The sequence below is a fragment of the Ambystoma mexicanum genome, chromosome 7q (assembly GCF_040938575.1).
Source record: "Ambystoma mexicanum isolate Mex_15411 chromosome 7q, UKY_AmexF1_1, whole genome shotgun sequence".
Classification (NCBI taxonomy): Eukaryota; Metazoa; Chordata; class Amphibia; order Caudata; family Ambystomatidae; genus Ambystoma; species Ambystoma mexicanum.
In genome coordinates, this window is record NC_090941.1 from 1,099,240,230 (window position 1) to 1,099,312,318 (window position 72,089).

At 47.3% G+C, this 72,089-nt stretch overlaps 1 protein-coding gene across 1 annotated transcript; it reads left to right on the plus strand.

Moving 5' to 3' along the window:
- Window positions 1-6,718: 6,718 nt before the first annotated feature.
- On the plus strand, window positions 6,719-34,044 carry LOC138528641 (tripeptidyl-peptidase 1-like). The gene is made up of 8 exons (XM_069640460.1): window positions 6,719-6,892; window positions 9,227-9,425; window positions 14,517-14,705; window positions 16,456-16,528; window positions 17,789-17,909; window positions 18,077-18,235; window positions 24,393-24,530; window positions 33,326-34,044. The coding sequence occupies exons 2-8, from the start codon at window positions 9,269-9,271 to the stop codon at window positions 33,464-33,466; spliced, it is 978 nt and encodes a 325-aa protein (XP_069496561.1). The 5' UTR covers window positions 6,719-6,892; window positions 9,227-9,268; the 3' UTR covers window positions 33,467-34,044.
- The last annotated feature ends 38,045 nt before the right edge of the window (window positions 34,045-72,089 follow it).

Genomic DNA, 72,089 nt, shown 5'->3' on the forward strand with positions numbered 1-72,089 from the left:
TGGTATTCATTCCCTTTGAGAAGGGTAGCTCCACGATAAAGTCTGTGGAGATATGTTCCCAAGCCCTTCCTGGTACTTTTGACTGTTGTAGCAAGCCCATCGGCCTCCCTGTAGGACTTTTGCTACTGGCACACACCGGGCACGAAGAGACGTATTTGTCTACGTCCTTGCGGAGAGTGGGCCACCAAAATTGTCGACATATGAGATCCCGTGTCTTGCGTATGCCAGGATGACCCGAAAACTGAGAGTCATGGCACCACTTGAGTATCTGGCTCTGCAGGGTCTTAGAAGGGGTATAGAGAGCCTTCCCTAGGTAGTACAAACCGTTTGGGTCTTGAATGACTGACCTAGGCAGTGCTTCTTCCTCCTTATATTGCTCCATGAGTTCATGCAAGAAAGGGATCACGGTGGACACTCTCAGTGCCTTAGAAAGCAGTAATTCATGACCCTGGATCTTGGTGGGTTCTTCTCCTTGGCTTCGGGATAGGGCATCGGCAACATGATTTTCGGTACCAGGTATGTAGGTAAGAATAAAATCGAACTGTAAGAAATAATATGCCCAGCGGGCATGGCGGGAATTGGTGCATTCCATTTGTTGGAGTACCTTTAAATTCCTGTGGTCAGTGCGAATAAGGAACTTATGGTTTGCCCCTTGCAGCAGATGGCGCCATTCTTGACATGCTAGCTTCATGGCCAACAGTTCCTTTTCGAGGACTGAGTAGTTCTGCTCACTGCTAGACAACGTCTTTGAATAGTAGGCAACTGGATGTTCCAGTCCGTCCTCTGCCTCTTGTAACAGCACTGCTCCTACTGCTCCAGCTGAGGCATCGGTCTCAAGGACAAAGGGTCGGTTCTGATCTGGCTGGACTAGAATAGGGGCTGTAGAGAAATGTTCCTTTAAACACCTGAAGGCCTCCCTCTGGTCTTGATCAAATGAAAACTTGACGTCCTTCTTAAGCAAATGAGTGATGGGTTGTACTAGCTGGGAAAAATTCGGAATTAATTGTCTATAAAAGTTCGCCAACCCTAGGAATCTCTGTATCTCCTTGACATTTTGGGGTTCCTTCCAGTCTTGGATAGCATGTATCTTACTTGAGTCCATCTGTACTCCTGCTGCAGAGAGAATAAAGCCCAGATAAGATACTGACCTGGCTTCAAAAGTACACTTCTCTGGCTTGACTAATAGGTGGTTGGCCTGTAAACGGAATAATACCTCCTTGACCTGATCCCTGTGTTCTGGAAGGCTGCGTGAGTACACCAAAATATCATCCAAGTAAACCACTACTGACACAAACAATAAGTCTGAAAACATTCTGTCCATAAACCGCTGGAATATGGCGGGAGCGTTTACAAGCCCGAACGGCATCACCCTATATTCGAAGAGACCTAAAGGTGTCCGAAAGGCAGTCTTCCACTCATCACCCTTACGGATCCTCAAGAGATGATAGGCTCCTCTGAGATCCAATTTGGTATAGAATTGGGCTCCTTGAACTGCTTCCAGCACGTCCCTTATCAAGGGCATGGGGTAGCGGTCTCTAACCGTTACCTGATTAAGCCCCCGGTAATCTATGCAGGGTCTGAGTTCTGCTGAGTCCTTTTTTGGTATAAAGAACAGTGAAGCTCCGCAAGATGACCTGGATTCTTGGATAAGGCCGTTCTGGAGGTGAGCGTCTAAGTAATCTCTTAAAGCCTTCTTTTCAGGCAAAGACAAAGGGTACATCCGACCAAACGGTACTTGAGAGGAAGGCTCGATGTTGATGGCGCAATCTTCCGACCTGTGGGGAGGAAGTACTCTTGGCAGTATATCCTTGAAGATTTCAGAGTATTCCTGGTACTGGAGTGGGATAGAAGATACTGTCTTCTTTATTGGATTGCTTAACTCTTCTACTCCAATCTGGAGGTTAGGGACCTCCATGCAATGTACCTGACAATAATCCGAATCAAAACATACCTTGTTAGTGTACCAGTCAATTGAAGGGTTGTGCCTTCGAAGCCAGGGAATTCCGATGACCAACGGAAAGTGTGCCGCCTTAATCATATCAAATACCATGTCTTCGGTATGCTGTTCCATCTTCATCCGTAAGGGAACGGACTCCTTGACTATGGGCCCTGAGGACAGAGGAGTACCGTCCACTCCTTCCACTGGAATAGGTTTGTTCTTGAGGCGCTCGGGCACCTTGTTCTTCCTGGCCCAGTCTATGTCAATAAAATTCCCTGCGGCCCCGCAGTCCAGCATGGCCAACACCTCGATGGGCTCAGGACTCGTTATCCAGAGTTGGACCTTGAATACCATGAGTCTATTGTCTTCGCCCCCTGTTATTGGTCTTGTAATGAAGCAAGGGCTGTAACTGGTATCCCCGACACCTCCCTTGCATAGGTTCGGGGGCTGGAGTTTTCCTTTCGACGAGGTGGTACTTCTGGACAGTTGCGAAGTAGATGTTTAGAAGAGCCACAGTACATACACAGTCCTGCTTCGCGACGTCTTCTTCGTTCTTCTGGAGTTAAAGGCCACCTGGTTGTTCCGATCTGCATGGGTTCATCCCTTTCGGTGTTTTCTCGGGAAGGTTGGAAAAGAGGTGGGGTAGTCAGTTGACGAGGTCTTCTCCTTTCCTTTCATCGTTGGCTAAGACGGAATTCAATCTGTAAGGCTATAGTAGTGAGTTCCTGGAAAGACGAAGGGCGAGCAATCCGAGCCAGCTCGTCCTTAATATCCTCATGAAGACCTCTTCGGAATATTGTCTGTTTGGCAGAGTCCGGCCAGTCTGCCTTTGTGGCAAGCCGGATAAAACGGGATAAGTAGGTTTGGACATCTGTAGTGCCCTGTATCACATCCAAAATGGCCTCAAAAGAAGTGTACAGGACCTCCGGGCGATCAAATCTCTCCTTGAACAGTTGTATGAAGCGGTCGTAATCCTGTAGCGCAAGGTCATTATTTGTGACCAACGGAGTGGCCCAAGCCAGGGCGTTACCAGTTAGGTTAGCTATGATGAATCCCACTCTGGTCCGGGCTGTCTGGTAGGCATAGGGACGGAATGCGAAATACACCTGGCAGGCATCCAAGAACTCCTTAAGACCTCCAGGATGCCCATCATACTTCCCAAACGACAGGGCCATAGGGGGTAGGTCTCCCCGGTCATCTCTGTGCAGGACTACCTGCTGTCTTAAAGCTACATTCTCTGCTTTCAATGCCTGTTCTTCAACCATAAGGTTCTGCATCGCCACCACCAACTCCTGATACTGCTCCAAGGACGCCATGGGGGACTTTAGGCGTTGTATTCTGTCACATTCACCAGGTGAGTAACCTCCTTTCCCAACCTCCTCCTCACCTGACCCTTCTGAGATGTTGTCCTTGGTTTCTGTGGTGGGTCTTCTCCTAGCTTTCTTGTCTTCGGCAGGCAACTGTCTTTGGGATGTCTTCTTCTTCTTATCGCGTAAATAAGGCCTGGCTCCCTCAGAGGCCACCTTGACAGGGAAGGAACACCTGCCCAAGGGGAACCCCGAGGAGCCAAACCTCCAATGGCAGGGAAAAAGCCAAAAAGGCACAAAAAACCCTGGTAGGATGTATTTCTTCCTTGAGATGGATAGTCAAAGACTGTAGAGATTTCGGAGTCTTTTCTGAGCTACTTCCGGTGTAGATGCGGGATAACAGTATAAGGAAGCTTGGACTTCGATGGAAGAATGAAGAAGGGAATAATATATATAGAACAGTTCCCACTTACCGAGAGCTCTGGCAGCACCCAGAGAGTGAAGGTACCCAAGTCGTGATCGCGGACGCCAAAATAAACAGCTCCGCGACCGCAAACAAAACGGGAGTGCCGCGGCGCTGCGAAATGAAAAGGGAAAAACAGTACCGCGGTCAAGGAAGGAAAACAGAAACAATACCGCTGCAAACACCGGGTATGTGCAAAACTAGCGGACAGGACAGGAAGAAAATAACAGGGGAAGGCAGAAACTGGAACACAGGCGAGAAGGGAAAGAATACAAGATATGAAGGACCGAGTGAACGGAAGTCAAGGGTTTAGCGGGGAACTCTAAGAAGAACTGTGGAAGGACGATCCGTAGCTCGCAGCGTTGAAGAGTCTGTAGGAAACACAGATACAACGCGCCGGAAAGGGGGCGTGGTTGCGTCTTATAGCCCAGCGACGCCATGTTGGGTGAGGACTAGACCGAAGTATACTATTATTGGAGACGCCATGAGCTCCACAGCTTCCATGGACGAATCCTGACACTAGCTTAGGGTACTATCTTAGGGTACACCCTGGCTGATGATCGCACTAGCTTAGGGTACTAGCTTAGGGTACACCCAGGCTGATTATCGCACTAGCTTAGGGTACTAGCTTAGGGTACACCCTGGCTGATGATCGCACTAGCTCAGGGTACACCCTGGCTGATTATCGCACTAGCTTAGGGCACTAGCTTAGGGCACTAGCTTAGGGTACACCCTGGCGGATGATCGCACTAGCTTAGGGCACTAGCTTAGAGTACATCCTGGTTGATGATCGCACTAGCTTAGGGTACTAGCTTAGGGTACACCCTGGCTGATGATCGCACTATCTTAGGGTACTAGCTTAGGGTACACCCTGGCTGATTATCGCACTAGTTTAGGGCACTAGCTTAGGGTACACCCTGGTGGATGAGCGCACTAGCTTGGGTTTTAGCTTAGGGTACACCCTGGCTGATGATCGCACTAGCTTAGGGTACTAGCTTAGGGTACACCCAGGCTTATTATCGCACTAGCTTAGGATACTAGCTTAGGGTACACCCAGGCTGATTATCGCACTAGCTTAGGGTACTAGCTTAGGGTACACCCTGGCTGATGATCGCAGTATCTCAGGGTACACCCTGGCTGATTATCGCACTAGCTTAGGGTACACCCTGGCTGATTATCGCACTAGCTTAGGGCACTAGCTTAGGGTAAACCCTGGCGGATGATCGCACTAGCTTAGGGCACTAGTTTATGGTACATCCTGGTTGATGATCGCACTAGCTTAGGGTACTAGCTTAGGGTACACCCTGGCTGATGATCGCACTAGCTTAGGGTACTAGCTTAGGGTACACCCTGGCTGATTATCGCACTAGTTTAGGGCACTAGCTTCGGGTACACCCTGGCGGATGAGCGCACTTGCTTGGGTTTTAGCTTAGGGTACACCCTGGCTGATGATTGCACTAATTTAGGGTACTAGCTTAGGGTACACCCTGGCTGATGATCGCACTAGTTTAGGGTACACCCTGGCTGATGATCGCACTAGAGATGGGCACAGAGATGACTTGGTACTATTGCAACCATATTCTGTATTTGCCCTCATTGATTCAATATAAATGGCCGATTAATGACCAGATCGAGTGGCACAAACAATAGGCCCAGGTAAAGCTAAAAATAAACGGCTCCATTTTGGGGGATCGCTGTTCGGAATACTCCTTATGCATTATTTGGGTAACCTCTCCATGATTTTGGTAATGCAAGGGGGAAAGCTCTTTTCCCTACCGCACGGGTAGAGTAAATGCCCCCCTATTTATTACCCTCAGATCCCCCCTTCTCTTCCAGTCCTTAATGACCTCTGTGACTCCCACGCCACTCGACTATTTATTCTTGGTAGTGTAGTCATTCTTTGTCTTTTACTTTCTATATTTGCTATTTTACTATTTGTGCATTTCAGTCAGTTGCTGAAGTTGACTTTCGGTAGACGGCTGTCTGCACACATCATCTGATGGCAGTACGTGTATAAAAGTGCTTGCCACTGTAACGTCGTAAGGAAGGAAAGACATGCAGAGGGGCGGAAGGGCAGTATTACGCAGCTTCGAATCCTTTAATTTCGATGCGGGAAGTTCGGCACGGGCTGCTGCGCCGAACCGGCTCCTACGCCGAACTGGCTGTGGCAAATCGGCCCGCGCAGAACCGGCTGCGCCGAAATGTCCTTCTCTGAGCGTCAAGCTGCAAAATATTGTTACAGGTAAGTGACGCTCTTGCTCTGCATCCTGCTGCCATGTGAAAGATGAAAGCAAGCATTAACGTGCTGGATGATGCGCATTACTGTAAGTAATACATTCTTGATTACATTTGACACTTGGTGGCTCATTATGAGTTCCCTGTCTGGAAAGAATACAGGAACAAATGCTGGGAATGTCGGCACCGCCATTTTTTTCGGACCGAGGAAACATACGTTTGCCGGTGGGAGCAGTGGACTGCCGCAAGGCCAGACCTGCCTGGAGTTCAGGCACTTACCGGTAAATGCCGGAATCACTGGTACTGGTAATTCCAGCGATCCCATCCATGGAGTACCATGGGAATCCATGGAATGGGAAGTTACTGGTGTCTTTGCCGCTCGTAATATCACAGTAATACCGGGATAGCAGGCAGCAGAAACTGTACGGTAGTTTTGCTGGTATCCCACTGGTAATTAACGGCAAAACTGTAATGAGGACCACGGTCTCATTAACATACATCAACTATGCATTCACCCACTCATCCACCAATGAATGCCTCTTTGTTCTGGACATTAGACGAGATCTCTCTGGTCTGGTGCCCATTTGCGTGCACATATGTGAGGAACGGAACACTCGATAATATGCAGGGCAAACGCAGAGTTACCTAGGACACATTTCTGGATTCATACATGATTTCTCTGATGTTTTAATTAATTTGATTCAGAATTTTATCCTCCAGAGGCTGCTTTTTCTCACGCTACTGACTCTTTTTCTCTCGGGGGCCGCAGTGGGGGGTCTGCACCGTTTTCCTGTGGAGACCAAAGTACTGAGCAAGGCCTGGAAGGACCACAAGCAGCGGAGTGTGGAGCTCCATCTGGGAGTCACCCCGTCCCTGATCAGACAGCGATACAACCTCTCTGACACCGACATTGGAGGCTCTCCTAACAATAGCCAAGCGTGTGCACAGGTGAGACTCTACTGTGCTACAACTAGGGCTGTACCGAATAGCATATTTAGTATTCGGCCGAATTCCCAATAGTTTGTCAACTATTCGGCCGAAGCTGAATATGAAGCCGAATAGTTGCTTTATTTAATATGTCATGTTCCAAACTTCAAAAAACACACTTATTAAAAAAAAATAATGCCCCATTTTAAATGCATTCTATACGTTTATTTCTCTTCATTGTAATTAATGTAGCATCTTTATTTTTAAAGTATAAAAGCCAGAAATAAAGCAGATATACCCAAAATAAAGGGACCAAATGTACAGAAGAGTGTTGCCTATTCAGTGCCAGTTAAATTAGGAGGCTTCACAAATGCAAAAGGACTGCCTTTGTGAATCAGATGCATTGCATTTTCTATCCAGTTGCAAAGTCGATGTAGTCAAGTTTAGAAATGTATAAAATGGTTAATGTCGGCTCATGCACAAGTCAAGAGGAAATCTGAAATGCGTCACTTATCCTCGCCACTCTTTCTCACCAATATACAAACATATGCAACTTATAATTTCCTGATAAAATATCAGATAATGTTAAACTCAAGACTCAATTCCTTAAAAAAATAAAAGGGGGGGGGCGCTATGATGTACGCAATGGAAAGTGACATGACAGGAACTGAAAGTATCTATGCAGAATTCTTTCAGTTTGTTTTTTCCAACTGAAAAAAGTGCACATTGCATATAAACATTTACCAAAAGAAAAGATGTTGCTGTATTGTTGCAGGCTAAGTATAAAAGATAAGCACATTTTTTGTCTAAGAATCTGTAACAAAACATGCCCTAAAGAGCAGATTACAATATAAGATATTTTTCAGCGGTTTGATAGCAATTTGTCTGGTCTAATTCTATTCAGTTTTGGAAACTGAAGTCTATATTTGCCTTTCTGAGTTTATGTTGCATTGCATTCAAATGAGAATGTCAAAGTATTCGGCAAGAGCCGAATAATAAGAAACTATTCGGCCGGAGCCGAATAGCTTTTTTTCAGCTGGAATTCGGCCGAATACTTACTCAAAGTCGAAGTTCGGTATACCCCTAGCTACAACCCTCGTCTGATAACTGCCCTGGAAATCTGGGGGTTGGCCACAGCACCAACTTCCTAGCCAGCCCATGCATCATCAACAAAAACTCACATTCTGATAGCTGTACCTCTGGGAACTTGTAAGGTAGCTCAGCAAGTTAAGCGCTCACTTCAGAGATCTGTGTCCATCCCATAGTCACAGGTTCGATTTCCATGGTCAGTGAATCAAGTACCATTAAGTTAGATGATTATAACACCTATTATTTTGAAGTGAGTGGACAGTTGAGTGAATAATTTAATGCAATGCTATAGTGTTATTCTCTCCCAGAGACAAACCTTGTAACTATTCTCTGCATGCAGGTAAACCCATTTACTGCCAGAAACGTCTTACTTTTGCATTCTGTCACCCCCACAGACATTTCTTGACATCGGCTTTGCTTGGGGAAGCTCAACCGTTCCCAGGATCCTCTGGCACAGGGCAACCTTGCCCTCATATTCTGACACATTCTGTATGAGGACTATCACTCTCTCCCATTCACCCTCCTATTGACAGCCTCACATTTGGGAGGAGGTCGCTGTCCTTCCTACAGATATCACCTCTTAGCACCCTCTGCACAGAACCTCACCATCTCCCCTTCATCATGACGGCCCACACGGAGGGCGCCTCTGAGTCTCGGATAGCTTCGATTTCATTTTGAGATATTTGTGTCTGTACTAACATCCCTTAGGGTAGCTAAGCGGGCATAATCAGAAAAATCTCCTCCTCCAAGATGATCGAGATCCAGGCAATGGGCCTCAATGCGAGTATGGTGGTTTGTCTGAAATCTGCCTCAAATACCGTGACGTGGATTTACATTTACCGCCACTTGCTCCCACGGATTTACCATGGTAATAGAAGGCTGTTTAAGTCCCCATTTTTTGGAATACATAGATCCTCCATGGGGATTTTGGCAGAATTACCACTGGATGTAATTTCACCAGTGGTATTTCCGCGGAATTGTGGTGGTAGGAAGAACATTTTACCTCCAACTTTGGGTCGGTGGTAAACATACATCTCTATTGCCAAACTCCTAGTTCGGTGGTGCTGTAATGTGTCAGTAACAGAATTACCACCACATTACTGCAGTTTTTTCCCACACTGCCGACCTCATAATCGAGGCCGGTCACCACAGCGTAAGAGCTCCTTATACGCACATGACCTTGTTCCCAATTTTCTGAATCTGTTGTTTTCATTGTAAGTGATTCCTTGTCCCTTACTTCTGAGTGATTTTATTCCCTCTTTTTAGTTTTTGGAACAGTATTTCCATCAAGCTGACCTTGCGGAATTCATGCAGCTTTTCGGAAGGAGTTTCGATCATCACAATCAGGTGGACAAGTTGGTGGGTCATCAGGGCGGAGGAAGAGCTGGGCTCGAGGCAAGCCTGGACGTGGAGTACATCATGAGCACCGGAGCCAACATCTCTACCTGGGTCTTCAGCAATCCAGGTATCTGAGCGTCGCTCCTCACCCACGGCTCTTCCTCCACCACAAATGAATTATTTTGTCATTGAAGTTGCGGTCTTCGAGCATCCTGTCTCTTGCTTGTCCCTATCTATCTAGCCTGGTCACATGATTTGCTGCCTAATGTCCCGTTTTCCTGCTTCGTAGGGTCACATGGGTGAAACTGAAAGCATCAGCCTACGTGCGCAACACTGTGTCACGTGCTACACCTTTTTGTCACTGGATGCCCGCTGCTTTCTAATTGTACATTGTATTTGTATTGTGTCGTATTTATTTGTTTATATAGCGCTTTACGCCAAAGCGCTGTACAATTGAACAACTTGGTACATAAAACATAAACAATATAACGGTAGAAGCAAATTACAGTATGAATCGATCAACAAACCAGTAAGAAGAGCAATTAAACTGAAGGGAATAGGGAGAGAAGAGCAGTGGGAATGTGAGGGAGAAGGAGAGATGGGGAGGAGAAGGAGGAGAGAGAGGCTTCACTACTCGTGCCAGCCAATAACAGGGCTTTGCGGCCGCTTACGGCGTCACATTAAAATACAGCTACTAATGTTCATTCTTCATATTAATCCTGCATTTCTTATAGACAGCATGGGTGCTTGGAAACACTGTTTCTACGTTAAGTAATAACAGCTGAGCCTTAAAATGGCTGATTTTGAGTCAAAATGGCCTCCTAATTCGTCCTCTGGAGGCCCCTCTTCTTCCTTGGGTAGACCATTATTTGGGGTTAACTGATCATGTCAGTGTTATCTACGTTGAAACTGACTCTGTCAACAAAAACAAAGATCTGAATTATCCTGTAAATCTCACGATAACTCTTTAACTGCAAACTCCAAAATTGCTAAAAAGATCTTTCTGAAGCTTTACAAAATAAATGAGGGCTGATTAGAGGCTGTGCTTGAACAAATCTGTACGAGGTGGGAAAGCGCATGAAAAAGAGGCGGGCTGGGAAGACGTGAATTTGCCATCACTAATAATGAACTGCAGGATTAAGGGGGATGTCAGCAGTTCTAGGGCTGATTGTTAGGTCATCACAGGTTGACGGGATCATCACTTTTTCATGTGTTGTGCCGTTCTAGGGATATACAAGAAGGCAGCATCCCTGCTGCGGCCAAAGATCCATTGGGTAAGAATTCAGAGATTCCGAAACCATTCTTTCCAGTCCTAATGAGATTGTTCCTGCGTGGCGAACTGAAGAATAGCATGAAAGTGCCGGGCCAGACTGTTGTCCAACGGATCCGTACAAATTTGATATCGCATTTTGGGCACCGCTTCTAATTTGTGTTTTCAATGCTCTATTGAATTCCTATGAGGAACCGGACTAGCTGGGAAAAGTCTATACTAGTGACCCGATGCATTAGTGCCCAAATTCTCTCCTAAGTGCTACCTGCCTGTGTTCCGAAAGTGGTTCGGGGAAGGTTGATGGCATGTTCCAAGTCTTTCCATCGCATATCATTGGTTCAGTTCAGTTTCGGCACAATGAACCGGCATTCAGTCTGCTTTTGCTCCATTTATTAGCAAGCGTACTGTTGGTCCACAAGCCCCAATATATCTTGCATTCATGGACGTTTCCCGTCCTTGGTCACAAATAAGGTAATCCATACTCCATGCTGAGTATTTGGAGGGAAATGCATTCCTTAGGTGTCCAGTTGGAGTGATCAATATTTCCTTCAGATAGGGGGATAGGCTACAGCGGTCTCCCGGGCCCCTGATGTCTAACGTATATTAATGACTTAGATGGATGAGTTAACGCCCTGCGTGACAGACCCATGATCGCCGGCCACTGCAGCTATATGCAGATTATGCGTTAATCACCGCACAAACCTTCCTGGAACTGATTTCCAAATGTACATCATTTGGGATTCACCAAAGGTCTGTTAGTTAATATATGCATCAATACCTGTAGTTCTGTATGTCCAAGGCTGCACTTGGCACTCAGTGTATCAAGACATTGTGGGAAGACGCACCAGGCCAAAGAGTGCAGCTGGTGTCTGTGCATTTAGACATGCACACAGCCAACTCCAGATCAGCCAAGAGCAGAGTAAGCGGTCTCTCCCCTCCAGGAAAGCCAAAGGCGAGTGCTCTTCCTCAGCAGCTTAGACAGAACAGTTACACCAAAGTGGGTGCAAGATAACCCTTCACTAGGAAACAAGGGCCCTCAGACACTCAGTTTATCGTGTGCGTGCAAGCGCGTTTGCATAGCGTCTGTGTAAATCGTGCACAGTGGCGTATTTATGTTTTCTGCTGAACTCGGCCAAATTAAGTGCAAGTGTCCCCTCCCCAACTTCACTCCACATCTTCGCCCAACTCTGTACCTTCTTTAGTCTCTATCCACCTTTGGCCAAAATCCCCCCCTTTTGACCCCCACTTTTTTCCAATTTGGCTCCATACCAACATAAGGCCGTTTTTAAGGCTGCAGGGATTAGAAACGTATTGCTTGCGCTCTGTCAATCCAAGCCTGTCATCTCCTATGCTATATCGCTTGAATGCACGTTTTCAGGTCTCTGCTGCCCAGGATTTGGAGAAGGCCGTGTGGTCTACAGTTGTGTGCACTGGAGGTACGTGTTGAGGCCAATGGACTACTCTCAGTTTCATCAGAAACCATCTTTCAGAAGCCCTGATAGCAACATAAACTGTCTGACAACTGGACAGAAGAAAGGGAGGGTTGGAATGAGAATTTTGGGGTCAATGCTAACATCTGGTTTCTCGCGAGTTGCCTCCAGTCCCCTTTTGAGAAGCAACTGTACTGGTGTGTAATATCAAGGTTTCAAGGAACAAACTACATGTCTACATGTGAACTTGTCAAGTGGTGAAGCTTACATAGGAAATATATGCAGGTTGCTCAGGCGCAGCTTAAGAGGTGTTGATTAAAATGAACTGAACCTCCTTCCCAAGGGTCGAATGAGACAGTACAGCTCCTGTGCTAGCTGGGCGCATCACGGGGATAAGGCGAGATAGCACATAGTGCAGCCCATTTACCTCCAATCCCTAGGGATGGAAAGTCATTACAATATGGCAAAATCACAAGTTACGTTTGTTAACTCTGCCTGGGCATAAACACCTCAGTAGAGTAAAAACAGACGGGGAAGGTTCTTGGAACATTTGGCCGTGCGTCCTCAGGGTGGACTAATGGATAAGGGCGGCCCAGAACATGCATGGATAGGAAGCAACAGCACTCCTCGTAGCGGCGCAGTGCAGGCAGCTTTTGTAACACATGCTACTGTCCAAAATATCCGACACCCCAAGAGTGAAACTGAGTAATGGGTTGTTGAGCGCTCCAGCACACCATTACCTTTGTGGGTGTGGTTTAGGCTTTAGGGCTTGCCAGCTTGCGTTTGCGGTAATTTAACATTTCGAGAGTTGCATGGGCTGTGTAATACATAAGAGCATTTTGGGCCTTGTGGGTAATAGATATAGATTTCCTGCTGTTGTGTTAAGGTCCTGTTTCACAGTAAAAGTCATGCCTTGTTTACAATGTATGTTAAGGTTACTTATAAATGTAACTGCTCTATGTTCCCTGACATACTTTGCAGTTGTTCTCCTGGTAGTACTGAGTGTGCAGCTGAACATGATGAGCCCAGCCGGGCGGCCATTTTCCTGCTCAGTGCTGAGCAGCGTCGTCAAACCTTTCTCCTTTACAGCTCTTGTCTTTTCTCACTCACCCTTCTATGGCTCCGCGTATCATTTCACAGGCTTCTTGATACACTTGTGCATTCGGATTTCCTCTTTGCCATTTTAACTTCTGTATAATCTTATTTCATGCTTGTCTTCATTGAGCGGGCATAGACCTCCGAAATGTGGGGGAGGGGAGGGAATGTTGTGCTTCTTCTAAACGTCATTATAGTGCCCACCCGAAGCATAAGCATGTGAAAATGACACATCACCTTTAACCTTTAACCTTTACTTCTCAGGATGGAAAACCCTCATTTGTGCAAGGATTTGTGTGTTGATTAGAAAGAATGGGGCGTGGCACCAATAAAACCATAGCCTGCTTTGCATATCAAAGAGCATTTTGGGGGCATAAGAATGACCACAGACCTTCATATTTGCCATATATGCCAGGCAGAGCTGTATAACTAAATTCCTAATGCATTCTGGGTTTGGTATACATTTCCTTTTGTTGTTTTTTTTTTTTTTTTTTTTTACAAAAGTCACCTTAACTCTAGAACCTTGTGAATTTCAGCCATTTATACAAGTTTGGACAGCAAAGACGTTGGCAGAGTGCAGTGACTGCTAATATCACTTGGGCATTGTGGATCAAGAGTGCAGTGACTGCTAATATCACTTGGGCATTGTGGATCAAGAGTGCAGTGACTGCTAATATCACTTGGGCATTGTGGATCAAGAGTGCAGTGACTGCTAATATCACTTGGGCATTGTGGATCAAGAGTGCAGTGACTGCTAATATCACTTGGGCATTGTGGATCAAGAGTGCAGTGACTGCTAATATCACTTGGGCATTGTGGATCAAGAGTGCAGTGACTGCTAATATCACTTGGGCATTGTGGATCAAGAGTGCAGTGACTGCTAATATCACTTGGGCATTGTGGATCAACCAAATGAACATTAAGAAATGGCACCTAGTACGATGAAAAGAAACTGCTATAAAATGCTGCTGCATTGGCACTCTGCCGCCCTAGGCCATGGCCTAGTGTGCCTTATTGTAAATGCGTCCCTGGGAACAGAACTGGTTTTGTGAACTCAAGGCGAGGGTGGCAGGCAGCTGCCTGAAGAGGCAGTGGATGGAAGTGGAAACATGAAGGTTTGATTGGCCAGTTTTAAGGTAATGAGATTTTGCAAGCGCAAAGACTTGGATGAAAGTGGTCAGGGAGGGCGTGCTAGAGAGTTACCTCGTAAGAGCAGTCCCACATCCATAATCCACTTTTCAGCCTTTTTCCAGTTTAATCCAGGTTGTTCTACCTACCTTTTCCGTTTGTTCTGAAGTTCCTTGAAGCGCTTTCTTCCCGGTAGTACCCTATATGGAGTGTATCCATCAGCATTTGGAAAAGATGGAAGACTTGACCTGGATGCACACTGGATCTGATAATCTCTTTGCTGGATTTCTTGCAGGCCGCCACGAATCGCAGGAGCCATTCTTGGACTGGCTGCTGTTGCTGAGCAACATGTCGTCCCTTCCGTGGGTTCACACCGTTAGCTACGGAGATGATGAAGACAGTCTTTCAATTGCCTACATGGAGCGGATTAATGTGGAGTTCATGAAGGCTGGAGCAAGAGGTCTCTCCATACTCTTCGCCTCAGGTATGTGCCCTAATGCGTAACCATGATGAGCATGGCGCCATTTCATTCCGTCTTGGGGATGTTCTGCACAGGGCGTCATACTTGCATAGCCGAATCTGAACATGCCTGGGCAAGTAGATTTGTGTGGAGAGGCGTTTAGGCCAGATGGATTGGATGTGAGGGCAGTGACGCGTTTCCAGTGAGGTGATTGGGAATGGTACAATAGAGCCCGTGTTTTGTTGCTATCTTGCTTTTTTGCACGGCTCGGGGTGTTTTGCTTCCCCAGACTTGCATGGCCCATTGGGGATGCAGGCTGGGGTACTGCACATCTGAATATGCATATGGGGCGTTCCCGCACCTCTCTGCACATTCATACAGCTTGGGACATTGGGTTTGGAGCTTCCAGATCCTCCACACATGTGCAGGAAACAGGAAGCACCTTTCCAGCTGTGCTTTCCAGGCTTTTGTGGTGGCAGTGAGGAGCAGAGTCCAGACCAGGGCTAATGGAAGATGAACTTTAATGTTTATGATATAAGTGTGTGTATGTATGCTTGTGTGAATCAGTGAGAGCATAGGTGCACAACTGAATGTGGATTGTGAATGCTGTGTGTGAATGAGCAAGTGAATGTTGTATGAATGTGTGTGCTTGTGCCGAGGCGGAGTGCTGATTTTGGCAGGCAGAGGGGGATGTACTACAGCATGACATGTTTTAATGGCCATCTATAATAAAGCAAGCACGATACTTGTTTAGTGGCTAGACCATCATATTTTGGTGCAGCCAGTCTAGCTATAATTATTTACTGTGGCATGGCATTTTTACTGGGCATTTTTGATAAAACAAACATAAGTTGTATGACGTAGCAAGGCTAGCAAATTTCAGTGCTGCTAGTCCGGCTATCATTTCTTACTGTGTCGTGGTATTTTTTACTGAGCATCAAAGGTAAACCAAACATACGTTTTGTTACATATCTAAGCTGGCCTACATAAGCACAGCCAATTTGGACACGTTTTCGTGGCATTTTTAATAGCAAAGCCAACAGTAGTATGATCTTATGTGGGGATACTGCCATATATTGGTAGAGCCAGCTTGGACATGCTTTCTTATATTATCATTACTGGCATTATGCACAAAGCAAACTTGAGTATGTTCCTATATGGAACTACAGGCATATATGTTTTTATATTGGCATATATTGTGGGCGAAGGTGTTGTGGAAATGCTTCTGTGCACTGTTGGTGACTTACATCTATTTCTTTTTTCATGAGTTAACCCACAAAACTGATTGCAATCTGTCTGACCGTTTACCCAATTTTCCATTGTGCTGCATAGTGTGCCATTTTAACCTAGCTTTCAAAACATTTTCTTGGGAGGAGAACCACCCCAAACTGCTCTGGGTTAGTTTGGGCTCAGTTACTCTGGCATAATTGTGGTGAAAATCTATGCCCCTCCAATTAAAGAAATTCACCAGCTGTGAAGACATTCTAGGGCAGGTTGTGGGCTGGCGGGAGAGGCAGAATGCAGCTGAGCGGGCTGTCCATGTTATTGGGAAGGCGCTCTGGGGATATCAACTGTTACCTTCGCCAAGTAGCTTAAGTCAATGGCCCTATGGCCCTGGTAGGCCGCCTTCCTTGTCCCCCAGTGTCATCCTCCCCTCTTGGGACGAGGTCTGGGCACTGACTTCATCACACCGCCCACCAGTGGGTCAGGGAACGGTTGCACAGACCTTTCTTCGCACTGTGTGACTTCTAATGTCTGTGGTTTTCTTTGTCAGGGGATTCTGGGGCCGGCTGCTGGCACAAAGCCAAAGGGGACAACGCGTTCAGACCCAGTTTTCCGGCTTCTAGGTAAGAACTTGCAGTTCAGCCTTTAATCAGGTTATTAGGATGCAGACCATGGGGTAACATAGATGTAAAAACACAACCCATCATGAAAGTAAAACCTCATTACGATTGTTGGAACATGAGCTGGTGGCTGCTCAAACAGTGATATTGGCGTACCCGGTACGTAGTGATTAAACGGGGTGTAGGGAGTAGCCCCGCAGTCTGTCCCTGTGATATGTGCTCCAGTCCCCGGAGCACTCAGCTCCTGTGAAGGGAGCTCATAGCATTGGATTATGGGCAAGTGCTTTTGCAAGTGGCAACGATGAGTGTTGGATTGATCCCGTCAACGATGGCGATGATGAGGGCGTGAAGAGTTGGAGCACCGTGAGAATGAAGGCTTGCGCGGCTTCCATGCGGTGATGCCGAGTGTCTGAGATGAAGCAACTAATGATTATACCACCATTAATAAAGCTGGAGGTTGTAGTGCAGGCTGGTGGTGGCCATTTCATTCAAATTATAGGGTAGCGGAAGAGACCTCCTACCCACTTCCATCCCCTGATGTTTCCCAAAGTGACCTCCCACGATGTTTGACCCTAAGGAAATCATAGGAAGTGGTTTCAAAAAGTACAAAATAAGTGTAAGTGCACGTCTAATCGATGTAATCACATAAAACAGCAGAGCGGGTTACCCGGTTGCAGGCCATGGTGACACCCAAAGGGCATCCCTGCCATTGGATACTGTGCTACAGGATCGCCAGCGATCGGATCCTTGCTGCTTGCTTTGGGTGACCCGCAAAGGTGGCAGAGTATCTGATTCAGTAGGTGCTACAAACATCTGATCTGAAAGCTGAGGGAATGCAAAGGGAAGACCTGTTGGCATGTGCCCGCTTCCCTCCTACAGTGGCTAGACTGGGCTCGGAACGGCGGTGTGCTAGCTTGCCCAGATCAGCTAGTTGTTGAGATTAATTCGAAGCCTTCAGCTATCTCTTTGGTTCGTTATGTGCCAGAAACAGCTCATTTAATGCTGAAAACCGTGAGGGTCAGACACAGCGGGCCAAGGTTTCGAGAGCGATGAGAATGATGTCTGTGAGCATGATGCCGCTGGTAATGATGGAAGTGGAATTTAAGGTGTCTGGGTTGATATGGGTGTCTGTCGCTGGATCTTGAAGCGCTGGTGACAATCAAGGCCATGACTTTCAGGAGGAACTTGTGTGATTTAGGCTTGGCTCTCCTTGGTGATGATGCCTAAAATGGCGTCACTTTCTCTTTTGTCTCCCGCCCGCAGCCCTTACGTCACCACCGTGGGAGGAACATCCTTCAAGAACCCCTTCCTGCTCACCTACGAGGTGACGGACTACATCAGCGGTGGAGGATTCAGCAATGTCTTCCCGATGCCAGACTATCAGGTGAGCCGAAACCTCTCCAGACACCGTGAGCTTGACACCAAGGCGGTCAAGGCAGCTCATACAAAGATCACAGATCTTAAAATCCATAAAAAGTACATCACCATACATGGAACAAGTGGTGTTAACAGAGCTTAAGACAAGGATCAAATCTGTGCTTTTCTTGCCAGGTCTCTGCTGTGAAGAACTACCTGAATAGCATGGTAAAGCCACCTCCCAAGAGCTACTACAATGCCAGTGGCCGCGCCTACCCCGACATCGCCGCCCTCTCTGACAACTACTGGGTCGTGAGCAACCGGATCCCCATCCCTTGGGTGTCGGGCACCTCGGTAAGAGCTGTTCTACTGCCGGTCTTGGCATGCACGCTCATCAAGGGCCAGAAGGTGGACCAACGATTACTGCCATCTCATAGTTTATGGCCTAGCATTTTCTTTATTTTTTTTACCTGTTTTTCTAGGACTTCTCTTTTTGGAGCTCCCAGGTTTCTCTAGACCGTTTGATGGTCTTTTGGTGAGCTCAGTCTATGCGCAAGCCTGGGATTTGTTCTTTTTGTAGTCAGTGCTGGAAAGGGACCAAGTTTGCTGGGGGAACTCGCCTTCCTCTCCTTTGTGCGCGGGGAAGGGGCTAGCAGGCATCAGTGTGGATCGTCAGCAGTACAGGTGGGACTGAGGGGCAGAGCTAGATGTGGAATAATGTGGGTGCCCTGAAAAGAGGATGCTGGCTGCTTTGCATAAAACATTTTGGGAACATCATAATGACCACCAGTTTATCAAACATGTTTGTGTTAGTCATTCCAATGTTCCTTCCTTCTGAGCATGCAAGGCACGCTGGGTATGGTGCTCATTTCATCTGTCAGAATAGTCACCCTGACAGTAAAATGTGTGCAGAGCATGAGACATATACACAGCTTTGGACCGTTTCATTACTCGAGTTTGGGGTGTTTTGGTGAGTAAAGGACTACTTTCAGAGGCAGTTTGTAAACTCTCACACAACATTGAGCTGCTCAGCAGACTCCAAACGCACAACATTAAGGAGATTCTCGCAGTCGGGCATCAGGCCTACATGGAAAGGCTCTCTGGGAAGACAATCTTTGTCGGATCACAGTTCCGTCGCGTTCCGGCCCAATTCCTTCCCTGTCTGTAGCATGTACTCTGTTTGCACTTAAGACACTATAGTTGAGCTGTTGTTTGTCGTCAAGCCCTTGAGTGGTTTTTAATCCATGGTGCCTGGAGATCACAGTTGATGCCTGATGGCAGCCTGGGATTGGCTGCTGTGCTCTGGACACTTTGCATCAAAGCAGACTACCATAATTTACACTTCTCAACATCTCCAATAGAAATGTCCACCCCACGTATGGTCGTATAATTATGTGGGATGTATAAAGTGCAAACATTCCTAGGAAGCAGCGCTGCTGCACAAAGGTGGATACAAGGTTTGCAAGAGTGACATGGTGTCATGGTGGTCTCCTAGGATATAGGAAGCGAAGCGCAGGCAGGCTCAGATGCTTTAATGGCCTTGTGCCCTGTGAGGAACTCATAGGGCATCAGTTCTAGTGTTTATGTCCAATGGGATGTAGCTCCACGGTATCCATGGTAACAGGGGAAACCCTACTTCCTGATCTTCAGATCTTTACATGCCAGCTAAACCCCCAACGAGATGTCCGGGGTGAGGAGTTGGGTTACTTTATGAAGGAATACCATCTAGTGGAATTAAAGGGGAGGTGTGTTGGGGATTGTCCAGCCAGGCATACTTTCCAACGGGGTAATAGTGTTTCTATAATCGTCTACTGCCTGATCGATAGTTACTTTTTCCCCTGGATTACCAGCTTTGAGGTGGCCGCTGGTATGGATAGTGACCACTTCCCCCTGGTTGTAGCTTTGAAGCTTCCCAGTCAGACCCCTGCCCCGGAGGTTGAGAGTAGTAGGTGTCTACCGGAGTGTTCTTTTCGTTTCAATCATGATATGATTTTGGTTTCAGACAGATTGGAGGAAATCCTGTCTGTGTACAGGAACGCCCTAGCGGGTGCTACTGGGATTATTAGATGGTCCGAAGACTTAATTGTGACAATATCCTGTGAAAGTAAGTGTTTGTACCAGCGCAGAAAGCGGACTGATAGGCCAGGGACTAGGGGTGCACCCGGAATGACCAGGAATGCAGGACGTTGAAATGGGTAATCAGCGGGCGGCTCAGGGTGGGGGTTGAATGGCAGCCAATGATACGCCCTTAAGATTGATTATAGTAAGTTGCTGAAAAGGCATATTTTTAAGCAATGGGAGCAATTGGAGTCTGCGGTGGTGACTGAAGATTGCAAGCTCTTTTGGAGCCTAGTCAGCCGGGGATTTGATAATCCGAAGAAATCGGCTGATAGGTGGGCCCCCCACTCTTCCAGCATCTTCTTTGATGTTGATGTAGAGGGAGAACCCATCATGGCCGAGCAGGGAGTGGGGGAGGCCCCCATTGTTTTTACTTGGGATGAGATTTGGGTCTGTGTGAAGGCTCTCCCAGTGGGTAAGGCAGCCGGTCTGGATGGTTTACAGTCAGACTATTTAAAGTGAAGATCTATCTGGTGGGCCAATATCTTCTGCACTTGATTTTAAGCTGTTACTCGAACATGGTAGCAACAGTGAGGGCCAGTAACCAGGGGCAGTAACTTCAGTGAGGCTAGCCAGTTTTGGATGAGTGTTTGCTTGGGTGCGTTTGCCGAGATTCGCGCATTCGGTTATGGTGCTCTTAACACCCAGGATTGGATAAGTGCAAGACTGTGTTTAAGCTGTGAGAAGTCTTGGGCGCAAGTGACCTTTAGGTATCATTATGCCACCCACCGACTCCTGAGCTTTGATGGACTGAGATGTCGAAATCATCAGAGAGAGGTCCTAGAGGCTTTTGACAGGATGGAGACTTGGGCAACCTGTATGTGACTGGGTGGATCATCAGCTTGAACCTCCCCATCTGGAGCAGCTGGAGTCTGTCCAGTAGGTAGGAGGTGAAGCAATAAGAATGGAGCCAGAGAACCCCATCTGCAAGGCTAGTAGTGAAATGGATCAAGTGGTGGACTGTGTAGAAGGCTTTAGATGGGTCAAGGACACGAGTCACCTTTCTCCATGATACGGAGTGTGTCATCAATAGCCCACATGATGGTCTGACTGCCTTGTAAGACACCAGGTTGCACTATTTGTTCGCACAGGTTTCTGGACCATCCCCAGGGAGGGAAGGTTGGTGATTGGGTGGTATCTGATGAGATTGTCTGGGTAGTTTCCTTTTGGAGGGGAACTGAGCGTATTGCACCGGTTTTGAGCAGTGTGGGGGATGTCTCCTGCGAGAGCGACTTATTGATGATTTGAAGGGGGCAAAGGTGCTTCGACCTTGGATTGTTGGATGACGGTGGCGGGAAGGACACTACCTCGTACGTGGTAGGTTCAAGGGATGCAAAGATGTTGGCGAGTTTAATAGTAGTAATGGGCCTGACGTTAGACTGGCTATTCAGCCGGGTTCAGCCCTAGAGCAGACGGCTGGGGGCGTCGGGTTAGTGTTCTGTTATGTTATCAGCATTTATAGAGCGCACGGTCACCCAAGGGCATCATGGCGTGAGGAAAACACACAGAACACTAATGAATAACAGCGGTCTAAGTTAGTGGGTGTTGTCAATGTATGTTCTGATTTCTGAGGTCGTTTCAATGAAGAGGTTTGTGGCATAGCATTTATCTACTGATTACCAACATGGGGGCTGTGGAAGGGGGCTGCAACAGTGCTTCACAGCCTGGAAAGTTGTTAGGAAAGATTTCGTAATTGTAGGTAATTTTCCTTCCATGTGGCAACCCCTAAACTTTTTGCTGTTGTTTTTCACCTTGTTCTTGACTTCGCCAGAGAAGTGCAGCCTTCTGCAGCACTCCTCTGGGCTTTCGCTCCTTTCTTACGGGGAAACTGATATGCCCTTAAGACAGTCAGTACCGGGGAACGCTGTTTCCCGTAGTTTCTTTTATCATGTTGCGGCTTTCGTGCAACATGACACAAGAGGGCACTGTAAGCTAAGTTACAGCTCTCTTGGGTCTCTAGCCTTCTACAGGCCCTAGATACTCGTTTAGGATTGTATCTGATCGGTGCAAGTGATTCAGGGACGGGAATGGTGGCAGCGATTGTTTCTTGTGTTTTGAGCTCCTTTTGGCGTTCTAAGCGCGTTTTCCGCGCTTAACCCAAAATGGTGGCCTGGCTCCCAAAATGGCCAGACCTCGAGGCTCCTTTGTCCTGTCCGCTGACCGTCTTGCTCCCTTCACCTTCCCCAGGTCGAGCCGACCCGGGGCCTTCCTTATTTGGGCATGTACTTTCCCGCGAAACACGGATGCTTTTGCGGGCTTCTACATGTCTTGTGTGTGCCTCCAGGATGTGGGCTGGGATGTCTGGTCCCAATACACATCCTGGGTGCCAGAGAGTCTAGGGTGGTGTGAATTCCTGGGACCACCGTGGTCCGTGATTGGTCCACGAATGGTGTTAGTGTTGATGAGCGGATCTCCCATTGGGTCCCCTCCGTTTTGGCGCGAAGGGAACCGTGGATAAGAGGGGGCTGGAAACACCACTACCATGTCGATCTCCTGAGTTCTCACGAACGAAGGAATACAGGAGCCAAGTATCCTGCAACCAAGAGGCTGGACCGAGGAATCGCTGGTGACCCGCTGAAGGACTTCTCCTCTGCACTGCTTTTGCCTTGTGAAACCCTTTTCACCTTTGATCGAGCCAGTACTGGTACTTCGACCCTTGGAATAGCGGGAACAGCTATTCTCAGCATCTTCACCATCTCCTGTCAGTAAGCCTTCGGAAGTGTCTCTGGGCCATCCAGCTGACTGACCAGCTTACACGGGGGTCTTGCTCTGTAACCGCCGCCAGGTTGTGTAGTATTTCGAGTCCTTGTCACTCTCACACGCTTCGTACACTTGGCGTTCCCAGGTCTGAAGTGAGTAGTGTACATTTGGCTCAGATACACACGGCCGCTCCGTTGCCCTGCTGTGGTAACAAACTGTGCGGGTTTCTTCGATTGGGACGTCTTTTTACTCAACACGACGACGAGGCGTTCCCTGCTCTTCTGAACATGCCAGCTGCTGAAACTGACGCGGAGAAGCCTGGGTCTGCTTGCATCGGGGACCGGTGAGTAGCATAGCTAGGATCTGGTCGCCCTCCTGCAGGAGCCCATTGCCTTTCCCCGCTGTGTCAAACAGCACCCTTTTCCGTACTCGCGCTCTGCTTCTGCTCACTCTGGAGGCTGCGCTTGAGTCGCGGAACTTGTTCTTCTTCTTTTGTGCACTAAACTGAACTGCCTGATTTCCCTCGAAGAGCTTCTCCTTTTGCCCGTTGGCACCAGCGCGTGCAGTTACTTTGTGAGCACAAGGCTCCACTCTTCGCAGGGCTCGGACTTCCATCTAGTTAGGTGCCTCTGAAGGCGAACTGGGTCTAAGCATTATTTCGCACTGCCTGTTTTCCCTCCCTTTTAGGTGGACTACACATTTCGTGCATATAACGCTTGAGACTTGTTGTATTTGTATATATATTGTGTTGATATGGTATGTGTTGGTTTACTATCGTTATATTGTGATTTTCTCGCTACGGTCATTGTTTTAAAGGCCTTGAAATAAATGTGTATATATTTTTAACATAACTGTTTGGAGTAGTTTGTAAGTGATCTTGCTTTGTGTGCTCATTGCAGGCTTTCAGTCATCCTCACCCCTCTTGAGACCTAGTCTTGATCGCCGCGATCGCTACCTTGATTAGTCTGGCTCGTCCAGAGGTTACCCTGTTCCAAGTAATTAGGTTGGCCTTCTGAACTTCTGCGCCACCAGGACAGAGTTCAGAAACCCGTCTGATTTATTTGCTATTATTGTTCTGTAATATGAGGCATTTGCTGTCTTGAAGAGGGTGCAGTTCTCAAGGCGATTCTGCTTTTGCTTTTATGCTTGATGGTCTCTGCTAGGCAGATGATGCATTTGGTGTCAAAGATCTCCACAGAACATATGTGAATTTGGTGCGCTATGGCTCTGCTTCAGTGGCATATGGTCACCTACACTAATGGCTGTGTTGTGTTTAAAAGTCTAGAGGAGGCAGTGGCCCTCTGGCCTCTATGGCATCAGTTGCGGAAGTCCTTGAAAGAGCAGCGGGCGATGTAGGTGGGTGGCTGCGGTCCATGGTTGATGGGTACCATGAGAAGTATTGGGCTAGTGGCATGATTCATGCAACCATCTCCCAGAGCAGGGAGGAGGACAGGGCAAGGTTGAGGGTGTTAGCCCTTTGGTCTCTCATGTACTGTGATAAGCGGTTTCTGAACCTTGGAAGTTTTTAACCGTAGGTTGTAGAGATTTCAGCCTCCTTGTGTTGCAACCTACAGTCCTACAGCAGCATCAAAGGACTGGAAGCCAGGCAGAGCAGAGCAATGCAGCCAGAAGCGCCGCCATGCTGCCACTTTCACCTTCTATTGCTCACGCCTTTGTTCTCTTTTCCTCACAGGCCTCAACTCCGGTCTTCGGTGGCGTCCTCGCCCTGATCAATGACCACCGATTGCAGAAGGGGCTTCGCCCTCTGGGCTTCTTGAATCCAGCGCTGTACAAACTGCAGGCCAACGGGAGCAGCAGCGCCCTCTTCGATGTAAGTCACGCCGAGGCAAGAGGTTTGGCGAAGAGTGTGGAAGGTGGATGCTGAGAAGGAATGCATGACACTAAGAGAAGTGGCCAAGGCTTGCAATGGAGACAGGGTAGAGATGTGATCATTGGCTTATCAACGAAAGCGGCATAACCTTTGGCACCCGAGTGATCACATGGACACTATATTAGAACCCAAAGTCTGGAATCTAAAACAATTAACCCATGAGTATGTGTAGGAGGCTGAATTTACGTTTCCCATCTAGCCCCTTTTCATAAATCGACCCTTTCCGGTCAATGCGTATAAAACCTAGACCGCTACTTTAGTCATAGTAACGTCTAACGTCGGAGGAAGCGTCTGGAACGCTTTCTTGAAGCCCCGCTATACGTGCTACACTGTCGACACCATCTTATCTCTAACTTTCCATGCCCTCCCAATGCAATTAGCAATGGGAAATTGCACCGGTCGGGGTAAGTTGCAAAGGGCCCCCAGCAGTGCTTACTGCACCTCTCTAATCTCCTGCAACTGCAGTAGAGGCTTCCCAGGAATTGCAATCTCTTGCACTCCCCTAATGCAATCACAAAGGCTCGTCCTTTTTCCACAGACCCAGTGATCTATTCCAAATATAAGGTTTGACTTTTTTGTCTTCGCCGTGGACTCGATATACTACTAAGAGTCCATAATGTATTTAAGGTAATAAAGGACAACCTGTGGTTGACCCAGGACCTACCGAGGATGTCATCTTCCAGAAGGCCCCAAAAGGGACCCTGGAGATATTTCCTGTTCATCTGCCAATTGCAGTCAGGGCGTAAACCCTGAGCTCATTCCACCCAAATTGCATCAATACCCCTATTATTATATATATTGTGCATTTGTAAGGCGCTTATACAGCAGGAAATTGAGTTTCAAAGCGCCCACAGGGCAGAGAGGGAACATGGGACAAAGACAATAGAATACAATAATGAACAGGATAAATGTGGTCCTACTAGGCCTTGTGAGCATTCGGATCGTGCAAGTGCCGAGAGAGAGAATGGACAAGGAGGTGGTGGGGGTGGGGTGGGATAAGTGCCAGGAACTTCCCCGGAATGGCAAATGCCAGGCAGTAAGTTGCCGGGAACCGTTAAGTGCTTGGCAGAGGTCACATAGTAAAGAGTGGTCATCTTCCGATATAATAAGTGCAGTCCTTTGAGGGAACACAGGCCATTGGGTGCCCAAGGGCCAGTGCTGGGAGTGAGAGGGGCTGAAAGCGATTGGCCGGAAGGCCAGGACCCAGAGGACACATAAGGACCAATGCCTCGAATCTCAGCGACTGAGGGGTTTAGCACATGAGGGGAAAGGAGAAGGAGAAGGAGGAGGTCAAGAGGAAAGTCTTGAGGCACTTCCAGAATTTGAGGGGATCCAGCTCAAGACGGAAAGGAAGGGGAAGGCTGTTCCAGAGGAGGGAGCCAGCTGAGGAAAGAGGTTGGCCTCCAGCTTGCTGCTTACAGAAGCACTTGACAGACAGAGAGTTGGGACCAGAGAAAACGTAAAGACGTGAAGGGAGAGTATTTGGTGAGAGCAAGTTGTAGATGGCGTGATCCCCGGCCTCGGACAGCCTTATGGAAGATGCAGAGGGATTTGAATTTGCTTCTTGCAGCGACCGGGGAGCAAGTGGAGAGATTTTCGGGCTGGAGAGATGCGGTCCCTTGGCTTGAGGCCAAGGATAAGTCTTGCAGCCCTATTCTGGATAAGCTTTAGGGGGCGGAGAGAGGAAGAGGGTAGATTAAGGAAGAGGCTGTTGCAGTAGTCCAGCCTGGAGAGGACCAGGGCTCTATAGACATTGAGCTTCTGGGGAAAAGTGAGGAAAGGAAGGATGCCTCTGAGGAGGTGGAGTTGGAAGTGGGCCTTCTTGGCAAGGGCCGTGATGTGACAGATGAAAGAAAGTGAGAAGTTGAAGATGACTCAGAGGTTTCTGGCTTCAGATGAAGGGGGTGGGGGGGCAATAGAGGGTGGCCAGAGGGAAGTGGGAGCAGGAATCCCGATAGGAAAGAACTCAGTCCTGATGGCATTGAGGCAGAGATCATTAGAGGCACAACAGGACTGTATAGCAGAATGGCAGTCAGGAATGGTAAAGGAAGTAGCAGGAGTGTCAGAGGGAAGGTTGAAGAAGAGTTGGGTGACATCTGCATAACACTGGAAGTGGGGGGGGGAGTGGAAATAAGGTGAGCAAGTGGAGTGAGATATACGTTAAAGAGCCAGGGTGAGAGGTTGGAGCCCTATGGGATGCCACAGGTAGAGGTAGAGGTGGGAGAGGAGACAGAGCCCAAGATAACCTGTAACAGCCTCCTTGAAACTTGAGGAGCACCATCTCCGGTTCCGGAAGCACCTCAAGACCTTCCTCTTTGCTTCTGCTTTCTCTCCTCCTCTCCCCTGCTGAAATCCTGGCTGAAACTGTACTGGTCACCTGGCTACCCTCTGATCTCGGGCCCAGGTCCCCTCCCCTGCCAGTTGCACACCTGCACTGCCTCCCGGACAACACTGTATTCCTACATTCCCCTACCAGCTCTTGACACTTGATGTCTGCACTTACCCCTGCACTTGCCACAAGCTGGCCGCACTTTTTACCTATTGTTCTTATTTATTTCAATTATTTGTTTTACTGTTGATCCTATGTATTGCACTGCCCCTTCCCCCTCGCACTTTTCCCTTTCCCCCACTTCCCTGCACTTGTGCGATCTCAATGTCACTTGGCCTAATAAGATAATTGTATTGGTCTTCCCGCTGTTCCCCCCCTTGCCTCGTCGTGCCTTGAAACACTTGTGTATAGTCACGTTATAAATGCCATATCATATCATGGACGGATGGACGGTCGGTGAGGAAGGAGGTCAGCCAGTCCTGTGCCCGCTCCGAGATATCTAGGATATCGTGGAGCCATTTTATGAGGATGGAGTGGTTGACCGTATCAAATGCAGAGGAGGGATCAAGTAGAAGGAGAACAGCAGGAGAGTTAGAGTCCAGAGATGCAAGCAGGTCTTCACAGGTGTTCAGGAGAGCAGTTTCCGTGTCTCTAGATGCTTGCAACCCAGACTGATGGTCGTGTAGGCAGCAAACCAGCTCATGCATTATGTTGAGTCAGTTGTGGGAGGACAAATTTCTCCAGGAGTTTACCAATGAAGGGGATATAGAGATGGGGCGATAGCCGGACATGAGGGGGTCGGCAGAAGGCTTTTTAGGAGGGGGTCACAAGAGAGTGCTTCAGGGAAGAGGTGAAAGACACAGTAGCAAGGGAGTGATTGCAGAAATCAGCAAGTGCAGCGGCAAGGGAGCCAATGTTGTCCTTAAAAGTTCTGGAAGAACAGGGTCGTTCTGTTTGGAGGAGACCTTCATAGAGCGGACTACCCTAGAGAGCTCAGCTGATGTGATGGGAGAGAAGGAGGAGATGAAGGCTGAGGGTGGATGGGAAGACAAGGGCGGCAGGGGGCTGGGAGGGGAGAGGGTGCTCAGGATGTCCTGAGTTTTTGCAGTGAAGTGGGTGGCCAGTGCAGTGCACAGGGCCAGAGAGGGAAGATGCATGGTAGAGACTGCGGAGGGATTGGCTAGTTCCTTGCAGATTTTAAAGAGTTCAGCAGTTTGTTAGAAGCTCCAGAGACGCGGGCTTGGATGTGAGCTCTCTTCTTGGAGCGAATGGAGATACAATATTGCATTTGGAGAAGGCGACAGGCCAGTTTGTCACAGGATGAGCTTGAGGTCTGCCACTTCCGTTCTGCAGCTCTGCACTTGCGCTTCAGGACTTCTAGATCAGAACTGTACCAAGTGTTACGCTTGGTGGCATGTTTCAGGCGAATCCTCACGACTGGGAAAAGGATATCAAGTGTGTTGGTGATGGCGAGGTGGAGGTTGCTAAGTGCAACATCAGTGGTAGAGTCTGCAATGGGAAGAGAGGCGGGGGTGAAGGTAGATACGAAGGCAGCAGCTGACACTTTTTTCATCGGGCGAATGTCCGAGAATGAGGTTGGCCGAGCTGAAGGATGTGAGGTCAGGGGGCTGAGGGGGCCCAGGCGAGAGGAGAGGAGGGAGTGGTCTGACTAGGAGAGAGGGGTGACGAGAGAGGGGGAGAGCAGAAGATCAGTGTGGATGAAGGCATCAAGAGTTTGTCCAGCCAAGTAGGTAAGAACAGAGGGGAGGATGAAGAGGGGGAGCGAGGTGCAAAGGTCGCGGAAGAGAGTGGTAACCGTGATTGAGGAGTCAAGGTGGATGTTGAAGGGACCCGCTCAGCCGGATCAATAGGAGGCAGGCCTTGAGCCTATGGATGTTTTTGATGGTGGGCATCTTGAGGTTGAGCTGCGTGTCAACTGCGTATTGATGGATGTGAATTTTGTATGGCACGAGGAGGGTTCCAAGTGGTTCCATGTAAAGATTGAAGGTCATGCGGCTGGGGAGAGGATGGATCCTTGAGGGACTCCACAATGGATAGTTAGAGTTGGTGATTGGAGGAATCCTTTTATACAAACGGGTGGCAATTAGAAAGGTACTATTTGAGCTAGCTGCAATGTAGATTGTCGGTGAATGTATGGTGGTTTACAATGTCAGATGCTGCTGAGGGGTCAAGGAGAACCAGCAAACAAGGGTGGTCATCAAGGATTTTAAGGACATTGGGCCTCATTACACGGTAGGCGGTAAACCATGGCGCTACTAGCGCCATGGTTCATGCCGGTAATTTGCCGGTACCGCCTTGGTGGAAAGGGGAATTACCACCCCATTCCAAGGTTGGCGGGGCGGTAATTCCCCCTTCCACCATTGCCCTTCCCCATTCCCATTTTTGCCCCATAGGGCAATTTGCGGTACCGTAATTAGCTCCCTGGGTCCCTTTGCGGGTTGGTTTTTAACGCCTGCAAAAAGCAGGCGTTAAATTCCCCAACCCGCAAAGGGACCTCGTAGTAAGGCGGTAAGGATTTAACGGTACCAGTAAAATACCGGTACCGGTAAACCCTTACTGCCTACCGTGTAATGAGGCTCATTGTTGTTTACCTTGATGGTAGTAATTTCTGTGTTGCATCTGCATCTGAAGCCAGATTGGTAGGATTTAAGGAGATTATTTGTTTCGATGTGTTGATGGAGTTGCGTGGATACTGCTTTCTCAAGGATCTTAACTAGGAAGGAAAGATAGGTGATGGCGCAGTATGATATCATATGATAGTTTATTTATATAGCGCCTATACCCAATGTGTTTCAAAGCGCTTCAAGGCAAGGGAGGGAACAAGGGAAAATACAATGACATTCTTACAGGCCATGAACAGTAAGGATGTGAAGTTAACTATTGCACTCGGCCTGACGACATTTCAGATAGTGCAAGAGCTAAGACATAGATAAGGAAGGGAGTGGGAGAGTGGGAAGGAAATGGAAACAGACAGGCGACTACCGTACTAGGCCTGACGACATTTCTGGTAGAGCCGGAGAAGGGGTGCAGAAAGGGAGTTAAGGAACAATACAAACGACTATCGTACTAGGCCTGATGACGTTTCAGATAGTGCTGGTGGGGATGTGGGGAGGAGACAGACGAGGTTGCTATCATACTAGGTCTAGGGACAATTCTGATAGAGTAAGTGCATATAAGAAAGTAAAGGGAGGAGATAGGAAAAGGGGAAAGGGAAAGGATGAGCGAACAGAGAGTAAGCAGTCAAAAGAGTGGAGAAGCAAGAGTGGAGAGTGAATACAATTGCAGAAGTCAGTAGTAACAGATAATGTTGCAAGCCAGGATACAAGATGAAGATGGGAACAGCATGATTCAGGGCCACCATGAGTACAAGATGCAAAGGAAGTCCAGCATGAGAGTTGAGAAAGGGTGACGCACCGTGAATGAATGAAGTCCATAAAAGTCAAATCCAGCATTGGCCACAAGATGGTGATGGTGAAACCAGAATGTATCAGGACAGACTCCTGTGTGCGGGAAGGGGGGCACAAGGGAACAACACGGGGGGACCAGAGAGTGCAGGGATGGCCTGTGGGGACAGAGGGAGTAAACACATGTTGGTACATGCTTACCTGCTGTCTGAGCAGGGGGTTGTGCCCCGGGTCCTCCTGGTCTGAACATTTCCAAACAGGAGTTGCCCTTTTCTTTGTCTGCCCTTCGCTTCAGACGCCCGGGCGAGAGACGCCCTTGATATAAGAGTTAAGAGCAGGAAGGAAGAGGCAGGGCTAAGAAGGTGGGTGGTGCTTAGGCCAGGTGACCAAGACCCACTTGCACCTGCTCCCCATCTGCAACTGAAAAGAGGCTGCAGGGCTCCTTACTCCTTAAGTAGGGACAAAGAGCGGTAGGCAGGAAGGCACCAGGTGGAAGGGGCTTGCTAAGTGGTGAAAAAGAGCGGCAAGCAGGAAGGCACCAAGGGGGCAGGGCTTGCTAAGTGGTGGAAAAGAGCAGCAGGCAGGAAGGCACCAGGTTGGTGGGGCTTAGGCCAGGTGACCTAGATCCACTTGCATCTGCTCCCCATCTGTAAAGGAAAAGAGGCTGGAGGGCTCATTAAGTAGGGAAAAGAGCAGCAAGCAGGAAGGCACCAGGTGGGCAGGGCTTGCTAAGTGGTGAAAAAGAGCGGCAGGCAGGAAGGCACCAGCTGGGCGGGGCTTAGGTCAGGTGGCATACATCCACTTGCACCTGCTCCCCCATCTCAGCAGTTGCTGGAATAGGCGGGGTTACGTGTTGGTTTCTTGTGGGAGTATTTGTCTGGTCCTGAGGATCGAGGGGATGGTGCCTTATTTTAGGGAGCGTTTAATGATCGTTTGGTAAGGGAGGTGTGGAGGCAGAGAGGATATTGTGTGCATACAATATTGCCTTGAGGGATGCTAGTGGGGTCTTCCATAGAGAGTGTCTTGAAGCTTGCCAAGTTAATTGCAGTTTTGCAAGATGGGATGTGTAGTGCGCTGTCAGCTGTAGCATTGTCTATGTGTTGGTGGATCATGCTGATTGAGGAAGAGAGAGTTGATGACAGTGAATATTTCGGTGGAGTGTGGTATAGGTGGCTCATGCAGGGGGTTGATGCAGTGCTTGATAGCTTTGAAGTTGACTCCAATTTCATTGTTGGCCTTGGCTATGGTGTTTTGGTAGTAGTTGGCCTTGGATGTGGTGATCAGTCTTCTGTGTGTAGTATGGAGTTCCTTGAGCATGGCGAGGTCGAATGCGATGCAGGATTTTTGTTTTCTGGTGGTGGTGGTTTGTTTGATGAAGTTGAATTCTTGAGCGCACCAGGGTGTGCGGAAGGTTTAGGCTTGAGGGTGCATTGTTTCACAGGGGCATGGTGGTTGATGATGTTCTGTCATGGTGGTTTTAATTTCTTGGAGAAGTGAGTCGCAGTCCTGGTTCCTTGAGGTAGATCAGCCCACGCAAAGTGGAGTTTGGCACGGTCTTGCATGTGAGCCTCCACTTGGAAGTTCTTGAATTATCTGAAGGCTTGTTTGTATGGTTTCCAATGAGTTTGCTTGACTGATGTGGTGTGAATAATGGGAAAGGGGATTGACAGATGGTCTGATCAGTCAAGTGGGATTGGGGAGCTGTGATGGAGTGTGGGCAGTGCGGTGACGATGAGGTTGGGGATATTACCTTTTCTTTGAGTTGGGTCTTATGTGTGCTGTGTGAAGAGATCTAGTTTGGCAGATCTTCTTTCATTGACTTGGTTACTGGTTTGCCAGGGATGTTGAAGTTGCTGAGGAAGGTGTTGTTGGCATGTGTGAGAGGCAAGATGGTGACCAAGTCTGTGAATTCTTTAATGAAGGAGGCTGTGTGCTTGGGTGGTCCGTAGGGTGTCCCGCTGTATCTGCAAAGTAAATTACTTAGTGGTAATTTACTTCATGGAAATAACCTCAAATTTTACTTCAAAGTAAAATGGTCTGGAAGGCGGGACATGGGTATTGGCAGTAGGAGTTAGATCCCAGGGTGATTCGAGCACAGGCAGGAAGTGGAGGCAAGGACATGGGTATCGAGGACAGGAGTTAGATCCTAGAATGAGTCGAGCACAGGCAGGAAGTGGAGGCCGGGAAATGGGTACAGAGGGTAGGGGTTAAATCCCAGGGTAGGTAGAGCACCGGAAAGGAAGTGGAGGCTGGGACATCATTATCGAGGACAGGAGTTAGATCCTAGAGTGGGTCGAGCACAGGCAGGAAGTTCAGGCAGTGATATAGGTATCGAGGGTAGGAGTTAGATACTAGGGTGCGGTCGAGCACAGGCAGGAAGTGGAGGCATGGACATGGGTATCAAGGTTAGGAGCTAGATCCCAGGGTGGGTCCTTATTGGACGGGGATGATGAGCTATTCCTTGAATAGTTGCATTTTCAGCTCCTTCCTGGATTGTGGGAGAGGAGCGGCCAGTCTGATGTGGGCTGGTTTGAGGGCCAGTGTTTTAATGCACAACTGAAGAAGGCACCTTGGGGGGCGGTTAAGGGGGTTCCTTTCATACGTCTTCATTTCCAGTACTGGTGATGGGGCCGTACTTATTTAATCAATTCCCAAGTTCTTCTAAAGTTGAAGGCATCCTGGTCTGGTGCTTTGGTAAGTAGTTCACATGGTCTTAATAGTTTCACAGTAGAGAGGGGCGTCCTGGTTAGTGGGAATGAGCCAATTATGGCTCTTTTGTAGTTTGCTTACTATCCCTGTACCTTGCAGTATCTTTGGCTGTGCACTTTTAGCTTCCTCCGAATTCCACACTGAGCTGGTGTTTTATCTGATGATGGAATCTTCAAACTCTTCCGCGTGATTTAGGAATCGGTTTTGCGCTGTGGAATTTGGATGGCGCTCAAGGTCATGATACTCACTATTCTCTTTCTGTCTGTTTCCAGGTCACTGAAGGATGCCACCTCTCCTGCATAGATGATAAAGTGGAAGGTCAGGGGTTCTGTGCCTCTCCGTCTTGGGACCCTGTGAGTGGCTGGGGTACCCCCAACTTCCCGGATCTACTGAAAGCGCTTCTTCCCAAGTGACCTTCATGAAAAGACCTTCTTCTTCTGTGTGAACTGGGGCCTCAGCAATAATCTCAGGGGAAGCGTAAAAGGGCAAGTGCACAGCCCTAGGCTACTGTCGTCAGCATGTGTCGTTCCTTTAAATCTGCATCCTGCAAGCGATGTCTCATTATCATTGGGGAGGGGGTATGCCCCTGCTCCCATGGCCAACGCCTTAGATCAGGAACACACCCCAATCAAGGTCCTGGCAAGGATCTTCAACTCCACTTAGCTGAAGATTAGCAAAGAGCGTACACCTTCGTCTTCTGAAGCCCGTGAAACTCTGATTCTTCACTCACAACCACAAGACCATCCTCGCTGGAGATCTACCGACAGCGATAATGGCCAGCTGCCATAAAGTGTACATTCACCTTCAGAGCAGAAAGGGTCAGCAGGCCAAGTGCCTGTCATTAGAACATCTACATCATCTACAGGCCCCCCATTGGCTCACGGCAGAGCTGATGAATCATCTACAGTCTCCGCATTGGCTCACGGCAGAGCTGATAAATCATATACAGGCCCCCCATTGGCTCACGGCAGAGCTGATAAATCATATACAGGCCCCCCATTGGCTCACGGCAGAGCTGATAAATCATATACAGGCCCCCCATTGGCTCACGGCAGAGCTGATAAATCATATACAGGCCCCCCATTGGCTCACGGCAGAGCTGATGAATCATCTACAGTCTCCGCATTGGCTCACGGCAGAGCTGATAAATCATATACAGGCCCCCCATTGGCTCACGGCAGAGCTGATAAATCATATACAGGCCCCCCATTGGCTCACGGCAGAGCTGATAAATCATATACAGGCCCCCCATTGGCTCACGGCAGAGCTGATAAATCATATACAGGCCCCCCATTGGCTCACGGCAGAGCTGATGAATCATCTACAGTCTCCGCATTGGCTCACGGCAGAGCTGATAAATCATATACAGGCCCCCCATTGGCTCACGGCAGAGCTGATAAATCATCTACAGGCCCCCCATTGGCTCACGGCAGAGCTGATGAATCATCTACAGTCTCCGCATTGGCTCACGGCAGAGCTGATAAATCATATACAGGCCCCCCATTGGCTCAGGGCAGAGCCGAAATTAACATGTGTTCTCCTCACTACGGTTCACAAAGGCTACTGGTGCTCCAGGCTGCCGTCCTCCTCAAACGAATCCCACAAGATACTCCAAAATAAGACCCAAGAAGCGTGACCAGCAATAACACGGAATTGGTGAAGGCCCACACTGACTCAGGAGCACCCTACTTAACGTTGGGTGCCATGGTGACAAGGTGTGGACAATGCCAATGCCTCCGGCACTGCCATTGGCTTCAACAAGTGCCCACTTGGCCACTAGTATTTGTAAATAGTAGCTCAAGAGTAGAAAGAAACCACTAGAAAACGTGCAAAACGCTCCACAAACGTGTCACACCCCCAGGTGGCAGCCCGCCTGGGAGCATAAGATCCTTTTAGAGAAGTGCGTGTTAATGTTACAAATCTGTTGGACTGGTACAATGGTGGGCGCACACGGGTGGCCTTGGCGCACCTCAACATGTGTGACCTCAGATGTGACGGGAGGACTCTCCTCTCAATGCCCCTGTGCTCTTTGTGTGGCCTGCGTTCAGCCATGATGCTCTCACTCCCCACGTGGCTCTTTCATGGTTGTCTCATGGAAAGATAATGGCGCTTTCTGTATGCTGTGCTGCCTGTGTGTGAAGAACTCTCTTGCCTTTGCTTTTTAGTGCGTTCTCTAGCTCTCTCACACATTTTGGTTTTGAAATAATTCCACTCCTGTTGTGAAAATTGCTCGTATCTGGCTTAGAGTGGCTAAAAATCAGTGTTGGCCGAGTAATACAGTGGTGGTTGGCATCATTAGGAATTTCAGGTGCTGGCGTTGTTAGTCCCGCCACAAGAAGGTTACTAGGCCAGACATTCACTGATCCTTGCTCCTCGAATCCCGGCTCCTCCCTTTCCTGCCGCTTCCCGCCTGTTGCCTCAGGGCTGCCTTAAAGGCACAGAGACTCGGAACAGGCGTAGTTTCATTTTTAAGCATTATTTACATAGACAAATGGGCACGTCCATTCAAATTAGGATGTTTTCAAAGATTATTTTAGGAGTTTTGGTGTTTCCTCTTTTACTGATCACTGGTAAACCAAAGGCGCAATGATGGCAAGGCTTGCCTGTTTTAGATTATACGTTTATTTTCTTAGTCACACTGTACAACCCGGAGTACAATATGAATTGTTACAAAGTTCCTAACCATGCGCGTGGAAGGGTTCTCAAATCTTGACTGGCTTGGCTTCATAATGTCACCCTGTACTTGTAGGGTTTGCTGGATGACATAGTTAGGGGTTCAGGTGACTGAGTTAAATGAATAACAAAGCTTCAGGTCCTTTCTCATTTCGCATCTGTCCACATTGCCTTCTCTTTTTAAGATCTAGTTTTATAAGATTTGTTAGTAAACCTGGAAGGGCTTGAATCATGGTTGGGAAGGTGACTTGAAGCACAATTCTGAGTGGTGTGCTTGCTTGTCTGCATCTCCCGTCTCCATTGGATGAAGAGTGCTTTTGTGTTTTGAAATGGAACAATAGGAAAATAAAAATGTTTTTTAAGTGTGTCAGATTTCTTAGTGTGTTAAACAGCGATTCTGAATTCAGTTTTAATGGAGATCTTCACCAAATTCCTCATGTTTTGGGATCGCTCTTGGTGCAGACTGGATATGGGAACCTTGTAGGCATAAAGGTGGCACCTGGCGTGACCAGTGATATCCAGTGCCACTCGGGGAAGCAGCCAATTTCTTCTCCAGTCTTTTGCAACAATGTTTTGCCTGGAGTCTGCATCACTTTTATTTGACGGATCCGCATTGACTCCCGCTAGGATTTCATTTTTCCGCTCGTCGCCACCCAATGGTGATTGATAATTGACTCCTGACAGGCACATAATGGTGTGATGTGTACATTTGAAGAACTGAGGGGGCAAGTGACTTTTTATGCCCGTTTCCCGCTGCTCACTGACCCCTGCGTTTCCTGCGAGACTACGCACCGCGAGTCTGTCTAGAAGCACAGCATGGGATATTATGCCAAGGTGAACACCCCATCTCCTGCCCCATCAAGCTGAGGGAATCTCCTGCACCACAAGCCTTGGAAGCTGCCTCTCATTGCTGCAAAGTTAAACTGGAAAACAGGTGGAGGAGGTTTGTTTGCATCAAATCAGCAGCCTTCATCAAGCTTGAAGAGGCAACACGGCGGGGACCTGCGTGATCATTTTCTTTTCCCTTTAAACTCCTCCGATGAGATGGAGGCTTGCGGCCAGGCCGTGCCGATTGGCAAAGCTCCAGCCTTTTGACTCCCACTCCTCCTTTCCCGAGCTGGGCTTAGAAGAGTCTCTCCCAACATTGCACTCTTTGGAACTTGTGTTGGGGTGCGACGAAGAGATCAGCAGAACACAGAAGAGTCAATAGGACGGGTGAGGGTAAGGCCTATAGCTCCTGGGGGCAGCAAACTACAAATAATAGCACTCCCCATTGTGCCAGTGTCACCATGGGTTAAGTCGATGTAATCCCAGAGTCCAACCTATGGCAATACTGGTCTTCCCCAGCAATCTCACAGTCTCGGGGATATCAAGACATGCTTTCTGCTTCTCCAAACGCCTACCAGCAACTAGTCCTCACTTCCTAAGGGTTTTAGTCTCTCTCTCTCTCTCTCTCTCTCTCTCTCTCTCTCTCTCTCTCTCCCCTTCTCTTTCTTTCTCTTTTTCTCTCCCTTTCTTTCCCTTTCTGTCTCTTTCTATGTCTCTCTTTCTTTTTCTTGCATTTTATTCTGTTCTCTCTTTACTTTTATCCCTTTCCTTTCCTCTCTTTCTTATTCTTTTTCTCCTCCTTTCTCTCAACTGTTTCTCTTTCTCCCGCTTTCTCTCTTGCTCCCTTTTGCTTTCTCACTCTATTTCGTTCTCTCAATCTTTCTCTTTCCCTTTCTCTCTTTTGTTATCTTTCTCTCTCTATTTTGTTCTCTCGCTCTTTCTCTCTTTCAGTCTCTCTTTCTGTCTTTCCCTTTCTCTCTTACGTTATCGCTCCCTTTCTCTCTTCCCTTCTCTCTTTCCCTTTCTCTCTTCCCTTCTCTCTTTCCCTTTCTCTCTTGCTCCCTCTTACCTGCTCTTTCTCTCTCTGTTTTGCTTTCCCTTTCGCACCCCTCTCTCTCTTTCGCTTTCACTTTCGTTATCTCTCTCTCTCTCTCTCTCTCTCACTCTCTCTCTCTCTCTCCTGGGTTTGTATCAGCCTTGGTCATAGATACAATCCTTAGCAGGCTCTTGAGGATAGTCCCTGCTGCTCCTTATCTCCGTCTACTGCCTCCAGGTCTTTAGGCCCAGCCACTTATCCCTGAGCACTGTGCGCTCCCTTGTAGTACCTGCTTCTTCGATGAAGGCTTCCATTGATTATCCTCCAATTTCCGCCTCCTCCTAGGCCGGATCATGTAGTGCCTCTTTTCTATGTTTTCATTTAGATGTTTCAGCTCCCCTACTAATAGTTTCCAGCTGTGTGTGCTTGTCATTCAAAGAAACAATAGAGACCAGCTATGTGGAAAAGATGTGCTCCCTGCTATTTGTGAATGATAAAGCAACTATATTGTTGTCTTTATCAGCATGTTTTCCGTCCTGCCTGCATCCTTACAATTTATTTTTACAATTTATTTCTCTCCGTTACAAGACAATGCAAGTATAAAATATGTCACATGCACAAAACAATACTGTGCCAGCACTGTGTTTTTTTAATGTTTTATCCCAACATGTTTCAGTCCCTGAGCAACTTTCTTCACAGGTATGAACACCTTTCACTTCATAGAGAATGTTTTTATCGGTTTAAAAGCTTTTGTCCGGCCTAATCCGGTCACTAGGGAGCAGACCTTTGTGTCAATCAATGGAGGTTGTGCTTCTCTAATCAGAAACCTGCATGTTCTTTTTCACAAAATAGGCTGATAAACCCAGCCTTTTTAAAATGCTTTATTTTGTGCTGCTGTTAGCTGAAGTCATTACTAAAAACAGGATCTTGGGCAGATATCTGCTATGTGTAGACTTATTGCTATATGGGAATGTTGGTCTCCTAAACGGCGTGGTGAGGGCAAGAGAAGTAATCTACACATCTTCACGGTGTGAGCCGCAGGAGAAGTTATATGGAGCTCCCGCATAGCAATTACTTTGGCTTACAGGACAACAAATTGGAGCATTGTAAAGGCCTACAAATAATCAACTATGTGAAAGAAATGTTTATGTTGTAAATTGTCTTGTAACGGAGCGTAATATGGCTGCCATGTGATTTTAGTGTTGAAAGATAGAATGCTGTGCAACATTTTCTACTTTGTCAGGATGTTGCATTGAGATAGATTTAGTGCAAGAAAAATTGAAAATGTTCACAATATTTGGGAGCCTGTTCTTCTGTAGTGGGGGTCTCCATTGTCTAGTTGTCTGGCAGAGCCCCCACCCCCACCAGTCAATCAGGTTTCCTCTACTTTTGTCCGTACAAGTATTATTCCCCTCCCAGTATACATAATTATCCCTAATCGCAATGTGAATACTGGCACCTAGCGGCTTACAATCCTTAAATGCCACTGTGAGGTCAGGTGGGAGTGTGACTGTAGCTGAGCGGCTCTGCAACCTCGTGGTGTATACATTTGTCTGGCCTCAGGTGGGAGTGTGACTAGCTGAGCGGCTCTGTAACATCGTGGTGTATGCATTTGGCTGTCCTCTGGTGAGAGTATAACTGTAGCATGGCAGCTCTGCAACCTCATGTAGTATATATTTGACTATCCTCTGGTGGGAGTGTGACTAGCAGAGCGGCTCTGCAACCTTGTGGAGTATACATTTGACTGTCCTCTGCAGACTATGGGAGTATGACTGTAGCGGAGCGGCTCTGCAACCTCCTGGTGTATATATTTGACTGACCTCTGTTGGGGATGTGACTGTAGCTGAGCGGTTCTGTAACCTCATGGTTATACATTTGACTGTCCTCTGGTGGGAGTGTGACTGTAGCGGAGCGGTTCTGCATCCTCGTGGCGTATAGATTTAACTGTCCTCTGGTGGGAGTGTGACTGTAGCTGAACGGCTCTGCAACCTCGTGGTGTGTATATTTGACTGTCCTCTGTTGGGAGTGTGACTGTAGCTGAACGGCTCTGCATCCTCATGGTGTATATATTTGACTGTCCTCTGTTGGGAGTGTGACTGTAGCTGAACGGCTCTGCATCCTCATGGTGTATATATTTGACTGTCCTCTGTTGGGAGTGTGACTGTAGCTGAACGGCTCTCCTCGTGGTGTATATATGTGACTGTTCTCTGGTGGGAGTGTGACTGTAGCTGAACGGCTCTGCAACCTCGTGGTGTATATATTTGACTGTCCTCTGTTGGGAGTGTGACTGTAGCTGAACGGCTCTGCATCCTCATGGTGTATATATTTGCCTGTCCTCTGTTGGGAGTGTGACTGTAGCTGAGCGGCTCTGTAATCTCATGGTGTATACATTTGACTGTCCTCTGGTAGGAGTGTGACTGTAGCGGAGCGGCTCTGCAACCTCGTGGTGTATATATTTGACTGTCCTCTGTTGTGAGTGTGACTGTAGCTGAATGGCTCTGCAACCTCGTGGTGTATACATTTGACTGTCCTCTGGTAGGAGTCTGACTGTAGCGGAGCGTCTTTGCAACCTCGTGGTGTATACACTTGACTGTCCTCTGTTGTGAGTGTGACTGTAGCAGAGCGCCTCTGCAACCTCGTGGTGTATACATTTGACTGTCCTCTGGTGGGAGTGTGACTGTAGCTGAGCGGCTCTGCAACCTCGTGGTGTATACATTTGACTGTCCTCTGGTGGGAGTCTGACTGTAGCGGAGCGGCTCTGCAACCTCGTGGTGTATACACTTGACTGTCCTCTGGTGGGAGTGTGACTGTAGCAGAGCGCCTCTGCAACCTCGTGGTGTATACATTTGACTGTCCTCTGGTGGGAGTGTGACTGTAGCAGAGCGGCTCTGCAACCTCGTGGTGTATACATTTGACTGTTCTCTGGTGGGAGTGTGACTGTAGCAGAGCGGCTCTGCAACCTCGTGGTGTATACATTTGACTGTTCTCTGGTGGGAGTGTGACTGTAGCAGAGCGGCTCTGCAACCTCGTGGTGTATACATTTGACTGTCCTCTGGTGGGGGTGTGACTGTAGCAGAGCGGCATTGCAACCTCGTGGTGTATACATTTGACTGTCCTCTGGTGGGGGTGTGACTGTAGCAGAGCGGCTCTGCAACCTCGTGGTGTATACATTTGACTGTTCTCTGGTGGGAGTGCGACTGTAACTGAGCGGCTCTGCAACCTCGTGGTGTATACATTTGACTGTCCTCTGGTGGGGGTGTGACTGTAGCAGAGCCGCATTGCAACCTCGTGGTGTATACATTTGACTGTCCTCTGGTGGGTGTGTGACTGTAGCAGAGCGGCATTGCAACCTTGTGGTGTATACATTTGACTGCCCTCTGGTGGGGGTGTGACTGTATCAGAGCGGCTCTGCAACCTTGTGGTGTATACATTTGACTGTCCTCTGGTGGGGGTGTGACTGTAGCAGAGCGGCATTGCAACCTTGTGGTGTACACATTTGACTGTCCTCTGGTGGGAGTGTGACTGTAGCAGAGCGGCATTGCAACCTTGTGGTGTATACATTTGACTGTTCTCTGGTGGGAGTGCGACTGTAACTGAGCGGCTCTGCAACCTCGTGTTGTATACATTTGACTGTCCTCTGGTGGGAGTGTGACTGTAGCAGAGCGGCTCTGCAACCTCGTGGTGTATACATTTGACTGTCCTCTGGTGGGGGTGTGACTGTAGCAGAGCGGCATTGCAACCTTGTGGTGTATACATTTGACTGTTCTCTGGTGGGAGTGCGACTGTAACTGAGCGGCTCTGCAACCTCGTGTTGTATACATTTGACTGTCCTCTGGTGGGAGTGTGACTGTAGCAGAGCGGCTCTGCAACCTCGTGGTGTATACATTTGACTGTCCTCTGGTGGGGGTGTGACTGTAGCAGAGCGGCATTGCAACCTTGTGGTATATACATTTGACTGCCCTCTGGTGGGAGTGTGACTGTAGCAGAGCGGCTCTGCAAACTTGTGGTGTACACATTTGACCGTCCTCTGCGGACTGTGGGATTGTTGATCGAAGCAAAGAATCTCTTGATTCTTACTGCAAATCAGTGCTGCTCTTGATGCTGCTCTCGGTGTGGACACCTAGTGGTCTCTGAAGGGAGTGCGAAAGGGAATTGCTGCCTCCCAACCACCATAATCCTTTAGAAATGTGTATTAAAGGCATTTCTTAAATCACTTTTCCCAATATATTGGCTAAAAAAATATTTCTGATGCCGGCTGAGGAAAGCCATCACCCGTGTGTAGAGTAAAATGCCTGTGTGCAACAAAAGAAAGCTTTGCATGCTCCGTCATACCAATGACTTTAGTTGTGGTTATTCATTTGCTGCGGGGCAAACGCTGCGCAGATGCAATGCAGAACATGTTTTATGCCAATGGGAAAGAAGGCTTACCTATGTTACAAAAACCATATATTGCCTATCATAACTTCTGTGGTTGGCAAAAAATGCAGATATGATCTGGTATTTGTCAGGCGGAATACTGGCAACGAAAAGGAGTGTGCCAGAAAACATGCCAAGAGGAGCTTGCAGTACTAGAATGCAGACATGTATGGGCCACGAGGACGCGCCTCTCACAATGTATGTGTCAGGAGAATGAGTGCATCAGAACTGCTGCAGCAATGAGAATGATGATCAGAATTCCATCAGCATCACGTTGCCATGGGAACGGAGCCGGGACAAGTCTTACTCATCCAAAACAAGTCCCTAGGAACAGGCAAGTACTCCCTATCAAAACATGAGTAAAATAAACCCACCCCAACATTAGTGAACAGTGGACCTGCAGCAGCCCAAGCTCCACTTCTAATGTTTCTGGATCAGTGGTGCTAGCAGAGCAGCAGCACAAGAAAGTGCTGTGATAATATTACTGCCTAATCTCAAGAGGAGCTTTGAGGGAAAAGGGAAATCCTTCTTTAATATAAAATGAATTACTAGGTGGAAGGAAGTATTGATTTACAAAAAGGTATCTTTTCTAGAGTTCAAATGTGTTTCTACTTGCCTAAAAGGAATCCCAGCAGCCATGCTAAATTCTTTTGTGCCTCATGAAAAATCCTTTGACACCAAACGTCGGAAATGATGGAGTAAAACGTTATTGTGGAGCACCGCTTGTGACCTGGTCATAGAAAGTGAAATGACGTGGCAAAGAATCTAGCCTGTAGTTGTGTTGCCCACCCTTTGTCACCCCGGCCTGGACACAAGTGATCAAAATAAAAGCCTCGCTGAGGGGTCGTAGGGAGCCCCGTTAAAAATAAATGTAAATTGCAGAACTGTTCAGCGGGATAAACAAAAGGAGTGCTTTTTCCCGCAATGGTCCCTATTCTGCAACTCATCTTAAACTGTTAAACAAGGAGACGATTCTAGAGACTCTAAACACAGAGGTTATGATCACATTGACAGTCCTTCAGCAGCTGAGCACAGTAAGGAATAGTAATCTGAGTTTAGTAGACTGTTGAAAATGGCTCATTTATCCTTCACCGACAAGGAATGTGCTTCTGTGCCCCTCCAATACTAGTAGAATGAAAGGAAGGCTCCCCCAGGGAACTGTAGCAGTTAAGCCTTAAACAGGGATATTTGCATGCTCTGAGAAACCTGAAGGTGTCTGACCCGCTATTCCCCAGAGATCTGTCATCCAGGTACCAGGAGACAGCCTTTTATATTGGATCCAGTTCCTGGGGGTGGACCAGTGGGGGAGGATCACCTGGATGGGGGCTCTTCGGGGAGTGGAAGTGGGACAGTGACGGGTGAGATGTGGTTCCCTCTTCCTTATAATACCTTTTCCCCATCCTATCCTGTAGGATACTTCAAAGCTTTAACCCCTCCCCCTTTCCGACACAAACACTTTCTTACACTGTGAAAAACAATGGACTAACACCAGAGCCCTTTACCTGACTTGTCCCAACACAAGAGTCAGGCAGAGTCAGGCAATTGACAATAACTACACACACCTGACGGGCCTTCCATTTCCCTTCCCCACAGGGATAAAAGGCAGAGCACGAGAGCACACTTCGAGCAAGGACAAACACATGAGGAGGCAGCTATTCCAGGACAGCAGTTCAAACGGAGAAGAAAGACGGCAAGACTGGAATGGACAACAAGTAGGGAAGTGCCCTTGCCCTTTTCGACCCAAGTCTGTGAAGTCTCTGTGAAAGGAATCCTGAAACTTGGAACTACAGCTGAGGTGTGGTGTAACAGATGTCAACAGTGCACAGGACCCTCCCGCCCTGTTAACCGAGGCGGGGAGGCGCTCGTGCCACCGTGGTACCATCGTTGACTCCAGAAACAAGAAACGACAAGGAGGTCAGCACAGCCAGTGAGTCGGAGGGAGAACCAATAGTAAAGCAGACCGTGTTGAGCGAAGGTTGCAAACGGCAACTTGTTATGAACAAAGAACTGATGTACTACTGAACTTTTAAAACCCAGGGAAAGACCAGCTACAGAGGGGTCTAGTGCCACATAGGTGTCAATTCGAAAGACTCTGGTTGGTCCCCCTTTCTTGTGAATAATATAGTAACAAGAGGCCATAGGAAATGCTGGCATACAGATTTAAGGTGATCCTACAAGGGTCGATCCAAAATCCCTTGTTCAATTGAAAGTCTTTAACCCATTACCAAATTTGTGGCAGCGTGAAAGAGATGTGTGCGCCCGGCTGAGGGAAAACGCTGTATGAACGATAAATGTGGAAAGCCTGACTGAGGGCTAGAAAAAGCAACTGAGTGAAATGTGAACCCGGCTGAGGAATGCCCGCGAATGAGAGAAAAACTTAACACCCCGTAAACATTGTGTCGACAAGCGTGAACCCGGCTTCGGGATGTCCACAATGAACGGTTGTTTAAAAAGACATTGATACTCTTGAATATTACAAGTTGTTGAGATCTTGATTGAAAGGCTGTAGTGAACCAGACTGGGGGAGGCCAATGTGGCAAAAGGATCAGAGTCTGGTTGAGGGGGATCCACGGGTGAAGGGAAATCACCCAACAGGAAAAGTACTGAAAGGCACTTTTTGTTTGTTGGGTATAGTACATCAGGCCCTCTGAGGCAAGAGACTTTGGGTTAAAGCGACTTGGCCACAGAAGGCCCAGGTAATTTGGAAACAAACTGTACGTTCGTGCTGGAGAAGCCCAGGAGTGTGCTGTGCTCGAGAGTCCCGCCTTGTCCCGTGCTAAAAACGTGGGGAAGGGAGACCCCAGTTATACCATTCTGACTTATCATTTTCTATCTATCTATCTATCTATCTATCTATCTATCTATCTATCTATCTATCTATCTATCTATCTATCTATCTATCTATCTATCTATATGTTTTTTATATTGCGCCACTCGCCCAAAGGCCTCTGGGCGCTCACTAGACAGGAACAGACAGAGAACATATAATGACTGCAATTGGTGGTGTCTCAGAAATTAAGTAGGTATAGTACTTACTCAACTATCCCTCTGTCAAACAGTATTGTTTTCAGTTGTTTTTTTATAAAAAGAGTTGCAGCAGCACAGATCCTAAGATCCGGGGGAAGTGAGTTCCAAATAGTTGGTGCCCAGGCATTGAAGCTGCGACCATCAAACTTCTTGAGAACCACACGCGGCTGAAAGAACACACTTGTTTGAGCTGAGGGTCTGCCTAAAGGGAACTTTTTTATCCTTGAAGAGAGATCAAGGGGAGCTTTGCCCGAAAGGCATTTGTACACCTAGACAGAGCCCTTAAATTGAATTTGCTGCTCATTTGCTGCTCGGCTAGGAGCCAATACAGCTTCCTACGAGCTGCAGAGATCCGAGAGCGACGGCCCAGTCCACATACAGCACAAACCCACTCCGTTCTGTGCCGCTTGAATTCTTTTTATGTTTACCTTAGAAGTGCCTACCAGAAGACTATTGCAATAGTCTAGTTTTGTATTTACAATTGCTGCAGCAATCAGGGCTCTATTAGCCTCTGATAAATTTGGACAGAACTGCCACAGTAGATTTGTGTAATAGGAGCAGGGTGATTTGAGGTATGACACGTGTTTCTTAAAAGACAGAGGTGAATCGAAAAAAACTCCTAATGTTTTAACTGATTCAGAAACTGTGATAGCACTGAAGGATTCTAAAGGGGCTTCACACAGGGCTGATACTTAGGGTCTATGTTTTGGAAGGTGCTTCTACAGTGTAACACAGCTTTCCCACCACAAAAAGTATTACTACCTTTAAGGTTTGCCTGCTGTGCTAAGCTGTCACGGATGGAAACACTATCTCAAATCCTGTCGAACAAGCCCCCACTGTGTTAAGGATTCTAAAGGGGCAATCCCCCCTCCAGACCAGGACCCTTGCTACTGGCCGGGGATGCAGCACCCAATCAAAATACTTTTATTTGATTTATTATGAATTCAATTTAAGAACGCACCCAACCCGTCTCACACCCACCTTTACAAACACCCCGTGTCACAATGGACCATGAACCAGGCTGGTGTGTAATAATACAATATTTATTTATTTTTAAATTTCAATGAAAATCACACAAATTTAATATGAGGAAGCAATCACCAGTGTGTTGATAATTACACTTTAAAATGGTAGAATACACTTAGTTTGCCCTTCTTACATCAGATCTATAATGCACAAATGAATACAGGCAAAATTATTTTTGGGAGGTGTTTTCTGATAGCACCACAGTTAGTAGTTCCCACTGCAATGCTCCCTCAAACCCCTATTAACTGAATGTTGTGTGGGTAGAAAGGAGTACTAAGGATGTGGGTATACTAGGCAACAAACAGAATTGAAATCCGACCTTCCACCTCTGAATGGGAGGAAAAATCGGATTTGAAAACCTTTGAAATTGAGCAAAATAGCACTCGGAATGACTAAATACTTGTTTTACATTTGCATTTGAATGAATGAGGTAAAGATGAGTATAGTAGTATCCAAGATGTAATCACACTAGCAAACTACAAGGCAACGGGCATACACTTCGTAAAATCAACTTTGGAAGGAAAAACACAGTGCAGCCAAATCACACGTGGAGAAATTGCATTTGCTTATTTTCACGGGTTCAAAATGTCAAAACAGCTTGAAAAATCGGTTAAGCAGACAAAGTCGGAATGCGGTTTTGATGCTAAGGGACAAATGCACATCACAGGTATAATATGAAAGTGAAAGGGTAACTCTGAAAGGATGACAGTATGAGATTCTTAAAGGGGCAGGAAAATCAGTTTGTAAATGGGAATCCGTTGCACAGGGAAAATCGGTTTTGGAAAGGAAATGACCAGTTTTACTGAAACTATATATTAGTGGCTAGAAAAGAGGAACGCTGCCCGTGAAAAAGGTTAAGCTGTAGTCTTAACCCCCCCCTCCCCCCACTCAGTGTGTCTCTTTATGTGGGAATTAGTTTATTCCAAATATGACTAAGGATGTATGCAATGAACTAAAGGGATAGGATGGCACTAACACATGGAAATCAAAAATAGAATGCACAGAGGATTCTGACCTTTTAACAAGTTACTAGGATACTTATGGGATTACTTATAGGGTGGGACAAATGGCAAGGTATGAAAATGGGATATGCTACGTTTTGCTATGGGGAATGGCTTATACTTACAATAATCACATGCATTGGGTACTTTGGACAGCCAACCGGGTTTTTGGACAGCGGGACAAAGATCTGGTAATGGTACACAGCGGCGGGTTCTCCTAGAAGTGGACAGCTGGCAACCGGGGTCTGGTCTCAGTAGATAGCGAGGAGCATCAGCTGGATAAAGCAGGTAGCGGGGCAGAGCAGGTAGTGCTGGAGAATCCCAATGAGGATTCAGCCACCTTTCCCCCTTTTTTCCCTGGATGATGGGATATTTGTAGGGCTTGAGTTCTGCAGGGTGGTTTTGCCTGGATAGTAGGGTCTGGATCAGCTACTGGCAGTGGAATCTGGAATCTTTCAGGTTGAATCTACAATCTCTGGATGCACAGGGGCTGGAAAAGTCAGAAGAGTGTGTGTCCAGAGATCCCCATGCCTCCCCTTTATACAAGGAGCATGACATCACAGGATTTTACTATGGGGTAGAACTCAGCTATACCTACCTCTAAGAATCGGATAGGTCAGCCTGTAATGTCGCCACCTCCCTAGAAGTAGATTGGACTGGAGGAGGGGACTCCGTTTTATGGGGTGTGTTTTTATGAAGTACAGAGCCATCCCACAGTTACTTTTGCCAAAATCAGTTACGACACACAAAATACACCTTTTTACAATTGTTACGCTTTTGAAAATAACATAGGCAGATTCCATATTTGACACAGAACATGGCATTCCAACTCCTAAGTTTGTACAATGTTGTTTAGTCCTTCTAATAAATCTTTGCACTTTTTGATGGGAATCGTTTCACCTAATATTCTACAATTTTATATAGGTATACAGATTTATCACAAGGCATGTTTTCATTAATTTTCAAAGCTCCCCATGTATACTTTTCCCATGAACTAAATTTTTCTGGCGTTTGTGTCTCCAACCTGCTACGAAAAGCTAAGTCTTATTTTAATGGTGCAAAAATGACATTTGAACTGTTAAAATTTCACATTTTCTTGTTTGTCAAAAGCACCATTTTACACATGGGTTAATTCTGCTGGATGTCACTTTCAAATGCGGTTTTTCTCGCATCTAGATTCTGAACATTATTTATAGCCCTAGTCAATTTCTACTACACAGGAATCTGTCCAAGGCAAGGGTCCATTGAAACTATCATAAGCAAAGAGAGAGAGAGAGAGCTTCTTGTGAAGGGTTTGCTAGTGTTATTTTGTTGCAAAAAAGTAAAGCATTTTCCATACGGCTTGGAGTGAAGTTCTCTGCTCTTTCACAGATTTTGCCTGACACAACATGCCATTCAGTGAGAAAGGCCCTCATTTCCTGGTGTACACCCTGCATATGGGTGTACACGAATGTGTCTTACTGGAACCAAACTGGGTAATGTTGAAAAGATGAAAAAGAGCATCAGTGCACAGTCTTTTTAAATGCAGAACATTTGTTTTTTCAGTGGGAAGTTTTCAGCTGGCAGCTTAGCAACGCTGCCTTTGGATTCTTTGCTTTGGTGCACATGAAAAAAACACTAGCAGACATTTTCAGGGTGTTCTAGGTTCCATCCCACCCCATATGTGCCCAGCAAATACAGCAAAGCCATCATTTTTGTAGCTGCAAAACACAGTTATGATGCAAGTGAATAGCGCTTAGCAGGGCCAGCACAGCCATTCTGCTTGTAACTGCTGAAAATGCAGTTTGGTGTTGTAGGGGAGTTCTGCTGGGCAGGTAAATGTACCCCACACCATTCACCATAAAACATTTGTACTGGGAGTCAAGGTTTTTTAATTTGCGTTGAGTGGCAATAATAAGCAGCTCTGTTTTTGAGTCATTGAGGGCCAAAGATTTTTAAGCCATCCATATCCGTACGGCTTCAAACAAATACTTTGTTGACACTGTTCACATCGCACCTGTAATCCCCAGACAGTTTAAAAACAATCTGGGTGTCGTCTGCATAATTCGCGAACCGAGCACCCAGGGAGACCAGTAAATTGCAAAGGGGCTTAGAGAACACATTAAAGAGTAGTGGGGACAAACGTGATCCCTGAGGGACATCACAAGTCAAAAGTGTTGTTAGTGAGTAGGCATTTCTGTGGTTCCAAAAATGACGTGAACCAGTTAGCAGCCAAGGAGGTACATTTCCTGGCCTCTATCAATCTATTCACCAGCAGTGCATGAGCGACCAAGTTGAACGCTGACGAGAGAACAAACAACAGAAGCAGGGCTGCACTGCCTTGCTCAACAACACCAGCAATGTTCAATTTTAAATCCTGTGATTCATGCAGAAACCTGATTGTTCACTGGTGAAGATATTGTTTTGCTCCACAAAATGTTATATTGTGTGCAGGCAATTTGATCAATTATCTTTAATATGAAAGGAACATTTGTAATAGGTCTGTAATTCTCTGGGACTGTTGGATCCATGTTATCTTTCTTAATCAGTGGAGTGATCCATGCCTCCTTGATACTTTCTGGGACATAGGCCTCTTGGAAAGAACAGTTTACAAAATGTGTAACCCATGGTGCAAGAGTTTTTGCAAAGTCCCTGAAAAGGGTAGCAGGGAAGATATCCCGCTTACAGGATGTAGGTTTCATACTGTGTATTATCTCCATTACCTCTTTTTCCGTTTAATTCTTTAAAAGAGAAGGAGAGAGCATTGGCATTAGTTACAGTGTTCTGTAATATCTCAGGAGACTGAACAGTGTGCAACAGTTTAACCTGGTCCTGAATACCCTGTTGATGTTGTGCAGTTTTTTGAGTAAAACCATCATGGATGTGTTGGCACCAATCATTATCTTCAGGAATACATGTCTTGACCACTGAACCTTTGAACTCCTGCAACACAGTAAACGCTTCTTTGGGTTTTGATTTTTCCTGTTCTACTCTCATATTTAAGTTCTTTTCCTTACCCATAAACACCTCTTCCTCAAAAGCTCTAGCTGCCTGCTTATAGACTGTAGCTGACTCATTTGTCGGTTGTTTCTACCAGCTACGTTCTGCCTTAAATTTTGCCCCAGTTGCATGCAGTTAACTACTGGTTAAAACTAACCACTTGATTCAATTTTACTGGTTTTAATGGGGCCAGAGAATCAAAAGCTTGATTTGTTGCTGTTCTAAAAAGAGATAAGCATATATCAAGGGGAAGATTATCTTCCAAGGAAGGTAGTAGGGGTACTACTCGGGTATTGAAGGTCTCAAAAGACACTTTTTTTTACAATTCTGATTAAAAATAGAGAGTCTAATTATTTTTTTAAATGTGTCTGAAGAGAAGGGGAGAGGAACCTCAAAGAAAACATGGGAGTGATCTGACCATATGCATTCTTCCACAAATGTTACTAATATCGTCTGATTATTGTATAAAATCCAATCTAGGGTATCCCCCTACATGTGTTGATAGAAGCCAAAAGATTCAAGTGTTTGCAACACTGACAGGCCCTCTAGAACCGAGGGATTATTTGCTCATATATTAAAGTCCCCAAGGATAATAAAAGCTGTAGTATCCTTATAGGCGCCACCAATAAATGCAAGAAGTTTCTCTTCAAAAAGCTGGGTTAATCTGGGGGTTCAGTATAGTAGCAAAATGCTAAGTGAATTAACAGGGTTAATATTCAATTTTAACAACATGCTTCACGCTGATCAAATTTAATAATAGTAGATATATAAAAATTCAATTCTTGCTTAAAAAGTTCTGCAACTCCCCCTCCCCTGACTACCTCACGATCAGTATGGAGGCAGGAGTAGCCAACTGGAGTAGCCAAAGTCACTGCATGATAAGCTGTCTCATGTATCTGTCATGACCCACAGGACTCGCCCCTTTTGGTCTTCCTGGTCCTTATCGCAACGGGCCTTGCATTCCCTGACACTCCCAACATGGCTGTCCAGCGTGACACGCCTTCCGCGGTCTATACGTTGGACGTAACTTATTCTACTAATAGACCGCATCCCCGTGGCTCTGCGCGTCTCCATGCTATTGCCAAGTAGGGATCAGACGTGTGCTCTGTAGTTCGCTGTATTGCTTTCCTGGTTCCTAGCTTTTCTACTCCCATTCCTTGCCCCTTTCCCTGTCCCTCTTGCTTCCTGGACTCGTGCGCCATCAGCACGCCTTCTTCGTTTCCCGGATCCCCAGATTGCTGCATCCCGGAATCTTAAACGCACGCTGGAGTCAGAAGAGACTCGCTCAGCATTATTCAAGTGCAGGTCTGTCCGCAAGAAGACACCGCCCACAGAGTCCAGCAAGGATCGGTCTCAGGTGAGAAGAGGGAAAACTCTGTGACAGTATCCAGGTTTCTGTGTGACATAGAAGATCCAAATTGGATACCTTCGACTCCAGCCCAGAAAAATAAGTTGTGTTTTTTAATGTTTTGGGAGCCCCCGTTCATTAGAACACCACTTTGTTTGTAAAAAAATATATGAGGGTGCATTTATTTCAGAGAGCATCAGATGTGATGCTTTTGCCTTCCAAAGGATTTTGTTGATGATAGATGGAAAATCATAAAAATATACTGACCCAAATCCTAACATGATTCTGAGCAAAATAAATGTAAAATCACTTTTTTACACACAAACTCAAAGGTTGTCACTTTTTTCAGGTAAAATTAAAGTTTGCAGTAAATTAAAACATTTGAAGATTTTTTTTATAAAAAAAGGTCTCATTTAAAAGCACTAGACCTGAGGCCAGAGAAACAATTATGCTCTCTGAACAAATTCACCCCTCAATATTTTTAAATCCAGTGAGTTTCAAATGAACGGGGTGTCCTAAATCAAAACACAGCTTTATTTCTGGACTTGAGTCGAAAGTCAGGATTTCTGGAAGTCACCTTTTGTTTCTAAGTGATGTTTGTGCATCACATGTGCCTCTTTCCCGTAATGGGCAGTCTCACATATGATCAGCCCCTGCTGATGTTGTATGGGAGCCCATTTCAACATAATAGTTGGGGCCCCTCCATGGAGCTGAAAACAGACTGAGGTGCTCTTGTGGTGCATTTAATATAACAGAGACAGAAAAATAAGCACAGGAGTTAATAGTTGGTTATTATATCGAGACTGTCAGCCAGCTGGGAGCTGAAACACTAAGTACCCACTGATTATCAACTTGGTTCCTTTAAACACCAGTTCCTCCCTGCTGGCTCGCTGTCTAGTGATAATCGACAGATATTAACCAACAGAAGAATCTATGTGTTTTAAATGTGTGCTTTGCAGCACTCTTGTTAAAAACATAATTTGCTGGAATCGTTCAGGTTTTCAGAGACCATCGTATGTGATACTGCTCTCCAAGAGTCTAGCATCATGTTTGAGAAAAGTGATATCTTGGCAAAAGCGCCATATATGGCATATCTGCCAAGATGTCACTAACTTTCATGTCAAGGCAAAATATAATTTTTGTGTTTCTGATGGCGGTAGTGCATCTCAGAATCCACCACTGGTTTAGATGGTGGATCCCACATATGTATGTAATTTATATAAACAACATTTTTTTGTTTTTTTGAAAACTTGAAAATTACAGTCTGAGGCCTTATTGATGGGTTCAATGTTGAAGACTGATTCTGAAACCAACATCTCTTGACACCAGGACACCTTAATGTTGCATATTTGCAGTTTAACTGTGCACGCTAGCCAATATATGTAGCACTTGGGATTTTATGAAGAGGATTTGACAAGCAAGGCAGCTTTTTGAAAAAAGTGACTTCTTGGTCAGAGCGCAATGTATGGTGCTCTGACGAAGAATCACTATTTTTCATGTCAAGGCAAAATACACTTTTTGTGTTTCTCATGGCGTAAGTACAACTCGGAACCCACCACTGTTGTTGATGGAGTGTCCCACATATCTGTCTAACCTATATGTACAACTTTATTATAATCTTTTCTTTAAACTTGAAAATTCCAGTCTGAGACCTTATTGCTCGGTTCACTGTTGAGGACAGATTCTGAAACCGACATCTGTTGACACTAGTACACCTTAATTTTGCATATTTGCAGCTTAACCCCTTAACTGCCAAGGGTTCCCCCTGCCCCAAGTCGTTTTTTGGTGATTTCGGTATGTTGCCATTCAATCCCTTGTGACTTTTTTGTTACATGAGATATCTCGGCCAAATTTGGCCCCTTTTTTCCCAAATGTAGGTGGTCATAACGCCACCAAGGACTCCTAGTTTGCAAAATTAACCAAAAAGGCAGAAAATGTTGGATATTTTCATAAAATGCCAATAAAATGATATACAAAGAAGCCTGTGTTTTTTTCCTTGTAAGTGCTAGGAACAAATGGTTTGCTGTGCTGAATTCCCCATTTTTCAGGTTTTCAAGAACAGGTTGAGTGGAAACCAAAAAAACATATTTTGATAAGGTTACCAGCCATTTTGTGAGAGGTAGACGATTTTGACCTTTTTTTCTAATAGGACATGCGTGGACAGAATGTACGAGAAGTGTAGGAAGCTGAATAGGAAGACAGAAAGGCATTCATTTTCGGAAAAAGTAGACAAAATCCCAAGTTTAGGAAGGGGTGATTTTCACAGGTCAGGCAACAACTGTGTAGGGAAAAATACCATAGTTTGGGGAGAAGTTGGGAAAATGACAGAAAGAAAAGGTATGTGGTGGACATGGTTGGCCTGGTAACGCAATGGCTTCTGTTAATTTTGAGAAAAACAATGCTCCACTACATTCCTCCAACTCTTCCAGTTAGGAAATCACACATTTTTCATAATGTTTCACAAAGCAAGCAATACAACAAGCCAAAAATGGAGCCATGCTACACAGGATTTGTATGCTTACGGCCTAAACAGACGTACTTAGCATGTGTAAATAAGGAAAACAAATGTGGTGAGGAAGGGCAAGGATACATTTTTTGAAAGAGCAAAGGCAGACCTTTTGAAGGGTAGGTGACTTGTGCAGGTTACAAAAGTGTATAGTGCCTAGAGCAGCGACTAAATGTAGGTCACATTTGGGAAATGACAGGGTTGTGTGACAAAGTTCAGCAGCAAATGTGTTAAAACATTATGAAAACGATGCAAACACAACAAATGTTGTACCTTCCTGCGTTCCCACAGGTGTCCCGACGAAAACAGTACCTCACATGTGTGGGTGCACCGACCTGGGCACAAAGGGAAAATGCTAAACCACTGGTAACCCCAAGTCTTTCGGCAGAGGAGATTTTGAGGAATTTTGCTCTTGTGGACAACCTACAGATTTGGGCCTGGGATGTCGCAGCCACCAAGGAAAACGGGGAACTCCATGCATTTCCGAAAAGAGGACACCTGTGCGAATCCACAGAGGTCTGATGTGAATGAATTCGCCCCAGAATGTATTACTCCCAATCCCCGATAAAGTCTTAAATTTGGGGAAAAAACACAATTTTCAGACATTTCACTCTGCCCACTCACTGAAACACATCGCCAACACCACATGTCGTACCTTCTCACGTTCCCACAGGTGTACCGATGAAAACGGTGCCTCATGTGTGGGTGCATCTACCTGGGCGCAAAGGGAAAAAGCTAAACCACTGGTAACCCCAAGTCCTTCGGCAGAGCAGATTTTGCAGGATTTTGCTCATGTGGACAACCTACAGATTTGGGCCTAGGGTGTCGAAGCCACCAGGGAAAACGGGGATTCCCATGCATTTCTGAAAAGAGGACACCAGTGGGAATCCACAGAGGTCTAACTTGCATGAATCGGCCCAGAATTTATTACCCACAATCCCCAGCAAATTCTTAAATTTGGTGGAGGGAAACATATTTTTCAGACATTAACCTTTGGTCCGCTCGGCGCCTGTGGAAACCTGGAGGAATTTTGTCAAGGAGGGGCCCGTCCCACCTGTATCTTCTTTACTTGTAAGTTGTCCATATCAATTGTTCTCCACAGGAAGCCTCACGTTCCTCTGTCTGGATGGCGGAGGGTGTCTGATGTTCCGACTACTCCAAAGACCTACTTATCGATGGGCCTCTCTAACCATCCCTGTCTGCTACCATGTGAACCCGAAGGCCCTTTAAGACGAGGTAACACTCTACAGGGTGGATGGGGATGGAGAATTACTCAAACATCAATAATAAAACGGACTCAGGAAGTTGGCAAAAGACTTACGGCCTCATCACAAGTTGGCGGGTAACCCTTAAATTCAGCAGAAACAGTATTTGCGCCGCCAATACCGCTCCGCCAGATCATGACTGCAAATCCCACCAGTGCAATCACAGCCAGCTGTAATAGCGCCGGCAACCAAACGCGCTATTACCGAGCCATCTTAAGTACAGTGTTGGTGCTCTTATCACCGGAAAACCTGCGGTAATGCCGCCAAAAATACCCCCGGCCAAATGCTGGAGGTAAAAGAACACATGAGACAGAAATAAGGGCCCAGGTGAAAACAATGCACACAAGAGGCCTACACAAGACCCACCCATGGCCCACACACCCTCCCCAACACCATGTTCCCATTTGGAGCTGGGAGCCTTGATGTAGACATGTACTTGCTGCGCCTGAGCTACAGAGGCCTGCCAACCAGCTCAGGGTCCTGGGAGCACAGGGGGTGGTGGGGATGAGGAGAAGGAGGAGGAAGTGGAGACAGCACCAGCAAGGCGGACAGCCATCCCCAGGGTCAGGTGCAACACCCTGGGCCCTGACTGATGGGAAGTTGCTGACCGAGTAAAGGCTGGACTGGGCAACGTGTCTCAGGAGGATAGCTCAGGTGCAATGTGCTCGCCTTGGAAGCAGGACGACACAGAGCACCGCAGGTTCGATCCCGGATCCGTGCTTAGAAACCTCTGGGTATTAAGCACATTATAAATAACCTATCATATCATGTTATGCGTGTCGCAGGAGAACACTTGCACACATTCCACACAGCAGAACACACTGAATCTGAATGCCACACACTTGTGAAAGCACAGTCACATATGGAAACACAGTGCTGCTCCTTGCCCTGACACCCAAGAGATATCCCACCTTGGCCACCAGACAGTAATGCCAACAGAGTCCTAATGTGGGCACATACACAAAACCACTGTACATTAGTAGCTGGAGTCGCAACCATGACCATCCCTGAGATAGTGACCCCTGAATGGCCATTCACATGCCTGGCCAAATGTACATACTTGTGCCAAGTAGCGAACGCAACACCAGCCATAGCGACTGTCACAACACCTAACTACATATTACGTGAACAGGCAGATATAAGGGAAGCCTCATCTTGAAGTAACGGACAGATCACTGTGACAATTCGACACAGGGATGGTGCATGCAGTAAGTATGCCATAAACGAAATGCTGCACTTTGCACAGCACACACCATAATGAAAGTAGCCATCTGAAAATGACTGTACTTGTTCAGCGTGAGTGTGGCACACATAACCATTCACATATGAAATGATACACTGCTGCATGTATACCTCAGCCCATGCATGTCCCGGAATGTGAAGGATGTATGAAAACATTGCACTGAGATAGCATGTACCTTTTGATCACATACAGTACTTTGATGCTTATGTTAATGATGTCTGAGCCTTGTACATCCACTGAACCTACCTAGGCCTAATGTACGCGTTTTCCCCCTATGCAGGTGATTCTGGATACCCACAGTACACATGGCTCATGACCCCTGTGCGTAATCCACAGACTCCAGTTTAGCTGGCATATAACATTGCCCATGGGCGTACACGCAGCTGTGGGGAAATGGCATTTCGATTGCTGAATGGATGTTTCCGGTTCCTAGACCGTACGGGAGGGGCATTGATGTATGCACCAGAGAAAGTAGGCAAAATCGTGGTGAATGGGTACATGTTACAAATATCACTTGTAAAATAAAGAGGACTTTAACACAATCGGGAATGTCCATGCTTTGGATGCATTATGAACAGGATTTATTATTTGTGGAATAAACTACTCCCCTCCCCCCTGTTGAAAACCCCAGCACACAATCCCCTCTCCCCCCTGAGAACACCCAAGCACACACTGCCCCTCCCACCTGAGAACACCCCAGCACACAATCCCCCTTCCCCCTGAGAACACGCCAGCACACACTCTCCCCTCCCCCCTGAGAACACCCCAGCACAAAATCCCCCCTCCCCCTGAGAACACCCTAGCACACACTGCCCCCTGCCCCCTGAGAACACCACAGCACACAATCCCCCTTCCCCTGAGAACACCCCAAAACAGTGCATGTGGGTCCAGAGGCCCAGGCCTTGGCACAACTGTGCTATGTCCATCTATGATGGTCGTGCACGCTTCCCACGTCCGGGTCCCTCTGGTGAGGGGCATGGGAGATTGCGCAGGGAACGGCGCCTGGGTGGAGCTTCCAGGGATCCCTCTGTGGGTGTCGTGGAGGTTGATGGGATTGCTCCTGCAAACTGCAGCTGCTGGCGGAGCAGATTGTTTGCCTCTCGCATCTGCTCTGCATGTGCAGATTGGCCCTCACCCAGCTCACAGACTCTCTGTCCAAATCCAGTCAGGGCCGCTGTACAGCCCTCCACCACTCTACGGGTACAGTTATTGTCACACGCCATGGTCTTGGCTGCATTACGAATGGCACGTCTTATTGCCTTAATGTGGCAGTTGTGCTCAGCCGCCATGGCCTCAATTTTCCACTGTCGTTCCTCTTTGATGTCCAGCCGTCCCATTACAGCAGCTCCCGTGACTATGGGTCTGTCAGGTGTGCTGTTGATCAGACTGATAGGTCTGCGCGGGGTGGTAGAGGAGCTGTCAGCGGACATGGCGGCCTCTATGATGGGGCTGCTGCAATTGGATGGGGCTGCCTTCAGGGGAACCATAAGAAGGGGTGTCCACATTGGGCAAGGATGTGCGGGCACAATGTGCAGGGACATGGGGAGTGTGTGTTTCCACTGGCACCTGCTCCGGGGTCCCTTGAGGTGTGCCCATCTCCTGAGGGGCACTCTGGCTGGGTGAGAACACCAGTGCGCTCTGTTATTCCTCAGTGGATGTGTGGCTCTCATCCGTGTTTGACCCACTGGTGGATGCCTCCACATCCTGCAAACCCTTGGTGGCTTTCGGTGTTCGAGGAAGGGACACCCTGCGGCCTTGTGGACATTGAGCCGGTCTGACTGGGCTCCGGTGGGGTGACCTGGGATGTGTCCTGCGCCTTGCCTTCTCAGGCCAGTCCCTTTGCGGGGTGGTGGTGCTGGTTGAGGTGCGTCGGGGCATGCGGCTGGATGTGGCTACTTCTTCCGCATCAACATTGCCCTGCGATGATCGCTGCGTGCCTGTAGGGTACATAGGGTGTGGTATGAGTTGAGGGCAGCTTACATTTGTATCATGCATTTCATGCCTTACGGTGGATTAGGGTACATTTTGTAACATGCTTGGCCATTGCATATTTGTTATTCACCATGTTGTGTTGGAACGTGCTACAGGGGAGGGGCACTGCTCAGACATATTGGTGTGCCATCTTCAGATGTCTGTGTATGCACAGCTCCCAAGGTGATGTGTGTGAGGGGGGGCTTTGATACGAATGCACACATCACGTTGCTGTTGCCTGGCCATGGATCTGTTTCCCTTGGGGCTTAGATTGATACATTGTAGATACTTCAGGCTAGTCATGCTACCAGGGGGCGCTAGGGTACGGTGGTACAAGGGAGCACTCATGGGTGGCTGTGACACATCACACTCATTGCAAACACATACATTCACACTGGGTTTGGCAGGGTGGGCCTAACAAGATTTTGCAATTTCAAAGGGGGGTGGGGGGGAGTTCTCACTTGCAGCCTCCTAGGTACCAGTGCCTGCCTCTGCTCCACCGACTCCCTCAATTGCGCCCATGTCTATTAGGGTGGTCATCTGCTCCTCCCAAGGTGTCCGCTCTGGTGGTGGTGGTGGCCCTCCTCCAGTCCCCATGCTCTTGCTCCTGTGCTGGGCCAGGAGCCCACGGACACAGACCCTCAAGGTGTTCAGCTGCTTCTGGAAATCCTCCCCGTTCCTGGGCACACGGCCCACTGCTTACACCTTCTGGCTCACTTTTCTCCAGATCTGTGATTGCCGCTGTCACTCGTCTCGCGCTGCTGTGGCCCATACAGCTCTTCTTGATGGCCCCTGACCTCCTACACAAGTATAGCAAGCTCTTGATCTGTCATCCTGCGTTTTTGGACCCTATCCAAGGCTGACTTGACCCTGGTACGCTCCTGGGACATTTTTCAGGCTTTAGAAGAGTAGATGGCCTACAGGGGCTGCAATTTTTGGTGGACTCTGATTTTCAAGATGGCTGCTGCTTTATTTCCCGTTCCAGCATGATGCATTTCCCGCGGCGCTATTAGCGAACTCTGTTAGCACTCTAGCTCGACGGTAATACAATGCGTGCTGGATTTTCGGGTTTGCAGCCACTTTTTCAGCCTGACGCTATTTGCGTTAACGCCAAGGCTGTGTGCGTGAGCCCGCCGACTCTTGATCTGGTGTTGTTTCCGTCACACAGCGTGGCGTTAACACAAATAGCGCTCGATATTACGCCAGGAATACCGCCCAACTCGTGATGAGGCCCTTAGTCTGTTTTAATAACAATAATCTATAACAGGGAGTACAACGGACATCAACGGATGTCTGGCAGTAAGGTCTCAGCGTAAAACATAAAAAATACACACTTGTATACTAGCAATGTGTCATACTACGTGGCAAACTAAGAAACTTATGTGTGTCTGTGATTGGGTAATGGGAAACATCTAGGTATACTTTCTATGAGGGTTGGTGTTGTGATTGGGTCTCTACTGTCCGGTGGACAGCTCTTCCCACCCCTAGTGCAAGTCATTGTGAGGGTCATCAAATACACAACATCTCATTGTATCTCTAAACTATAGGGCTCTTTGGAATGCGGCCCTCTATAATTGGTTGGCACGCGTATACCCTTCTGGAATATTTCACTCGTTAGCAGCATGCAAACTAGCACCCCAGGTCCTGGTGGGTTGGTCTTGACCGTGCCTCCCCACCCAATTAGCCCATCATCCATCATCACTCAAGCTGTCTTCCATGAGAATAGTCTTTTTTGAACTTGGCCTTTCAAGTATCCTTGCACCTGGGAATAAAAGGGAGTGAGAGCATGGCTTTATCTTCTGTTCTCCGTGTAGCTTGCCCAAAGTCTATTTTCATCTGACCACGTGACTGGAGACCACGTTTTTAGCTCCTTCATTATATTCAATGGTATTAATTTGATAAACCTTGGCACTCTTTGTCCTTCCGCTGCACCTTAACAGGGGCTCAGCTCTCGTGCCTCGTTCATTGTATCCTTCCATGCTAGATAACCAGTTTCTTGGCTGACCCAATCCTTGACACTGGGCCAAGCAAACCTCTTTGATTCTTCTTCCATTTTCAGCTGGGCTTATTCTGCTGTGCCACACTTTTCAGCTCTTCTATTCACGGGGTCCAGTTTGCTCACATACCATGTGGAACTTTTCAGATTCCTATGCAATATATATACCTTGGTAGCGCCGCCTGAACTATTCACTATGTATAGCTAGCCTTATGATTACTTTGTCTACTTGCGTTACTCCATCTGTACAATTATAAAATGGTTTTAATTTTCTTCCGTGTTTTTCACACGTGTGATCTTCATTCCGCAAGTAAAGGGTCACTCGATTCTTCCTCTCGTCATCAGATTCTATATGGTCTATTCATCTTCTCTCTTGTCATTGTGGCTGAGGTGTGCCACTTACTTCATGTGACGTCACCAATCTCTTCTTTCATCCGTCTTCACATGCTCTTTGGGGATTTTTCCCAAGAGACTGTCAGCTCTTTGTGGATACATAAAGAATGGTCTTCTTAATTGATACTTTGTTTTGAAGGCTGCTTGTGTTATAGGCACAGGTGTCACCTTTGCCGTCATTTCCGGTTCCCAACATATAGGCAATTTAGGGGTGGGACTTATGTTAGAGGCTTTTGGCTCCTCCTCTACACTTGTAAGCCGAAGGTATTGCCCTGGACTAAAGCTAGGAAGGCGAGGACATATGAGAAGGGACACACAATTGGAGGGTGTGGTTAACTACAATAAACTGCAACTCTCAGAGAACAAGGCCCTCAGGGCTGTTTGGGGCCTCACACGCTCAGAGCACATCTCCCAAATCCGACGTGAAGCCCACTGGCTTCCTGTCAAAGCACACATTGAATTTGAAATACTTTCCATTACTCACCATTGCCTCTACAACACAGCTCCTCCCTATCTGACACACCGCATCTCCATAAAACCCAATCTGCGAACTCTACTCTCAACCTCCTACATCTCACCTACTACACCTAGATTCACCAGAAACAATCAGGGGGCTCCTGCTACATTGTCATTGCTCCCACATTATGGAACACACTCCAACTTGCAACCAGAAACGAACCATCCGACCTTGCATTCCGCAAACAAGCCAAAACCTCACTTTTTAACAAGTATGCATGATTACCCCTGTAACCACTGTGAACCTAAATTCTGTACTGTACTGTAACTATGTATGTAATTTAGCACTGGGATACCCCCGGGTCCTGGGCACGTACAACAAATGAAATAAATATGTTATTTACCAACCCATTGACTGCACATGGCCTGTTTGATACCTATGGCCATTTCAACCCAATACTGTCTTATCCCTCCCACCCAAATAACATCCTCCTGGGATGTCTTTCTGCCAACTTTTTCAAGAAGTAACATCAAACCTAGTCTGTGAGTATTATTTACGAGTAGTCTGCTGAGTGTTAAGAGTTAATGGCTTAATTGCAGCTGCAAAAGTGCTACAGATTTAATAAAACTGTCTTAAACAAATGTGGCAAATGCCTATCCCATGCTCACACAAAAGCCAAATCTGTTGTCTTTGTCAATATTTGGATTCAATTGAAGTGACTGCAGCCAGATGATTACTGGCAACTACAAAGTGTATTGAGTGTTAGGTATGGCCTCGCTCAAAGTACTGAATTTCTATTTTGTTCAATTACTGTTACTTGTAGATAAACGTGTTCATTAATAGAAAAGACACAGCAATTTAACATGAACATTAGACTGTCACCTGTGGCAGATGGATTCACTTCCTGCAGTATTCATGTAGGGAAAATACATTTTTACCTACTGACAATGTATAGAACCCTACACGGATCACATTTTATTGCCAATCAAAATATATTAAACTATATTTGCAATTGTGTGTTTTAGTATAAGTTTTGATTCACAGATAACATGAATAAACGCGTTCTAAAGAGATGTGTGTCAAATAGGGCCTTGCTTAATTTGCGTGCAGAGTTGTATCGCAGATTTCTGTTCATGAATATTGTCCCGGAAGGATAGCTCATTGGCAATGTGCGCGCCTGGGAAGCAAGACGATCCCCGGGCCCGCGCTTAGAAACCTCTGTTTGTTTAAGCGCGTTATAAATATGCAATTAAGACAAAACAATTATGCATCTTAATAAAACAAAAACAATTCCTGTAACAGCGTCTCGATGCCCGCGGGCTGTGTGAGCGTTTTAAAAATGTAAAAATAAAAAAAATATATGTTGTTTTGATATTTCTATGTGGGATGAATCTAGTGGCATTCACTTTTGATTATTCCAGTCAAAGTCTAGTCTGGCCACAATGCAAAGAGAGCCACTGAACATTGCAAAGCAAAGGACCTGGCCATCCCTCTCCCCCTCTCATCTGCCCATCATCACGCTCCCTCCTTTTTGGATGCAGCCAGAGTACCACTGCTTCCTTTTCCCACTCCTGGTAATAGCCCTTTTGGTGACCTTGGGGTGCACGGATACGCCCTAAAATCATGTCTATTCATTTGCTATTCGGTTCAGTATATAGGTCCTGATTTGGGCGCTCCTGCCTCCTTAGTGCCTTGAAGGTTTTGGGGCACCATAGCGATAAAAGAGAAGGATATGATAGGTTATTTATTTATGATAGGTTATTTATAACGCGCTTAATACCCAGAGGTTTCTAAGCGCGGACCCGGGATCGAACCTGTGCTGCTCTGTGTCTCTTGCTTCCAAGGCAAGCACGTTGCCGCTGAGCTACCGAGACTAGGATACATTTTGCCCAGGTGTTCATTTCTCCCCTGAAGTAGGTGTTAAAGTCCTGATTTCCTTTTCCAAATCAGCCACAAAGAGATGCGGCATGTGGGCTGCAGGGAAAGGAGCTGGGGGCGTGGACACTCCTTCCCTACAGAATTGTGGCACGCTCATTGGTCCATGGATGACCTGGACTTTGACCATAGTCTTGTTGCTGAGTCTTAGAGTAGATTTTCATTTTTGTGTGAAATCGCCTTCACCTGTGAGTCCCCCAGCACTTTTTGATAGACTCTTGGATTTTTGACCAGTTCTGAGTGAATGGGAACCTTTTCCACATCCTCTCACTTGGTTACTCTAGTGCGTGACACCCTTTTTGACCCTTGTTTATGGTTGTTTCATGGAGTCATGCTTTCCTCCAACTTGTGTGACATCTGTAATGCAATATTGCAGCACACGGCTGTTTTTGTGCAGTGTTGTTGGGAGGTCCTTGTGCTGCCCTTTTTCTTTTCCTTGCGATAACAGCCGTTACCAAGGACAGGGGGGACACTTTTGACCCTACCTGACTTTTTATTCTGTGAGACCAGCACACCCAACTTTATGTGGAGTGCTGGGGGGGACACATTATATCCCCTTTCTCACTACTCCTGTAGCTTTTTAGTTACAGTGACAAGTTCATCTGATTGGCTGCTGGCAATGGATATTTTCTATCAAATTTTGGTGTACTTTTTCTCCCAGGTGGCTGTTGCAGCTGTGGATAGTTGTGGATAGGGGCCCATGGGTCACCATGGACCTGAAATGGTGGCTGTGCTTTTTCCTCGCAGGTTGCTGTTGCAGCTGTGGAATGATGGCTGTATTTTTCCTCGCATGCGGCTGTTGCAGCTGTGGAATGGTGGCTGTGCTTTTTCCTCGCATGCGGCTGTTGCAGCTGTGGAATGGTGGCTGTGCTTTTTCCTCGCATGTGGCTGTTGCAGCTGTGGAATGGTGGCTGTGCTTTTTCCTCGCAGGTGGCTGTTGCAGCTGTGGAATGGTGGCTGTGCTTTTTACTCGCATGCGGCTGTTGCAGCTGTGGATAGGGACCCGTGGGTCACCATGGACCTGAAATGGTGGCTGTGCTTTTTCTCGCAGGTGGCTGTTGCAGCTGTGGATAGGAACCCATGGGTCACCAGGGACCTGAAATGGTGGCTGTGCTTTTTCCTCGCATGCGGCTGTTGCAGCTGTGGATAGGGTCCCGTGGGTCACCATGGACCTGAAATGGTGGCTGTGCTTTTTCTTCGCAGGTGGCTGTTGCAGCTGTGGAATGGTGGCTGTGCTTTTTCCTCGCAGGTGGCTGTTGCAGCTGTGGAATGATGGCTGTATTTTTCCTCGCATGCGGCTGTTGCAGCTGTGGAATGGTGGCTGTGCTTTTTCCTCGCATGCGGCTGTTGCAGCTGTGGATAGGGACCCATGGGTCACCAGGGACCTGAAATGGTGGCTGTGCTTTTTTCTCACATGCGGCTGCTGCAGCTGTGGATAGGGACCCATGGGTCACCATGGACCTGAAATGGTGGCTGTGCTTTTTCTCGCAGGTGGCTGTTGCGGCTGTGGATAGGGACCTATGGGTCACCGTGGACCTGAAATGGTGGCTGTGCTTTTTCTTGCAGGTGGCTGTTGCAGCTGTGGATAGGGTATAGTTTAGGGTAAGCCCTGGCTGATGATCGCACTAGCTTAGGGTACTAGTTTAGGGTACACCCTGGCTGATGATCACAATAGCTTAGGGTACTAGCTTAGGGTACACCCTGGCTGATGATCGCACTAGCTTAGGGTACACCCTGGCAGATGATTACACTAGCTTAGGGTACACCCTGGCTGATGATCGCACTAGCTTAGGGTATTAGCATAGGGTACACCCTCGCTGATGATCACATAGCTTAGGGAACTAGCTTAGGGTACAACCTGGCTGATGATCACACTAGTTTAGGGTACTATTTTAGGGTATACCGTGACTGATGATCGCACTATCTTAGGGTACTAGCTTAGGGTACACCCTGGCTGATGATCGCACTAGCTTAGGGTACTAGCTTTGGGTACACCCTGGCTGATGATCGCACCAGTTTAGGGTACTAGCTTAGGGTACACCCTAGCTGATGATCGCACTAGCTTAGGGTACACCCTGGCTGATGATCGCACTAGCTTAGGGTACTAGCTTAGGGTACACCCTGGCAGATGATTACACTAGCTTAGGGTACACCCTGGCTGATGATCGCACTATCTTAGGGTACTAGCATAGGGTACACCCTCGCTGATGATCCCACTAGCTTAGCGAACACCCTGGCTGATGATCGCACTATTTTAGGGTACTAGCTTAGGGTACACCCTGGCCGATGATCGTACTAGCTTAGGGTACTAGCTTAGGGTACACCCTGGCTGATGATCGCACTAGCTTAGGGTCCCAGTTTAGGGTACACCCTGCTGGAGGATCGCACTAGTTTAGGGCACTAGCTTAGGGTACTAGCTTAGGGTACACCCTGGCTGATGATTGCACTAGCTTAGGGTACACCCTGGATGATGATCGCACTAGTTTAGGGTACTAGCTTAGGGTACACACTGGCTGATGATCCCACTAGCTTAGGGTACATCCTGGCTGATGATCGCACCATTTTAGGCTACTAGTTTAGCGTACACCCTGGCAGATGATCACACTAGTTTAGGGTACTATCTTAGGGTATACCCTGGCTGATGATCGCACTATTTTAGGGTATAGTTCAGGGTAAGCCCTGGCTGATGATCGCACTAGCTTACGGTACTAGCTTAGGGTACACCCTGGCTGATGATCGCACTAGCCTAGGGTACTAGCTTAGGGTACACCCTGGCTGATGATCGTACTAGCTTAGGGTACACCCTGGCTGATGATCGCACTATCTTAGGGTACTAGCATAGGGTACACCCTGGCTTATGATCGCACTAGCTTAGGGTACTAGCTTAGGGTACTCCCTGGCTGATGATCGCACTACCTTAGGGTACACCCTGGCTGATGATCGCAGTAGCTTAGGATACTTGCTTGGGGTACACCCTGGCTGATGATCGCACTAGTTTAGGGTACACCCTGGCTGATGATTGCACTAGCTTAGGGTATTAGCTTAGGGTACACCCTGGCAGATGATTACACTAGCTAAGGGTACACCCTGTCTGATGATCGCACTAGCTTAGCGTACTAGCATAGGGTACACCCTGGCTGATGATCACACTGGATTAGGGAACTATCTTAGGGTACACCCTGGCTGATGATCATACTATTTTATGGTACTATCTTAGGGTATACCCTGGCTGATGATCGCACTAGCTTAGGGTACACTCTGGCTGATGATCGTACCAGCTTAGGATACACCCTGGCTGATGATCGCGCTAGCATAGGGTACTAGCTTAGGGTACACCCTGGCCGATGATCGTACTAGCTTAGGGTACTAGCTTAGGGTACACCCTGGCTGATGATCGCACTAGTTTAGGGTACATCCTGGCTGATGATCACACTAGTTTAGGGTCCTAGCTTAGGGTACACCCTGGCTGATGATCGTACTAGCTTAGGGTACACCCTGGCTGATGATCGCACTAGCTTAGGTTACTAGCTTAGGGTACACCCTGGCGGATGATCGCACTAGCTTAGGCTACTAGCATAGGGTACACCCTGGCTGATGATCGCACTAGCTTAGGGTACTAGCTTAGGGTACACCCTGGCCGATGATCGTACTAGCTTAGGGTACTAGCTTAGGGTACACCCTGGCTGATGATCGCACTAGCTTAGGGTACATCCTGGCTGATGATCGCACCATCTTAGGCTACTAGTTTAGCGTACACCCTGGCAGATGATCACACTAGTTTAGGGTACTATCTTAGGGTATACCCTGGCTGATGATTGCACTATATTAGGGTATAGTTTAGGGTAAGCCCTGGCTGATGATCGCACTAGCTTACGGTACTAGCTTAGGGTACACCCTGGCTGATGATCGCACTAGCCTAGGGTACTAGCTTAGGGTACACCCTGGCTGATGATCGTACTAGCTTAGGGTACACCCTGGCTGATGATCGCACTATCTTAGGGTACTAGCATAGGGTACACCCTGGCTTATGATCGCACTAGCTTAGGGTACTAGCTTAGGGTACACCCTGGCTGATGATCGCACTACCTTAGGGTACACCCTGGCTGATGATCGCAGTAGCTTAGGGTACACCCTGGCTGATGATCGCACTAGATTAGGGTACTAGCATAGGGTACACACTCACTGATGATCATATAGCTTAGGGAACTAGCTTAGGGTACACCGTGGCTGATGATCACACTAGTTCAGGGTACTATTTTAGGGTATACTGTGGCTGATGATTGCACTAGCTTAGGGTACTAGCTTAGGGTACACCCTGGCTGATGATCGCACTAGCTTAGGGTACTAGCTTAGGGTACACCCTGGCTAATGATCGCACTAGCTTAGGGTACACCCTGGCTGATGATCGCACTAGCTTAGGGTACTATCTTAGGATACACTGTTAGGCAGAATCCTGTGCAGTTCCCTTAGGGAGCACTACAGAAGATTAAAACTACAGGTATGAGAAATAAATCCCCTTTGGTATCAGTCTGTACCACAAAGATTTAGTTGGTAGCTGTGGCTAAGCAGTCAGACTTATCTCAAGAGGGAGATAAGCAGTATTCAGGGTTTACACAATAGGACTACAGTACTATGGAACAAGGAAACACTGACCAAAGCTTTGTATTCAAAAGAATATATATATATATTACACACTTCTAGTTCAACACATTAATTACAGTTGTTAAAGCAAGTTAAAATCAGTCAAGAAAAGCATACACAACTCCCTAGTTAAATTGCAGACACATTTGAGCAAGAGTGAAAACTGAGCAAAACGGCACAGTAAAAATCAAACACAAATGGCAGTCTAGCAATTTCTCACAAGGGAGGGAAAGAACAAGTTATACAGGAATATACTCTTAGGCATCCTAGCAACACTTCCCAATTAGTTTGTGAACAAGTTTAGGCAAGGCAATACTTTAGTATGTATGATACTGAGGTAAAAACCGAGCAAAATGGCCCTTCACAAGTTTAAAAAGTGGGAAGGAAAAGGTTGTTATAAGAGTTAGGTGCACCAACACATTTCTAGGAGAGAAGCAATCTAGAGAAGGCAGTTGTAACAAATTCAGCCAGAGTCAATAGTCCTGTGCCAGAGTCAGTGGTACAGGGCAAAGAGCCCAGGAGCAAAATGTTCTTGTAGCTGCAGTCAAGTCTTTGTTAAACGATTCGAAAAGGTGGTTGCAGAAGGTGAAAGACAATGTTAGAGGATAAGGGCGGCAAACCCAACAGGTAGGTAAAGGATTTAAAACACCTTTAGCGCTACAAACGAAGAGGGAGGCGTGGCGGAACAAAGTACCTTAAAATGTAGAAGAGGCTCCTGCGGTGGCGGTTGTTCCTGGCAGTTCCTGCAGTTCGGGGGATCCTGCAAAGGAAGAGACTCTCGTCGTGGAGGAAGGTTTGAGTTACTGCACTGCCCAGGGATGAAACCAGCGCGGTGCTGCCAAACTAAACAAAAGGTACGCTCCTTTAAATCGTGGTCCGGGTGGACGGGTGGATGGATGCCTGGCTATCCGGTCTCCGAGTGCTGGGCACTGGCGATTCGACCAAGGCAGGTCCTGGAAGGCGATTGGCAAAGTGGTTGGCCCCACCAGCTCAAGGGAAGAAGGCTCTTGCAGATGAAGATCTTCTCTGGTGTGGAGAAAAGTGGTGAGACGCTGCAGCAGGGCTTCACCGGTGGTTCAGTTAGTGCGGATGTCTTTGGCTTCTCTCCTCTTCGGCTTCTTAGTTACAGTGGCGAGGTCTTGCTCTTCCAGTCCTCAGCATCCTGCTTTTATGCAAAAAGATCCCCATTCATACAGCCTAGCTGTCACTCACACAGTGGAGTGGTCATCCTGGCGGGAGACCCTCCAACCTATCGGGGGATCCTGCAAAGGAAGAGACTCTCGTCGTGGAGGAAGGTTTGAGTTACTGCACTGCCCAGGGATGAAACCAGCGCGGTGCTGCCAAACTAAACAAAAGGTACGCTCCTTTAAATCGTGGTCCGGGTGGACGGGTGGATGGATGCCTGGCTATCCGGTCTCCGAGTGCTGGGCACTGGCGATTCGACCAAGGCAGGTCCTGGAAGGCGATTGGCAAAGTGGTTGGCCCCACCAGCTCAAGGGAAGAAGGCTCTTGCAGATGAAGATCTTCTCTGGTGTGGAGAAAAGTGGTGAGACGCTGCAGCAGGGCTTCACCGGTGGTTCAGTTAGTGCGGATGTCTTTGGCTTCTCTCCTCTTCGGCTTCTTAGTTACAGTGGCGAGGTCTTGCTCTTCCAGTCCTCAGCATCCTGCTTTTATGCAAAAAGATCCCCATTCATACAGCCTAGCTGTCACTCACACAGTGGAGTGGTCATCCTGGCGGGAGACCCTCCAACCTATCGGGGCAGAGTGCGACATGGGTTGCTGAGGCAACCCTGTCCAGGGGTCCTACTCCCTCTCCCACACAATGGATCCACCCCAGACTCAGTGGCACCGAAAGGAGGGCTTCTTGGCAGAAGCCCGCCAAAAGGACGAAAAAAGGATCCCCGACCTGGGTTAGGATTTTAGAGAAAGACACAGGAAAGAATTTATATAAAAGTTCTGGCAAATAAAACCTAACGGAGTAAAGTTAATATGAAAATAAACCGGCGGTATGTTAGAGGCTGTCAGTAAATGTCGTAGCCTCGAACAATGGGAAAATCCCATAGAGAAATATTTGCGGTCGTATATTTTTGCTAGTAACCACTGCCACCAGCCAGAAACCTTTGAGAGAGGAACTGTACGGTACCCTCTCGAAAATGAACATAAGGGAAAAAATATTAACCCTTGTCAGTACCTCGATAGTAAAATGGGTTGCACTATTTTTGTTCGTAAAGATTGACTAGTAAAGTCAATGGGGACTTTACGTGCCATGGGAGACCGTAGTCAGTCCCAGGGTATGGAGTCTATGTTTGGGGGTCGCTACGACACCCCTGTGTCACTGCACGGAGGGTGCTGTGTAACACATGTGGATAAAAATGATTTCTATGGGGGTGAGATAAACCCCATAGACATTAAACACAAAAAATAGCCTAGAACACACATAGCAAATATCCCTAAGAGTGGGAAAAAGAGTCTCACGCTTAGCAGGAGAAAAAAAACCCTTCAAATCCAGCAAAGCTGCTGGGGGACTCTATAGGTAAGGGAAATTAGCCATAGAATGAGAATTCTCTCTAACATACACCCTGGTTGATGTTCGCACTAATTTAGGGTATTAGTTTAGGGTACACCCTGGCTGATGATCGCACTAGTGTACGGTACAGTACTAGCATAGGGTACCCCCTGGCTGATGATTGCACTAGCTTAGGGTACTAGAATAGGGTACACCCTGGCTGATGATCGCACTAGCTTAGGGTACACCCTGGCTGGTGATCGCACTAGCGTAGGGTACTAGCTTAGGGTAGACCCTGGCTGATGATCCCACTAGCTTAGGGTACACCCTGGCGGATGATCGCACTAGCTTAAGGTACTAGCTTAGGGTACACCCTGGCAGATGATCCCACTAGTTTAGGGTACACCCTGGCGGATGATCGCACTAGCTTAGGGTACTTGCTTAAGGTCCAACCTGGCTGATGATCGCACTAGCTTAGGGTAAACCCTGGCGGATGATCGCACTAGCTTTTCATTGCACTAGTTTAGGGTACTAGCTTAGGGTACACCCTGGCTGATGATTGCACTAGCTTAGGGTACTAGTTTAGGGTACACCTTGGCTGATGATCGCACTAGCTTAGGGTACTAGCATAGGGTACACCCTGGCTGATGATCGCACTAGCTTAGGGTACTAGCTTAGGGTATACCCTGGCTGATGATCACACTAGCTTAGGGTACTAGCTTAGGGTACACCCTGGCTGATGATCGCACTAGCTTAGGGTACTAGCATAGGGTACACCCTGGCTGATGATCACACTAGCGTAGGGTACTAGCTTAGGGTACACCCTGGCAGATGATTACACTAACTTAGGGTACACCCTGGCTGATGATCGCACTAGCTTAGGATACTAGCATAGGGTACACCCTGGCTGATGATCACACTAGCGTAGGGTACTAGCTTAGGGTACACCATGGCAGATGATTACACTAGCTTAGGGTACTAGCATAGGGTACACACTCACTGATGATCATATAGCTTAGGGAACTAGCTTAGGGTACACCGTGGCTGATGATCACACTAGTTCAGAGTACTATTTTAGGGTATACTGTGGCTGATGATCGCACTAGCTTAGGGTACTAGCTTAGGGTACTCCCTGGCTGATGATAGCACTAGCTTAGGGTACTAGCTTAGGGTACACCCTGGCTGATGATCGCACTAGCTTAGGGTACACCCTGGCTGATGATCGCACTATCTTAGGGTACTAGCATAGGGTACACCCTCGCTGATTATCGCACTAGCTTAGGGAACACCCTGGCTAATGATTGCACTAGCATAGGGTACTAGCTTAGGGTACACCCTGGCCGATGATCGTACTAGCTTAGGGTACACCCTGGCTGATGATCGCACTAGCTTGGGGTACATCCTGGCTGATGATCGCACTAGCTTAGGCTACTAGCTTAGCGTACACCCTGGCAGATGATTACACTAGCTTAGGGTACTAGATTAGGGTACACCCAGGCTGATGATCACACTAGTTTAGGGTACTATCTTAGGGTGTACCCTGGCTGATGATCGCACTATTTTAGGGTATAGTTTAGGGTAAGCCCTGGCCGATGATCGCACTAGCTTAGGGTACTAGTTTAGGGTACACCCTGGCTGATGATCGCACTAGCTTCGGATACTAGCTTAGGGTACACCCTGGCTGATGATCGTACTATCTTAGGGTACTAGTTTAGGGTACACCTTGGCTGATGATCGCACTAGTTTAGGGTACTAGCTTTGGGTACACCCTGGCTGATGATCGCACTAG

Excerpts from the sequence above, each read along its gene's own strand:
- LOC138528641 (XM_069640460.1), top strand. The coding sequence starts at position 9,269 with ATGCAGCTTTTCGGAAGGAGTTTCGATCATCACAATCAGGTGGACAAG. Across the intron at positions 14,706-16,455 it reads CTCCATACTCTTCGCCTCAG|GGGATTCTGGGGCCGGCTGC; the intron begins GTATGTGCCCTA and ends TTTCTTTGTCAG. Across the intron at positions 18,236-24,392 it reads CTTGGGTGTCGGGCACCTCG|GCCTCAACTCCGGTCTTCGG; the intron begins GTAAGAGCTGTT and ends TTTTCCTCACAG.